Source organism: Lolium rigidum, chromosome 1 (genome assembly GCF_022539505.1).
Source record: "Lolium rigidum isolate FL_2022 chromosome 1, APGP_CSIRO_Lrig_0.1, whole genome shotgun sequence".
Taxonomy (NCBI): Eukaryota; Viridiplantae; Streptophyta; class Magnoliopsida; order Poales; family Poaceae; genus Lolium; species Lolium rigidum.
In genome coordinates, this window is record NC_061508.1 from 184,163,028 (window position 1) to 184,226,674 (window position 63,647).

Below are 63,647 nucleotides of genomic sequence, written 5' to 3' on the forward strand. Positions count from 1 at the left end.
TGATGTCTTAAATTTGTCTAAATTTAGATATATTTATACACTAAATAGTATTTTCATGCATTTAAATTTTGATAAATATACGGCACCTATTTATTGGTAGAAGTTACCATGCAAATAATAAAATTAAAATTTCTAGTGGTAACCAGAAAGTAATAAGTAGTGAGCTAGCGCCTATCATTCAACCGGCTGTTGCTACAGCATGTTCCACCCGAATGTACCATGTTCGGAAGGACATGGAGTTGTAAGGTGAGTTGCAACTCAATAGACTGACAATTTGTCACACGCGTAAATTAATTTTCCCATATATTTGAAATTGACTCTAGGTCCTCGCACAGAGAACTTGTGGAATACCATGTACGAAACATTTCAGAAAAAAAAATGTAACATGTAAGGAATAAAGGAGATCATAGAATCTTTTCACGAGATGAAACTGCATTTATATACTGCCTCTAGGTCAATTTTATTTGAATTTACTAATTTTATAGGAGTGATTACCATTATATATAATGTCAATTTGGTAGATTATGAAAGTACATTTCAAAAAGAATCTAGTGATACTCCAAGGGCCGGTAGTTCATAAATTTGATCAACAAAATATAAATTATATTTCAAAGGTATATTTTTATGACATATAATTCATATTTTTTTAATTAAATTTGTAGTTAAAATTTTCTAAAGCTATGTATTACCCTAATATAAAAGTATGGGAGAGTACGTCTCTCTATAAAATTGGTCAAATTTAAATGAGTTTTATTTAGGACAAAGCTAGAAGTATACTTATTCATATAGGGATCGCTTTTCTTGTAAAACAGGTCATAGATCAGTTTGTGCACGCGGGTTTGCGTGTGTGTTTCGTATACGTGATTCACTTAACTAAGCTAAAATGGGCACAACGCCTGTCTTTTCAATCAACAAAAACATTTTGTATACACATACATTTGACATATGGCCGTCTCTGCAACATGTGCAACATCAGGATCTATTTACGAAAGTGTATATATGGTTAGAGGATACGACGAGGATTATGTTTTTTCAACATGAATAGCAGCATAATCTACGAATTGATCTTTCTTCGTCTTAGCTGCTAGTTAAGTCTATGTGTTTTTGTTGATAGTTTATTATTTTATGGTTTGTGCATTTAGCTATGCAGACGTCAGGTATAATGCTTAAACCTAATAAAATGATTTTTTATTGAAAAATATATACTAGGCAATGTAATGCTTAAACCTAATAAAGTGTTCTTTAGCTATGTAGTAACAGGGTGTAAGACCATTTGATAGTGATCTCGAGAATTTCTCTACAATATTTATGATTGTTCATATTATCATATGTGAATAGTTCTCACAGGTTGGGGCTGAGGCCTAGCCTCGTAGTATCACGTGCACCTAACTTTACAAGGTGTTGTGCTTAATTTTTATTTAAGATTTGTATGATTGTATCTTTATCTAATACCTCAATCTAGAACTTGCAGGTACCCAAGACCCCGATGATTGATAGAGGTAATGAGGGGAGATTAGTGGTAATCTGCTGCTTCTTGCGAAACACCTAGTAACGGTAGTGGGGAGTACGCTGGTAGTTTGAGATCCATTAGGGAATAACGCATGTCATTGATCTTAATGCTTTGGTATGTGCTTAGCACTTAATAACCCTTTATAACCAGCTCGACTAGAGTGATTGGGTTAGCCATTAGTCTGTAGATAACCAACTCGACTGAACACACCGCCCACAAGAATCTAATCTTAATTGATTACGCGTAATTATGCTTACTATTATTTTTTATCCTATTTTATGTATGCACGGTTGTTGGTAAAACCTTAGCTCTGGCCTATCTCCATCCATTGATTCACAAACCCTAAGTAAACTCGAAGGTCCGGTGAGACGAAGATTTTCCAAGTTAACAAAGTCTTGCTTGAATAAATAACCATAACTTGGTAAAACCTTAGCTCTCGCCTATCTCCATCCATTGATTCACAAACCCTAAGTAAACTTGAAGGTCCGGTGAGACGAAGATTTTCCAAGTTAACAAAGTCTTGCTTGAATAAATAACCATAACATTCGCTTTTCAAAGATCGATATAAACCTAGATCTTCTAGGAAAAAGCAAGTACACCCCACGCCGCCACGGACCTTCTCGCACATCCACGAGTGAACTAGAGCGGCCCATGTCACACGCCCACCCGCGTCGTCCCCTACTTCTCTAGGCGCTCACAAGTTATTTCTTATCTGGGCTGGCCCAACTTCGATTGTCCGACTCTTGTTCGTTTCCTTCTGGATCGTTCCCGGGCCTCCGACTTGTTTCCGCTCGCGGGCCGTTTTTAGCTCGTTCGGGCTGCTGGTGCTACCACTGTTGGCCGGTGGGTATATAAACTGGTGTGATTTTCTGCCAAGTTCCGATGTGGGACTATTCTGCTGGGAGACCAAACGAAAAATCGTTTGGCAGATGTTGGGCTGGATGGTAGTCGGCCCAATTATTTGGACTTGCTTTGTTCGCGTCAGCTGAAAGTGGAGAACTCTTCGTGCGGCCGGACATGCACGTGCTTGCTTATTCCGGCTGTAGCTGGTATTTAAGCTCTCGCTCTAATTTTTCAAGGTGGGACTAAACTAGACGGTGTGTTTGCCTTTTATACTACGACCGCTGCTGATTATTTGTGTACATGGATCGCTACTGCTCTTTGAGTTTAGGCAACAAAGCAAGGTACTCTTATTTCTGAGCTACATGGCGAGGTTCTTTTAGAACGTGACATGAACTAAGGCACGAAGTTGCATGCGCGCCGTCCGGCTGTATACCCGTATGTGTACGTACGTATAATCTACCTACCTATACATGGCATGCACGTGCACATATATCGTTCCACAAAAAAAATCAAGTAGCTATTCAAGTCAGCTTGAAGCCCATCTTCACCTAATGCTACTTTAATGTTTAATTCTCTCAGTTAATTAGATGTTATATATTATATTAATTATCTAATTAACACATGAAACACAAAAAATAGTGTTCGGTAAACAACAAACTAGTGTGAACTAAAAAAAATGGAACTAACGGTAACTACATGCGAAAGAAAATGTTATAAAAAGTAGGGGAACAACAACGTAGACGGTGCGGAACAAGAACCTAAACGGAGGGGAACAACAACCTGCACGAAGGGGAACAACATGACAGAGAGGAACAACAACCTAGATGGTTGGAAACAATAGCTTAGACGGCATGGAACAACAGCTTGAACGAATGGGAACAACAACCTGAATGGAGGGGGACAACATCCTAGACGACGAGGAACAACGACCAAGATGGTAGGGGAACAACAATCTGGATGGAGGGGAACAACGGCCTAGACGACGAGGAACAACAACCTAGACGGTAGGGAACAAACAGTTTAGACGGTGGGGAACAACATCCTAGACGACGGGGAACAACGGCCAAGATGGTAGGGGAACAACAATCTGGATGGAGGGGAACAACGGCCTAGAATGGCGGGGAACAATGACATAGACCGAGAGGAACAACGACCTACACGGAGGGGGAACAATAGCCTAGACAGCAGGGAACGATGACCTACACGGAGGGGAACAACGGTATAGACGGCGGGGAACAACAACCTAGACGGTAGGGAACAAACAGTTTAGACGATGTGGATCGGAACAACATCCTAGACGACAGGGAACAACGACGAAGATGGAAGGGGAACAACGGCCTAGAATGGCGGGGAACAACGACTTACACGAAGGGGAACAATGACATAGACCGAGAGGAACAACGAACTACACGGAGGGAAACAATGGCATAGACCGAGAGGAACAACAACCTATACGGTGGGGAACAACATCCTAGATGGATAGGAACAACAACCTGAACGGAGGGGAACAACAACCTATATAATGGGGAACAACATCCTAGAAGGTGGGAAACAATAACCTGAACGCAGGGGAACAACTACCTGGACGGAGGGGAACAACATCCTAGACGGAGAGAAACAACAAACCATACAGAGGGGAACAACATCCTAGGAGGAGGGAAACAACAAACTATACAGAGGGGAACAACATCCTAGACGGAGGGGAACAACAAACTATACAGGGGGGAACAACATCCTTGACAGAGGGGAACAACAAACTATACAGAGGGGAACAACATCTTAGACGGAAGGGAACAACAAACTATACATAGAAGAACAACATCCTAGACGGAAGGAACAATAGAGAACATCACAGGAAACAAAGAAAATACCCTCGGGAACAAAAGGAACAACTCAGTATTCATTACAGAACAACGAAGAACATCACTGGAACAAGAACGTACTAAGAAAAGAATAAAAGGAAGGATAAGAAAAAAAGGAAACAAAAAAAAGAACATACTAAGCTGCAGGTAGTGAAATGAAAAGAAAAAAATCCGAAAAAAAGGAAAACATTAGGAAACAGCAGCTTCTGTATAAAAAGTATGTTACTTCAAAGTTGAACAAAAGATCGCGTCTAGCGTACCGGTTCCGTTCTCGCATACTCCTTCCCGTGACGCGAGTTCAAATCCTGAGCCAAACGATTTGTTTGATTTTCCAAGTTAACAAAGTCTTACTTGAATAAATAACCATAACATTCGATATAAACCTAGATCTTCTAGGGAAAAAGCAAGTACACTATACCCGGTGTTCTGGATCGAAGGTATCACCCACGCCGCCACGGATCTTCTCGCACATCCACGAGTGAACTAGAGCGGCCCATGTCACGCCCACCCGCGTCGCCCCACACCAGACCACCTGCTCTCGCGCTGGCCAAGCCTCGCACCCGCACGGCAAACCCTATACACCGACCAGGTCGGCGCGTACCGCGCGCCGCACACCCCCGCGCGCGGTACGGGCTGGCCCGAGTAGCGCGGTCGCCTCCTTTTTTGAATTTTCTTTTCTTTTTTGTTTCTTATTTTCTCGTTTCTTTTTTCCTGTTTTCTTTTTTTCGTTTCTGTTTCGTTTTTCTTTCGTTTTTCTCGTTTCCTTTTTTTACTTTTATTTTTCAGATTCGAAAAATAGAAATATTTTAAAAAATTAAATTAAAAAATGTTCAAATATAAAAAACCGTTCAAAATCTGAAAACCGTTCAAATTTAAAAATCGTTCAAACATGAAAATTATTCAAACATGAAAAATGTTCAAATTTAAAAACCGTTCAAATTTAAATATCGTTCAAACTTGAAAATTGTTCAAACATGAAAAATGTTCAAATTTAAAAACCGTTCAAATTTAAATATCGTTCAAACTTGAAAATTGTTCAAACATGAAAAATGTTCAAATTTAAAAACCGTTCAAATTAAAAAAACCGTTCAAACGTGAAAAATGTTCAAATTTTGAAAAATATAATTTTTTGAAAAATATTCAAAATATAAAATCGTTCAAATTTTAAAACTGTTGAATTTAAAAATGTTCATATTTTGAAAAAAAACTTGAAAAATAATTTCATAAAAAATGTTAGATTCTTAAAAAGAAAAATATTAATAACAGAAAAAAAAACAGAAGAAAGAGAAGAAGAAAAAAAAACGTACCTGAGCTAATGGGCCGCGGCCCAGACTACCCGACCTGGTCGCTGGGGGTGTACGGCACCCCGCACGCGCCGACCAGGTCGGCATATAGCAGTTCCCCACCCACACGCCCCCGCCGCGCAAAGCCGCGCCTCCAACTTATTGCATCTTTGCTAGGCCCATTGCCGCCTCGCACCGCGCGCTGCACCCCACCGCCTCGCCTAGCCCCACGGCCATGCCCGCCTCTGCCCTGGTCTTCGCTCAACCACGAGCTACTCCAAGCCGCGCGCCTGCAATGTCCCTGGTCAACCACCGCCACGCATCGTCGGGCAAACACTCAATCGCGCCAGATCTCCCAAGCGGTATTTGGCCCAGACCATAGTACTACCGCATCGCGGTACTTCCGGTCTAGTTCTGCCCAAAATCCAGAAATACTCATTTTGCTCTTTGTAATTGATAAGTGCATTCTGGAATTCACCCAATCACCCGGTACTACCGGCCAACACGAAAATGGCAACTATTTTTTGAATGTTTTGACAGCTCGCTTTGAGCCTAACTTTTGAATTGACTTTTATGTTTGAAATTTGATGTGAGTGCCTTTTGTGCAATATGCTTCCGCTCCAACATCAACATCGCGGCAAAGACATCGGCACCCTAGACTTCTGAGCGGTTCATTTGACACCACCACTTCGATATCACAAGTTCGTGTGATTAACACTGCCTAATGTTAATAGGTATAACTTGTCTCACCTTTGTAACCCATCTTTTTTCCTTTGTATATCTATCCTATCGAGAGTAGCTAGCTTTCCGAGCATTGTGAAGCATTGCACAAGTGCCAAGACTGTGAGAGTGGTGTGTGTTGAGCAAAGCTCCTAAGCAAACTCGGTGAGAAAGAGACATAAAGAAGAAAGAGTGACACATATAGATAGAAATAAAGATTCTAAGCATAGAAAAAAGTGGAAAATGAAAAGAAATACAAAAAGAGTGTGTGTGCCAACGATACAAAGGACTTCAAAGCTTGTAAGCAAAAAAAAAGAGTGGCATCTCGTGCAAATCTTATTGCTTCTTACTTATGCAACCAAGCTACGGTCTCTCTTGTGTTGGCGTCACACCAAACTAATAGTCTTCGCTAGGACCATATTTTTACTTGCTCACTACCTTGGTCACGCTAACCTCAATGTATCTTGTTGTGTGTGTTTTCGTAACATTAGATCACCACTATTGACACTTTGACTTTAAATTTTACCCACATTTATTTTACCCACATTTGACAATAGACTCTTCCTTTGGTTCTTTTCGCTAGCTTTCCACATTCGTACCTACCACATATAGAAGTTAGACTTTCGTGTGTGTTTTTGTGTAGTTGGACCCTTAAATTTGACTTGCTATTTGCATGAACTATTGTTTCGATACTATCCTGAAAGGTTGGATGCTTGTGTAGTTTTCTTTCCACCATGTATATACACCTTGCCTTGTTACTTACATGGATAGAGAGGAAGAAGCTATGGAGGATTACATGAAGTACTATGATGATGTTAACTCCGCAAGCATCGGGGATATGGAATCCCATGTGGATCTTGACACCGACAATTGCTCCTCAAGCATCGCGGACATGAATGACATACAAGAGCTCTACAACAACAATGGATCATCAAGCATGGACAACATATGGTGGAGCAACACCACGAGTTCGAGTATCCCACGACGATGACATGGTGGAACACCACGAGTACAACATTGACACCATGGTGGAACCTCAATTAGACTTCAACTACGACATGGATGAGGTCATGGACTACGAGCACTACGAAATGCTTCTAGAAGAAGAGCAATATTATCAGGCCATGATCTCTGATGACGACTCAACCATGAACAACATTGCTTCTTACAAGTTCCCCACTTTGACCAATATATGGAAGAACATATGAAGATCAAGGACCTTCAAGATGGCGCTACCAAGAGAGTGCATATGCACATGATCATCTACATTGAGCTCATAATATGGACCATCAAGAGCATCCCTAACACGATCTTCATCGGCACTATTCTTCGAGTTCAAGAAGGTACCACGAGAAAAGTGCTAAGGCACATGAGTCATAATCTAGGCATGCCAACGATTGTCATTTATGCACATCACCTCATAATCATCGTCGACCAAATATACACTTTATTGGAAAGAATCCTTTGAAACTCACTCCAAATTTTGAATCGCCAACAGATGTTTCACGAGATTAGATGCAACCAACAAACTATTTAGCATATGACCTACACTACGATCAAAATTTGATTGTTTGCTGAAAATAACAGGAGAGGGATAGACTTGTACACAATATCAATTCTTCACGTTCACTGGAACGTATGAAATAATAACAATCAATCAAAGGTAATGACCCTTTCTACTACATTTTTTGAACAAGGCCACTAAAGCAATCTGCAGAATAGATATACAGATAAGAAACTGAACATAGAGCAATCATAGAAATGGGTAGCCAACAACAAAAAATTCTAAACGGCTAACCATAAATATTTGTTTGAATCATACAATCCAATCCCCGTAGGCAACCTTTTGGAGTTCAGCAAAATTGGTCAGCTCAGATTTGTACATGTACACTTCATGAGTAAACCTAACACATGCTGTTTACCATGGTATTGAAACGAGTATTGGTCCAGTCCCAACTTGAGCCTGAAGCTACATATGGCTAAGCTGAAGGCTGAAGCAAACAAGGCATAAATCAATAATATGATGCTTGTTCCAATAACATATATGAGAGACTGAGTCAAACTATGTATTTACCGCTCAACTTGTGGAAAATCAAAATGTTTACTTAATTATCACACGTTATCCACATCAATGTTATTAATCCGTGGGAAGGCAGAAACTGACAACCTAAGACTCAAAAATGCATGCTTAATAATTCAATTTACTTAGTACAAAGGTCAGAAGAGATTGTAGCTTGCACTAAAGAAGTTAAGTAAATTAGGCATAATCGGAAGGCCCCTGGTACATATGGCTGCTCAAAGGGAATGCTATTTACTGAAACATCTACTAACGCACCAAACTTTTCAATTTAATTGGTATAACCAGTAAATGGCAGTGAACAATGTGATAATCCTAGACATTAATTACAGAGCAATGCCCTAACCTTTACAACAGCAGAAGGCAAGCCGATGACAAGCTGCCCTTTCCGTGAAGAAGAGACAAGACGGGAGCAGGCAGCCTCCGCCGAAGACGTTCGCTAGCCAGACCGATGTACACGGCCTCCTCTCAGAGGAAGGATGTGGAAGGAAATATCGCCACGAAGAACGAGGAGCACTGCCATGAGATCAACAAAGGTAGCATGCAAACGCCCCCAACCGATCCGCTCCAGAATCCGTGAGAGAGAAATTAAACCAAACCACCGGATGAAAGGATTTGAAGTATCTGGCGAGATAAAACGGAGTAGATAGGGATTTATTGAAAGAAAAAATAGACAGCCGGATGGTAACCAAGATGATTCCCACCTTCAAAGACCAACCCTATGTTGGGGAATGAAGAGCATGACGCAATCTAGTCACCTGGAGATTATTTAGGAGTGGAGGACGAGATCCGGCCGCGCTGCGACCGTCAACAAAATCGACGACGGCGATGAGAAACAGGACCTAGATGCAGACCCACACGTTTCTCCAAAACGTCAAGGTGCTCCACCAGACGAATGGCAAAAGGGCGCAACACCAGGACACAACCATGAGACGGGGATGTACAACGTGGGAGGCGGCGCCGAACCCCTCTCCCCCATTCTTCGGTTGGACGAGCGTGGGAGGCGGAGGAGAAAGGGAGAGGAGACGCCGGGGAGTCGAGAGACGGAAGAGACTGGGCTTGGCCCATCCGTGTATATATATAGTAGAGATAAAGGAAGTAAGGTTTCTCTCCTTTTTTCGTACGTTTTTTACTGCCCCTATTTTTCTTTATATCTCTACTATCTAAAAAGGAGGAACTGGTTCTGTTTCCTCCGGTCGAAGATTTCGTCCTACATATTTTCATCTGACTATTTTACCCTCCCACCAAATCTTGAGTTAGAATAGACTAATAATCACGCGCCACTAATTATTATTAAGAAAAGAAGGAAGCTGTTTCCGCATGTCTCGCTCCTCCTGCCGCCCGGCCGCCATCTCCCTCCACCCCCGTGCTCGGTGCACATCGACCACTTCATCCCCACCGACGCCGCCGAGCTAGGCCTCGGCGCAGGCACCGGCGAGCTCCTGGCCGCCGCCCACGAACCCGCCGCGGCTGCCGATGACAAGGTCCCGCTCGCCGACCTCTCCCCGCGGTAGCTCCAGCTCGTGCTCATCTACTTCGCGCAGGAGGGCCGCGACGCCTACTGCGCGCTCGAGGTAACCGACGGGCTGTGCCGCGCCGACCGCGTGGACGGCGAGACCATGGATCTCATGACCGCCATCGCCTGCGGCTGGATCGAGCGCCTCGTGGGGACCGGCGGCGACGTCTCCGCGCTGCTTGGGGAGATGGACTGCGTCGGCTTGCGCCCGGGTTCAGCCTCGGCCCGAAGGCCGTCGCGCTCTACTGGGACCGCAGCGAGAGGGCGCGCGATGTCGAGTTCGTCAGGGACGTGCTTAGGAGGGGCAGCGTTGGCGCAGGAGCGGACTACGACAGCGAAACTGGAGGGCCCGTCGGTTACCTCGCATGGAAGATGATGGTAGTTACCTGGCTCTATCTCCGTCCTGTAAGTTTTACCGATTATGTTGTGCTTGCTTATTCCTTCGTCAGTTATGCGATAGTGAGGCCTGTCTTGAATCTGTGTTCATATCCTCCTCAGGACCGTTTCTTGATTCTTAGAAGTTGAAACCGCATGCTGAAAGCCAGCTTAGATTTCTATGGTCCTGGATTTTGACAGCGGCCAGGTCTGATCCATGACAATGTATCTGACAAGATCACCTCCCAACCTGCTGATGTGCATGGGCAGCGAGGTCTCCTTCTTTGGTTGCTGGAATGGTTCAGCTCGGCCAAGGATTATGTGATAGAAACAGGGGACAGCAGAGGAGCGAAAAGGAATGTCAGGGATAGAAATAGGGGTAATTTTTCTTCGTCTATCTCATAGGGACCAAGAATTATTCAAAGGTGATATATTTGGGGTGCATTTTGTTTAACATTAGCTGAGTTGATTCTGAAAAGAGCAAACAAATTCCTTTTGTTGGAGCACTCTGCGTTGTGCAGTCAGTGTCGAGTCTGTGTCTTCTCTCTACGGGATGTATTCTCACAAGGACGCGGACAACATGTAGCTGACTGGTTACTTTACAAAGTGCAAGTTGCATGGTTTCCTCCGTGGTTTGTCGCTGGAAATTCAGAGGTTAGTTTGCAAAGAAATTTCTGAAATATATGTTAAGACAAAACTGCTAATTATGCAAGACAGACGCAGATACTTAAGTTCTGATGATTAAACCATTGCAGGGATCATTTTTTAATTGTCTATGTTGATTAAGCCATTGCAGAGTCAACCCAGTAGTTTGTACAACTAATTTGGTTCTATACAATATATGGAGATGATTCGTAGTTACAACTCAGATTTGTACCAAAAAAAAATTCTACAGGGTGTTGGGTACTTCTATTTCAAAGTAAATTAGCCATTTGCTACATATGCTTGAATTATGTTCTCTAACCTGAGTGATATTCCAGATTAAGCGACGCCTGCATACAGCTGGAGGTGTGGTTGTGTATACTGGAAAGCAAAAAGCCAATTTTATTTGAGAAACTACAGTGATACCTAAACAAACGATTAAAAGAAGCAATATGAATGCTTGTGTCAGTTTATGCTATGAAAAGAAGCCATATGAATGTTCTCGATTGTTTGTGTAACTTCATGCTATGAAAACAAGCCACATGAATGTTTGATGTTTAAATTTTCTATTTTAGAAGAATTCTAAAATCTGCACTTAATTTTGGTACATTACGTTTTCTATCATACATGAGTATTTCTATTACAGATTATATAATTGATGGAACACTTTAGCAAGTCTGCTAAAGTACCAGACATAATGGGAATGAATATTTCTGTGAATGAATATTCTAAGCATGCAACCTACACTCCATCTCAGGACATTACAATCATGTAAAACCAACGTGATTAGAAAAACTGATGCGTTCAACAACTGTCGTGTATGCAGATCCTAGAAAGCCGAAGAGGCAGCGGAATAGCGAGTATTATGCAAAAAATAAAGATGAAATTGCAAAGCCGATCCAACCAGCACGGAAACTTACAAATCAGTCAGAGATGCTGGATATTGATGAGAACATGGTTTGTGGTATCCCAACTAAATTGGGAGTCACCCAACCGTGCATACCACCTGCAGTCGAAGATTATTTCTGAAATATATGTTAAGACAAAACTGCTAATTATGCAAGACAGACGCAGATACTTAAGTTCTGATGATTAAACCATTGCAGGGATCATTTTTTAATTGTCTATGTTGATTAAGCCATTGCAGAGTCAACCCAGTAGTTTGTACAACTAATTTGGTTCTATACAATATATGGAGATGATTCGTAGTTACAACTCAGATTTGTACCAAAAAAAAAAATCTACAGGGTGTTGGGTACTTCTATTTCAAAGTAAATTAGCCATTTGCTACATATGCTTGAATTATGTTCTCTAACCTGAGTGATATTCCAGATTAAGCGACGCCTGCATACAGCTGGAGGTGTGGTTGTGTATACTGGAAAGCAAAAAGCCAATTTTATTTGAGAAACTACAGTGATACCTAAACAAACGATTAAAAGAAGCAATATGAATGCTTGTGTCAGTTTATGCTATGAAAAGAAGCCATATGAATGTTCTCGATTGTTTGTGTAACTTCATGCTATGAAAACAAGCCACATGAATGTTTGATGTTTAAATTTTCTATTTTAGAAGAATTCTAAAATCTGCACTTAATTTTGGTACATTACGTTTTCTATCATACATGAGTATTTCTATTACAGATTATATAATTGATGGAACACTTTAGCAAGTCTGCTAAAGTACCAGACATAATGGGAATGAATATTTCTGTGAATGAATATTCTAAGCATGCAACCTACACTCCATCTCAGGACATTACAATCATGTAAAACCAACGTGATTAGAAAAACTGATGCGTTCAACAACTGTCGTGTATGCAGATCCTAGAAAGCCGAAGAGGCAGCGGAATAGCGAGTATTATGCAAAAATAAAGATGAAATTGCAAAGCCGATCCAACCAGCACGGAAACTTACAAATCAGTCAGAGATGCTGGATATTGATGAGAACATGGTTTGTGGTATCCCAACTAAATTGGGAGTCACCCAACCGTGCATACCACCTGCAGCAACAGGTACTATGCGTCCTGGATGTAATGTTTAGAGAAATGCAAATACACCTGCCATTATTATGTACATGTGGCTTCAGTTGGTGTAATATATTTAACACAATCACACGTAAATGATGGAGGTCAGACGCAGCAAAATCCAGGAGTAATGAGACATGATCTGATAGCAAAAACAAATTTTAGGAAAGCAGGTTCACTGAACCAAATAACTGGTAAGAAAATATTGGCACGTCATGATTATGCACTATAATATCTACCATGTGAGGTGTTCTTTTCAACGTACATGTCATCCTCAGTGGTTGAATGTCCCAGCACTTTATATTTGTTCTCTTCTCAGTCAGTCATCCACCTTACTATAAATTTGGGTAATCTGAATACTTCATATATTTATTATTTATGCACATTAAGGTCTATAGATTTACATATATTGTATAGCAAGGACTGGTATATGCGATCTGATAAAATGGTGTTTAGCTGGGCACTTCTTTGTTAAGCAATATTTGACAGATTTGGGTCGGGTTTATAGATGAACATTGGCTTATGCTTTATTTGCATTTTAGATGGTGAGAAGTTCGTGGTGTTCCATCTCTTGTGCTTTTTGTCAAGATTCGGTGCAAATTCTAAATCAGGATAAAGGATATTGAATATGATACAGTTAGGAAGTCAAGATAGGATGCTGAACTAAATCTGTCCACTTGTTTGTATCTGATTTTTCTCCATATGGGGATTTTGAGAAAGCTTATTCTCATTTTTGGACTTGGTTTCAACCTTCGTGAAGTAAAGAAGGTGTTCCCATATTAAATCAGTTGGTACTTATCTTACTCCATTCAGACCCACTTTATGAGCTTCTATTGTGACTTTTCAGAGATCCATTGACAAGTTTTAGTTGTTTCTTGCATTTTGTTTGCTTTCATAATTCTTGCGTGGTTATCATTTCAAAGACAGTTGTACTTTTAGTACATGATCCTCATTTTATGAATTACTGCACATCTCTGTTTAGCCTGATAAATTATGCATACATCTGCTGAGGTTTACTTCACAACTTATAGATCTATGTTATTGCATATGGCTGTGGGAAGTCTATCTGGTGGGGTTGCATTTACAACTTACAGTTCTATATGTGGTGTTTCGAAATTATTTAACAATAACATGTGTGCCCCATCAGACTCAGATGAGCGTTCAGTAAAGGTTGACAACAAATGAGAATTGTGGAATGCAATTAAATATTCTGATGAAGCAGTAAAAAGGAGAAAAAATGATGAATTTTCATTCATTATTTTGTTGAGATGTTTATCACTTTACCTTCATGTTTTAACCGGTTTGTTTTGCAGGACAACAAGAAATCCACATCCAGTTGACACATATACTTGTGGTTTTTCATCTGGTCCAGCTGCACTTGTGTCATCGGGGCTATGCTCAGTAACAATTTTGGCAGATGGTGTAGGTTTGTATTCATAAATCTGTCAGCTATCTCTAGGTATTACTTTTGTGTGGCACATGTCTTGTTAGGATTCAATCTTCCGTTCTGTGGCATTGTTGGTTTCAAGTCAACATTCGGATGGACATATATGAATGGGTAACTAAGAAATGTTCCGTATCACAGGATATTTACCAGTATTCCTTTTATGGGTCATAATTTATACGAATTAGGAACTTAAAATACTTTTAAACATCACTTCAGTAAGCTTTACTAACTTATGTTATCACTCCAAGCGATCCTAATTCAGTTAAAATGCTGGCAATTGGGTCTGCTGGTTCTATGTAGAATTTTAGCACACCAATTTTTAGACCGAAGGCACATAGTGCCCGACTTTAAATTAATAAAGCCATGAGGCGAATACGGATACAAGAGTTTGGTGAGCACCCCACAAACACACAGCTAAAGATAAAGGTCACACTGACCAGGCCAGAAACATAAGACAACCCAGGCACAAAACAAGCATTTAGCTGAAGCTAGAGATTAAGAAGATGGCCGGCGAGGTTGGGGAGGGTCGCAGGTCCTGTCGAAGAGGGTTTTAAGCATCGCCTCCAGCTGGGTCAGCAACGGTTCGTCCTTGCTCCATTGGAGGGGTCGCCAGAGCTGCAAGTTAAGCCTGATTAGGAAAAAACAGTTTGCGGGTTGGCTAGGAAACTTTGCTTCGATGGTAAATTTATTTCGAATTTTCCAAAGCGCCCAGCAAATCGCCGCAAAAAGAACACGAAGGCTTCGTTGCGATTTGTCATTCAAACTTTGGATACACCTTTCCCAAGAAGAGAAGCAAGAGGGATTCCATGTCACTCCGAGCATATCCCTAATGCCAGCCCAGACGAAATGTGCCAGATCACAGCGAAAGAAGATATGGTCCACATTTTCAGGAAGTCCACATAGAGCACACAGCCCATCAGATGGACCCCTGCGTTTGATAATTTGGTCATTCGAGGGTAGGCGGCCTCTAGACAATTGCCACAGGAAGATTTTGATTTTCGTGGGAATTGTAGTCTTCCAGATCGCGGGACCTAAAGGGGAGGTCGGGCCCTGAATCAAGTTGTTGTATAGGGATTTGACCGAAAAACGGCCTGAAGCTTCCAATTTCCAGTGCACTTTGTCTCTCCCTTCCCCCGGCACCACCTCTTCTAAGTCCTGGACCATTTGTAACCAAAGATTGGATTCCTCCTGACCGAAGGAGCGCCTAAAGAAGATGCGCCACCCATCACCCTCATAAGCACGCTCAACTGTGATCTCCGGGTCAGCACAGATCTGGAATAATCTAGGGTATCTCACACTGAGGGCCTCCTCCCCAGTCCAGTGGTCCGTCCAGAAGAGGATATCTGAATTGTTACCAGGGAAGAATCTCACACCCTGTTTGAAGACATCCTTAAGCTTGTGTAAACTATGCCAGAAGGGCGATCCTCCCACCGGTGAGGTTGAGAAGAACCGATCCACAGGATATTTTGCCTTGAGGAGTTGAAGCCAGAGCAGTTTGTTGTCGTCCTCCGTTAACATTCTCCAAATCCATTTAGTCATAAGGGCAAGGTTCATGAGCTTCGTGTTCATAACGCCAAGCCCACCCTGGGCCTTGGGTTTACAAATGTCCTCCCGTGCCACCATATGATATTTTCTCTTATTTCCTTGTCCCTCCCGTAAGAATCGCATCTGTGTCTGTCAAAGCCTTCATGAGTACCATCTGAGAGGAGGAAGAGGCCCATAGCATAAATCTGAAGGTTTGACAAGCAAGCGTTGATCAGAACTAGGCGAGCCGCTGACGACAAGAATCTGCCCTGCCATGGCTCCATCCTGAGGGCTACCGAATTCACCAAAGGCTCCATCTCAGCCATAGTAATTCTGCGACCACTCATCGGGAAGCCCAGGTAGTTGAAGGGAAGGGTGCCCTGCCTACAGTTCAACAGATTGGCCACTCTGGCCTATTCAGCACCTGTAGCCCCCAGCACCAGAACTTCACTCTTATGGAAGTTAAGCTTCATGCCAGATAACAATTCAAAGCAGATGAGTAAGAATTTCAGGTTTGTAATGCCCAGATGTGTGTTCTGAATGAGGATTACAGTATCGTCCGCATACTGTAGGTGGGACACTCCCCCCTCAATCAGATGAGGAACCACCCCTGCAATGTGGCCAGCGGCCCTGGCCCTTGAGAGCATCTCATCAAGGGCATCAGCAACCAAGTCAAAGAGCAGCGGGGAAATCGGATCTACTTGTCTTACTCCACGCTTATTTCGAAAAAATGGACCCATCTCTCCATTAATCGAGATGGCAGTTTGGCCACCGCTGACCAACCGCATGATTCTATGCATATAGGCTCCATCGAAACCTTTCCTGAGGAGCACTTCCTTCAGGAAATCCCAATTCACTCTATCATAGGCCTTCTCAAAGTCAAGTTTCAACACTATAGCCTGCAAGTTTTTTCTTGTGATCTCATGCAGAATTTCATGAAGAGCAAGGGCTCCATCATGGATGAACCTACCCTTGATGAAGGATGTCTGAGTGTGGGAGACAATCCTATGCGCCACAGGAGATAGTCTGGTGGCATACGCCTTTGCCACAAGCTTAAAGATCACATTGATCAGCCGCAATTGGACGATATCGCTAATGGAGTCTCGCTCCTACAACCTTTGGGATGAGTGACGGAACTCCGAAGTTCAGCCTCGGCCACATCGACCGTTCCCTGTGGTAAAGCCATTCACTATCTCGGAGGACCAACCCTCCGAGTCCGGGCCGAAGTGTTTGAAGAAGCCTCACGGAGAAGCCATCCCGACCGTGGGCCGTATCCGTCTTGGTGTCCTTGAGCACCTCCTCAAGTTCCTCCATGGAGAAGGCACGAGCGCTGACTCGCTCTCCCGATCCGTAACTCGGCCCCGATGGCCCAAAAATCTTGCCGTAAACCGAGCCGCTTTGGTTCCTCCGTCCCCATCAGAGCTCGATAAAAATCGTAAACATGTTGCGTAATCGCCTGTTGGTCAGTTATTTCCCCTTCATCAGTCTTCAGACTCGAGATGTGGCAACGGCGCCTTCTGCCATTGGCCACGGCATGGAAGTACTTAGTATTTGCATCTCCTTGTAAGGTCCATCTCAATCTCCCCCTTTGCCTCCAGTAAACCTCTTCCTCACTGAAAATCTGAATCAGTTGCTCCTCCAAGTGGTATCTCATACCCCAACCCTCTGCATCCAAGCCCTGCTCATCCGCGATCCTATCCAGCACCTCGAATCCGAGCTAAGATATCCGCCTTAATCACCCTCGCGTTCCTTTCCCGTGTTTGCACTCCAGCCCTTCAAGCACCGCCGCAGCCCACCGGCCCGCCCATGCCACACATCGATAGGGTCCCTAGGGTTCACATTTGTGATGAGCAACTCCGCCCACCACAACTTCGCTACCGCTCCACAAACCCAGGAACGAAGAAGCCAACCTGTTTCTCAAAGGAAAATCTGGCCATCCTACGAGGAGCATTCTCTCCTGAGTCCAGGATCAGCGGCGTATGATCCGAACCAATCCAATCACTCATTTTATCATGTTATTCAATTCAATGTTCAGAAAAATCCAATCACTCATCTAACACACAAGTTCCTAGCTACCCCAGTGTCCAGGCACGTGTTCTGCATACTAGCTCAAGCTTTTGTGCCCTAATTCTGTTTTGTGCTTTGTTTCGTCAGATGCTTTCTTCACCTCTTGATGGATTTGGTGCTTTGCACAGGACCATTCCGTGTTTCGCACCGAGCAATGTGAATCGTCCACAATGATCTTGCTAACCTAGGCCGTAGTGTGTCAAGTACGAGTGTGATGTTTATTTCAATACTACCGGTTAAGCAAGATTGTAAGAGCTTGGTTTTTGTGAATTAATAAGATAACTTTTTCAAAAGGAAAAGATAAAGCATATCTTCATATGGTGAGGGTTTATTTGCTGAGAAATGCTCAACTACTTCACTTGGCATGTCTTCCAGAAAACTATATTCTGTTTCCATTGAAAATATGTGTTGATTCCATTAACTCAAGAGGGTCATTATATGTCGCAGGAAAATAAATTGGATTCCATTTACTTAATGAAAGTCCTACTAATTGTCTAACATAGAGATGACTTGCATGATGAAAAATCTCTAGGTAAGATAGTGATAGAAATAACAGAAGCTTGGTCCAGGATTATAAGATGGGATAAAAATAAAAACGGCAGTGTATCAGATGGGTTTTTTTAGATTTATCAGATGGGTATTTGACCTTGCTTGCGATGCCCAACAAAATAAGATCACATTTTCTTTATATTTTGTTTTCCCGTGGCAACGCACGGGCATTTTTACTAGTATATCTCTACTACTTAAAAAGAAGAAACGTGTTCCCCCTTCTCCCCCTACTTTCGTCGTCCTTTCACCTGGGCTTCGCAGACCTTCGTCCTACCCTTCAATCGCCGCATGGGCCGCACCAACTTGGGCCAGAATCACGCTACTACGTCGTCTTCTTCCGTCGGCCGCCGCCGCAAACCGCGCCTCGCGAAATAGGGCATCCTCAAGATCCGTCCCCTCAGTCAACCCACAAAGCACCCCACCGCCGCCTCACATGGGCACTCGCCGCCCGTGGTTGCGGCTCTCTCAGCAAACACTCCGCCTCCATCAGCCATCTCTATGTCGTCTCCTCGCCCCACCACCACCCCCGCAACCTAAGCTACCACTGCGCTCCAGGAGGTGGTGCACCCGCTTCTCGCACAGACTCCCGTCCCGGAGCTCCAGCCACTCATGGTGGTCGTCCTCCCGCCTGGCCGTGCTGTTAAGGGCATCTTGTGATCCCGCCTTCTCGCGCTTCCATTCTCTCCAGCGATCTGGTCCGATTGGCCTGCTCGATTCTGGCTCCCCCCATCTTGATCTGTCCTTCCAAGGATGTGGATGTGGTTGGAGTTGGTTTGGTGCCGGTGTGGTGGAGCAGATGTGAGTGAAGAAGAGGGCGACGATGCTGAAGAGGAGGACAATGCCGCACACGGGTGGATGTTGATGGGAGTGAGGCGGAGATGTGGAACGCAGGTCAGCAACTGTCTTTTTTTTCTCTAATTCGAGCTCATACAGATCTCATGTCTTTTGACACTATCTTGATGACATTGAAGAGAAGGCTATGGTTGCATACATGGAGGCCAAGGAGATGGTCACGGTCATAGATGGCAATTGCAGCCTTTAACCTTTGAGAAGCTTGGTCGTGGATTTGGTACCTACAGGTGTTTCCTCGTGATCACTGTCTACATCATCTCCCTTTTCTTCCTTTGATGCATTCTATAGTCTGCTCTGTAAATATATTTTTTATTTCAAATGGATTGTGCAGAGATCTGATACTAGAGGATACTGAGATGGAAGAGGAGGTAGGATTCATAGCATGAGTGGCGTCGAGAATGAGGTCACACCAAATGTATTGCTTTCCTCTTGGTCTCATCCACATTTGTTAACACCTCTCAAACGCTCATGTAGGATGCCTGAGATGTTTTAACTTTGTACTCTTATACTTTTAATAAAAGGCCGTGTGCATCATCATGATGCAGAAGCCGGGGTTTTCATTCCCCATTTCGAAGAAAAAAAAGTAATATGCAGTATGATGCTTGGCTCCTAGAGCACCTGTAAGTTCGATTATATCTAACCGGGGAGAGGGGCCGAATCTACTGTTATGGTTGGTAATACTAACTTCATCCAGGCATTCATACCAGCCATGTACACTACTTGAAATTGTCCTTGGTAGCAAAGTTATCTTAATTTTTTCGCTTAAAAAAGTCTTGCTGAATTTTGGGCAGTCACCTGATCATGCAGCCCTACAAGAATTTGCAGTCGTGAAGTGACAGAACCAATGTATTAGTTCCACCAGTAGTTAAATGTTCTGGTGTGTCTAATATGCTTTGTATTGCTTACATTTTTATTCTTCTTTTTTAAGGCTTCAGAATGATGTATATGAATTATATAATTTTAGATTCTTCAACTTAATTTTGTATCTTTGCAAGTTGCCGAGATGAAAGCTACTACCTCCGTTTCAAGGAATAAGGCGCACGTGTATTTCGAGACGAACTTTGACCATAAAAATTAAACAACAAAATCTTGATTATATTATATGTAATTGGTATTGTTAGATTCGTATTGAAATGCACTTTTTAATGATACTAATTTTATACAAATAATTCCTACCTATTTGAAGTAATTCTTGGTCAAACAAAAAACTCGTAAAACGAGGACGCCTTATTCCTTGAAACGGATGTAGTATTGCTTAGATTGGTACTGATATGAAGTGCTGCTGGTATATGTTAGAAAGCGAAGTTTTAGGGAGGTTATGAAAATAGCGTAGTTGTGTGTGAGTCATATGAAATCCAACAAACTAATACAAAGCAACTTTCCTTGATCTAGCATAGTCATTGTTTGTTGAAACAAGTACTGCAATATTTTAAACTATATGTATTATACAAATAGTTAGTGCCTAATTAAATAATTAATTTGGCACTTTGTGCATGGAGATAGTAACGTAGTAGTACTGGTTATGTACTGCTAATTATAGCTAATTATAAGGTATTTTAATTTGGTAGTAGGGGGCGAGATTTGAGAAGACTGAGCATCTATCGCCTTTCCTTTCCTTTACTTCCCTTTTTGTCTTTGATTCTATTTCCACAGCACTTCATATTTCCTTCCTACGATTCTTATGATGGCACGTGTTCTCTAGGGCACACGATTGAACCATCGAGTTATGGATTTGCGGACACTCGCGAATCAAGCAATCTTCAGTATCCAAGGCCATGTTGAAGATGTGAGTATTTGTCCTTGTTTGTAATCAACATTATTGTTCATGTCATAGGGCATCATGCTTGAGCTTAGTTATTTTTATGGCAAGCATCCAATACCTTGTAATTTTTCTTCGACTTCAGTTTTTCTAATATTTTAGACATGATTCTTGAAGGAGAGAAGGATATGCTTCTGTGGTGCACTAGCATTAGTGCTAAGAAATATTAGCTACCGTATGGGTTTGTTGGTGCTTGCATCGAACAGGCCCGTGAAGTTGTCAGCTGTATAATTATGATATAGTTAATAATCTTGATCACTGGATGGGTCTATTTGATAGTGATGGGGTGGGGTGGGTCTGATTGTGATATTTTGGATTCTTTAAAGGGCATGCTCAATAGTTGTAACATGTTGGTTAAGCAGTTTAGAATGATTTAGGTTCTCTTGGGGGCAAATTGAGTAAGCTTACTGGCTCATCCATTCGATATTCGAATCTTGCATTACTTTTATATCCTATTGATGCATCACTTTTGAGATGAATAATTATGTAACTAACATTTATAGTCTAACCAGATAAATCCTTCATATACATGGTACACCTTGATTCATTGTGTAATGTACCCGACTTGACAGTACCTCTGGAATATGCTTCAGTGCTTGCGCATTCACATGAATTATCTGCCTGCTTCAGATCTTTCCTGATAAGCGAATAACGATGAGCCTGCTAATTTGTGTGCTTACAGCCAGACGAGAACTTCTTGCTCCAGGCTGCTGCTCTTGTGCTCCTGCGTTTTGACGTCCCTGGAGCCAAATAAGGTTACACTATGCTCAACCTTTTGTTCTTTTAATCTTTTTCTTTGGATTTTAACTACGTGTCGTGCAGTTGCATATGAACTTTATCAATTTCTGTGAGATTGTGCTCCGCGGCAGTCCTGTATGAGTCCCATGTCAACAACCATAAAAATAGCTATGTTGATTGGTCAGCACCTCTACTTCCTATCAATATGTAATTATATAGATAATGAAGAACTTGAAGGTTTTTCCCTCCTGTAACAGTGAGGGATTTCTCATATCTCTATTATTAAAATTTCTGAATGTCTCAGATTTCTGAAAAGAAGTTGGACCATAATCTATTGGTTTTGTTCATAGATGTTGGACCATAATCTATTGGTTTTTGTTCATGGAAGTTGGACCATAATCTATTGTTTTTTGGAAAGGATAATCCTACAACATTTGCATTACAGAAGGTGTTGCTGTTCTTTTGGTTTTTCTTGGAGTAACTTCAAATTTATCTTGAGTCTATTACATACTCTTCACAAAATTAGCTCGAGCAAAGCCGATATAGGAGTGCCTAAATATATTGCTCATTGTATTTAATTTGCTCATTGTATTTAATTTACAAATTTTATTTTTTCAATAATTCATACCAGTGTATAAGCTCATTGTATTTAATTTGTTGAAGTCGCAGAATCTAGAATGATCAGATTTTACATCCCTTCTTTAAGATGTTCAGATTCATTATGTATTCTTATAAATTTTAGAATGTATATTTCATGACTTAATGCAACCTTATCTTGATTAGTGTACATGACCAAAGCATATATTTATGGATGAAGCCTAATATTATTTCGTGCCTTGGTGGACAAAATTTTGATCATAGGTTGCAAAAACTATGGTACCTGATATTTATTGTTGAAGGTATGCTAGATAACAATTTTACATAGCTCCCAGGGGCATACGTTAGCATGGAGCAGATAGCAAGACACACGGAGCAACAACAAGGCACCAAGGCAGTTAGTTAGTGTTTTGTGCTCATTTGCAAGTGGTTTGATTCGTTTCTGTCATTTAATTTATGCAATGAGGAGAGTAAAATTAATGATTTAGTACAACCTCTTTCATTGTTAATTTAAATTAGTGACTGAACTTGTTGTATAACTTCTTTTTCAACTGTATATTTGTGCTATATTTCATGGTGGTAGCTGTTGTACTTTCAGTAAGAAAGTCCGACCAATCGCTTCCTTATATGTTTGTATCCAATCAAAACATACTTAAGGTCTCAATTCATTGTATTTACAGTTTTGAAAAAAATTAGTATATTGACTTGGATATGTACAATAAATGGAAACAAAGTTCCTGATGCCATTGTATTCCACTTCATTTAAAGTGATCATTTCTAGGCACGTGTCTTCTTATTCTCTGAATAGCTTGATAGATATTCTTCTTAATACTGCCCTTCCATGGTACTGGTTCAATTTATACCCCTCTCGCTACGGTCGCATGCCACCCAAGAACCGCCTGTTCCTGCTCGACACGTGCGCGAGAAGAGGCGCTAGGGGGGCCATGCCACCCGAGAACTGCAGGTTCGTGCTCGCCACGCCCGCGCGAAGAGGCGTCGGAGGGCCTTCGACCTCCAGGAACGATGAAGAGCGGGAGCAAGCGGCATCCTAGCAGGACTACGTCGATGGACAGTCGAAATGAGGAGAGGCGCGACGAGGGGATCGAGGAGGGATGAGATGGAGGCGACATCTGCCATTCGATCCTGCTCGCCACGTGCACGAGAAGAGGCATCGGAGGGTTGCCGACCTCCGGGAACGATGAACAGAGCATGCGGGATGACGTCGAGATTGTTGGGAGCTTGACTTGTGATGCACGCGGAGGGCGTGGTGTAGGTGGCTGATGATTGGGAGCGCCCACGACGATGGCGGTGGCCGAAGGTTGCTCTCCTCATGGCGATGCGAGAAAGGAAGAGCAGGGAGAGAGGAATTATCTCAAGGTCAACAATGTCTCTTGATCTGGCAGCCTCTGACTAAACTACATCTGCGAAGCCGACCTCTCGAAACAGCTACCAGGTGAAGTTTGGATCCCTTCGCTCATATTTGCTTCTTTGCCCTCTAGGAATTTATTGTAGACGCTCATGCTGCCATGCCGATGCTAGCTTTGTTGTTGAACTTCATGTTGGTATGGAACCATTATCTCAAATCTAAGTCTCAATTGTGAACGCCAATTGAAGTATTAGATATGTGTAATACATGAAGTGTCTAGGTTGTTTCCCTTCAATAAATGTCGCTTTGGCAATATAATTATAGAAACGAGGAGGAAGGAGCACATGTTTAAATCAAGTCCAAGGAGGTTAACCTGGTGTGTGGCAAGAGCATGGAGCAAGTTCAACATAAACGATCGCCTTGACATATGTTGATATGACACTACATATCATATGGAAAATATTGTAGCAATTGACGATTCAACCCATAACTGCTTGCTAGAGTAACCAGAATAGTACAGTTTTCCCAGTTGAAGCTGTTGCTCATAAGGCTTGATGCTATTTTATATGTGTGCATTGAGAAATAAAATTTGAGACCCGTGGCAACGCACGGGCATATGTACTAGTACTACTTAAAAAGTCTAAACTGTTTCCGTATTCTGCCAATACGTTGGTCGTTCCTTTGTTGTTCCTTTCGTCGTCTCCGTCGTCTCCACATGGGCCAGGCCCAACGAACATGCACCTGTCTCGCTAGCTTTCCAATCCATCCCAGCTCGATGCCCCCAAAACCAACGAGGCTGAGATACGTCAAACTAGGTTCCTCCACCCTCACCCTTTCGCTCCGTTCGACGCCGAGATCCGCCCCCCGCTGCCGCCCCAGCCCCGAGGTGAGCGCCCCCGCCCGCCGATCCGCACCCAGCCCACCCCACCGCTAGCTTTCCCACTCGACCGCTCGAGCTACCGGCCGCCGCCGCATGGACTACACCGGCCGCTAGCCCGGGGGGGCAGATCGATGGCAGCAGGGGCTAGATCGATGGACGGCGAGAGCTTCATCAAGCGTCCTTCGGGATCTTCCTCTCCGCCGGGCGCTGCCGGCACGCACATCGGCCATGATGCCGAAGGCTGGCGACCTGGTCGAAGATGAGTAAAGGCTGGCAACTAGGTCAGATTGTGCGTTCATGATTTCTACTTGTTCTTTCCCTGGATCTGATGATATACCATCTGGGGTTCCTCCTATAACATGCTTTGGATTGCCTATACACTTGTTCTGTTGTTACACGAACTGAAGCACAATAAGATGTTTGACAGAGCTTTCCAAGTTAACAAAGTTACCTGAACATTTTCCTTTATATATGCAATGCAGCTACACTATTTCTTAAGACTGATTCTGAATAAGTGCTTGGCAAAAAGATACTATAACACACGCGCTGCTTGTTCAAGTGCATCCTTCGTTCAATGAACTGAAAATTTTCATGCTATTTTACTCTGCACCTTTAGTTTATGAGTTCTGTAATGGTACAACTTCTGCTCTCAGATTTGATGTTGACATTCTACATGCTCTGATTGAATACAGATGAATTGGTAAAGGCTTGTCATGCAAATGCATGACGGGTATCTCATGATGCTTAATCAGTTTTAGCAGTAAGTTATATTTACTTTGAATAATAATAAATAAATAGTTCTTGGATTGCGTGAGGAGGTTTGAGCACAACATTCAACTGAGTAGCCGAATATCAAGGCAAGTTCCACTGAGCCAGTGGAAGCACAAAAGTATACCACCCATGCTTGATATATTTGAATGTATGGTCCTTACAAGGCAAATCATTGGCACATTGACAATAATTTGTTAACACAGAGGAATACATTTTATGTTGCAAATTAGTTTCTCTAATCTTGAGATGGAATTTGACTAATAAGTGTTCCCTTCAACAACAGGTCTGCAGCTTGCTCGGGCCTGATTGTGCGCCAGATACGTCTGGTACCATGAATTTATTTCTGTCAGGAATGAATTTGTCAAAAATTGCACCTGGTGGTAGATGAGATGAAGATCGATGGGAGAACAAGTAGACGTATGGTATAAAACCCATCCTGACATATTTCTCTAATATGTGTGTGATTTGCTGGAACTCATGTCATGTGCACGCATCAGGAGGTCTGTTTGTGGTGAGAACGACATAGATGAGGAGCCAAGCTGTAAGCTAAAAGATCAGTCGTGGTTTCACCACTTCTTATTTAGATTGGAAAATATAGATTAGTCTCCTGAAATGCATGGGCGGAACAGGTAGACCCTGCAATTTACCTCCTGTTATGTAGGTTCAGTTCTTTGATTTTACCTTTACAGTGCGTTTCAGGTGCAGATTATTTTTTACCATCTGCTTGGATAGTAATACTGTGTTCAACCTGCACACCGAATCGTTGTGCCTGATGGTTTTTGCTTTGATAGAGTTATTGAAAGTATCCTCAAAGTATTTTACAACAGAGGCAGTTAAATAGGGTAGTATTACGTCATGTAGTCTAAAAGTTTAAGTATCATCTGATGTGTCATTTGGGCAATGTGATGGTGGCAGGCTGATGGTGGTTTATTCTGATGGCTAAGGATGGCCTGACACCAAGATTGCACAACAATCAGGCAGTTTTTGTCGCCAGACATGGATTGCTAATATCCCAGCTGAGCTCCTGACTTCCTGCTAATATCCCATCTGAGCTCGTGCTTTCCTGGTTTGTTTTTGCAATATTAAATTAGATGAGGATATTAAACGGATTGGAACATGGCATCTCTTTGTACATGGAAGCATGATTGAATCTTCCCCATACCAAAACAGGGAGATGCATACCCTATAGGTGTTGTGTACGATACCGCACTTGCCATCAAGTGCAAGATCAAGGTGAAATTTCTCATCTCTACTTTATGCAATATGAGGCACATGCTGATAGTTTAGTCAATGTTATTTAGCTTACCAGTTCAAAGTTTCCTTACGAATAAAAAGCTATTTGGATTGAGGATGTTTTACCTGACACTAGAACAATTATCAGCTGATAGAAGCTATTACTGAAGGAAGTTGTACTCGGATGTTTTTCATGACAAAGCCAGTTATCATATATCTTGACTTGGATGTTTTTCATACATGCCTTTTTTTCTCCAATGATATTTTCACATCAGCATGAAGCATGCATGTAAATTTACTTTGAAGTTAATTAAGCTTGGTGGCATGGATTCAAATAGTATTCTCATTAGTTAGAACATGAGAACTTCCTCACATCTGTTGGATATACCATGTCCTGATTATAAGTGGATGCATAATGTTTGCTTTGGATATGCGACGAATATGTGAAATACTACATCCATTTCTACACTACTTAAAAAGGAGGAACGTGTTCCCTATTCTGCCCACTTCTCTACAACCAAGTTTTGGTCGTCAACCTCGTCCGCTTCTTCCAGCATTCCGTCATCCCGCGCGGGCCCAACTGGGCCAAAGCCCACTTAACTCAATTGGAACGGGAACCCTAGGCACCCGAAACCCTCGCTCCTCACCCGGGACGCAATCCTCGTGCTCCCGCCGCCACCTCCTCCCTTTGGCAGTAGAGAGCAGCTTCCAACAGCATCTCCACATCCCGTCGCCCCTTCTGCCTTTGCCTCGGCGGCGAGGTTATGGCGAATCCATGTGTCATCTCCCTCGTCTAGAGTCAATAATGGATTGGCCCTGAGCTGATCAACGCCTTCCTGGACAGGAGCTCGCCCCAGCCTCCGTACAAGCCGAACTTCCACCGGCCTGTGCAGGAGCTCACCGGCGGCATGCTCATCTACTCGACACCGGCCTCCCAGTCTGCTCGCCGCCGGCCTATGCAGGAGCTCACCGGCGGCATGCTCATCTGCTCGTCGTCGGCCTCCCGATCTGCTCGCCGCCAGCCTGTGCAAGAGCTTGCCAGCAGCCTGTTGATCTACTTGATGGCGGCCTCCCGATCAGCTCGCCGCCGGTGACCCGATCTGATCGCCACCGGCCTGTACAGGGAGCTCCCAGACGATGCGTTACTGACCAAACCATGGGGCTGTACGGGAGAATGGATCAGGTGAGATACGACCATGCAAGGTCATCACCGTGGCCATCCTAACATATTTCTAAATTTTAAAAGATCTAAGGAAACAGACAACGGATTTTTTTTGTTATTTTTTCAGAATCTAATTGCACCCGGATTGGCAAGAGACATAATAATCTGCTTACCGTAGCAAGGTGCATTATCTATTCTCCTCTTTTTCTTGACTTGATGCCTAATATCCTACCACTTTGCGTGTACTATCGTCTGAATCTATCATCTTTTTAATCGGGAAGCACCTTGATATTATTTTGGGGTAATCTGAATTGTTATCTTTCTGTAATCTTTGCACACTAAGGTCTGTAGTTTTACATATGATGTGCACAGATGATTTGTGTACTTGAGTAGCACCACATGAATTTATCCGATAAACTGTTGGTCTGCTATGCAGTTGAAGATATATTGGGTTTTATTTCTTAAGAGTATTGATTTGTTTGTGTCAGGTTTAGATGTATACATAGGATTCCCCTTAATTTATACAATTTGGTATTCCTTAAATCACTTATTATATGGTGAAAATCACTTGAATTGTTTAAGGGTCTGGTATCCATGCATGGATTAGTTGCCATATTGGTCAGTTTTCTTCTCTTTCGTTTTTTGAAGATTTTTTAACCTTTGTTAATGCGAGCTGGTACATATGTTCAACTGACCCATTTCAAAAATAGCTACCACCTACTCTTATCCTTTATTTGTCCTAATTGGTTGAAATTCTTTCAATCTATGGCAGGCCATACTTTTAATTCATGTGCCTACTAGATTTAGGAGTTTCACAATAGAAGGTTCTTCTTACTTATGTAATAATTCTCACCTTTATGTCATTGTTTCAATCTATGGCGGCTGTAGAGGTGTCGACGTCGGCGGCTGGCTCGCCTAGATCAGACCTGGAGGGCCACGGACCTAGAGGCCACGGACGATGTCGTGGTTGCAGCTAGAACGTGAGGATGCAGATGTGCGAGCCTCCATGACACAGGTGAACTCTAGGCTCACCCGGTGCGTGTGTCTTGGCAAGTCAGCTGTTGGCGTTGGTCATCAACTCCTCTACACCTCCACACAAATGTGTTGATTGTGAGCTTTGATTCACTGCTTGTTGAGAACGATCTGTCATGGTAGGCATAGAGCTCATTTTTCTCCAATATATAAGTAAGTCGACTCAATCCATGGTAGATACTGTCAAGCCGAGGCAACCACCCAGGCCCACCACCGAGGCCCTGTCGCGCTGTATCCGGGTAGAGGACGATGCCGATGCCGCCGAAGCGGAGTAGAATGAAATTTGTGCCACTCCCATCACCTAATCCACGCCCCCATTTGGCTCTCATGGTTAGCTAATTTTTGTCGCCTTTCCTCTGCCGATTAGGGTGTTTAGCTTGCTCTAATTCGATGGTTGTTCTTTTCATCTAGATTTACTATGATTCAAAGTTGAGTGAACTCGTTGGCGTGCTTGCCTGAAACCTAGCTCAGATTTCTGACATGTGATTGTGAAGCCGGAGTATGTGCTTTCCTCTAACCTATTTACCTATCTTTGACTAATGACGTGTGAAATGTTATTACATAGACAGAGTGTCGGCCGTCTCTAACACGTGTTTCTGTTGTTAATTAGTGCAGACGTGGCAGGGCCATAGTGCAGGAGTCAGGAATTAACCCAGCCTCATATGGATACTACAGCGGTGACAAGGTAATGTGAACAACAATAAGTATTTTCTTAATCTTATTTTCTGGGTCTTAGAAAGTTTTTGTACTCTATGTAGGCTAAACAGAAGTGTCATTGGCACTGCAGAATATCTGTTTACCTATAAGAGATCTTTGGATTTTTTGAGGGTTATGGTGTTTTGCGAATTATGGTTGGATTCGAGGAAAATTATTATTGTTCATGTTTTACCACTCCAAAACGCATTTGTGAATAACATTTACTTTCCATATACTGTCTGAATTCTGAAACACCGGTTCCTTGTGTGCATGACGTCTTCCTCCCCTTCCGCTGTAGAAGCTTTTAGTATGCTTCACATTTTTGAAGGGCATGCATTTATTTTTCCTGTACTGTTAGTACCTTCCAGCGGTAGGTTACTTGTAGTTCGTATTTATAATCAATTGTCTGCATCGAATTATTTATTTGTTCAGGACCATGAAGCGCCAAATGATGTATTTAATCAACGTAATGGCAAATGCCATTTTCCTTGGCTACCAAACAACATATTTAATCAACGAGCTGAGATTGTCAACACCGCTTCCCTATCACCGTCCATGGAGTATCAGGTCATCTAGCGCCTCTTCAACACCTGCTTTATATAATTATCTTTTGCCTTTTTTATAGACTTATTGCTCCTTATGTTTTACTAAAAATGTAAAATAGTTAGCTAAACCTTGAAATAATTGCCAGCACCTTATTTTTACCAATTACAGAATTAAAAGATTCATTTTTTTCCTATTCCCGAATGTGAAGTGCCATGATTATCTTATTTCAAAATATTTGCTATTTAATTTGCCTAGATTTTCAGAGCAGAACACAGACACTGATTGGAAGTAAGAAGCTAAAAATTGGAGACATGTACATTACCAACTCGTAAATTACTGCATGGTGATGGAGTTTGTTTCGGGGCAATAGTTCCAATATCATATCCACTTATTGTTTTTTCACAAAAAATGTTGTTTGTTGGTTGCATTTCTATCCGTGACTACAGGTTAGGGAAATTACGTTTATGACTCACTCTCCTAGCCATTGAGATACTTGCACAACTGAAGGATCGAAGAAATATACTAATCATTGCCACTGATACAACTTTTGGAATGTGTACTTGCATAATAAACAATATAGTGCACTTTGAGTTGAAAAGTGAAAGTTTACTTGTCAATTTGAGGGACCGTCAACCCCAAATATGCAAGGTAAGAAGCACAATTCTTATAATTTTGTCCTATTGTTTGTTTTGCACCGTGTTGCTAGATTATTGGTTCTTCTCTTCTGTGTGCTATTTTTTATTTTTGGGAATCCATACTATATTGACTTACCAAATTGGACATCAGATAGTGATATTTTTTTAGCATCCTATCCCCCATACTTGCAGTCTGCTCCTTACTACACATAGTGCTTTTTAAGATAATCATATTAACATTTGCTTCGGCTGCTACATAATTGTTGATAGAACTTGACATTCATGTAGTCCAGAATGTACTCCTGCTTACGCAATTGATGAGTTCATCTTGAAAAATACACCTATGATTTAGATTTAGCTTACGGACATCTTTGTTGACAGTGGAATGAACATGTATGTTAGAGCTCATCACGGACGAAGAACTATATGCAGATTCACATTGTGGTGTTATATTGGTGGGTAGAAATCAGCCATGATGTGAGCCATCATAAAAGGTATATGCGCAGAAGTCTGATGTGAACTGTTCTTCTGTTCGCAGGTGGAATTGTGAGCTCGCTCTCTCGACCACGCGTGGGTCATACTGGGATGGGAACCAAAATTCTTTTCCAGTGGCATGCATTTTGGGGAAAAGAGAAATATGGGTGACCATTAAGCCGCACATATTGAGAAAATCAGTTTATTAAGTGTTTACACCATATCATGTGACTCTTTCTGAATGGTTGTTGATTAAACCATGTAACAAATATAGTTGTTGATATGGAAATCAAGATACGCTTATGCAAACCTGTGGAATAGTGAACAATTGATCTTCCCGTAGAATCATTCGTACCCTGCTAGAATCCAAAGCAAAGAGAATCTAGAGGGGACATGTAGTGGAGCAAATGAAACATACCCAAAGGCATGAAAAACAGTATAAATTGTGTAATATTTGTATTATGGCCAGAAACTACAAGCCTTAGAAGAAACGTTAATCATCTTCTAAAATATGCTTTCACTGCTGCACTACATGGTAAGAACAACCATATGTGCAAAACAAAGTATCAGTTTGAATCGGAAGATAAATTGAATGAATCTTCCAAGCTTTCATATAATTTGATCAGGAATAAAAAGAAGCTAATTAAGTGATAGGCCTATCCTTACATTGGAAGGGAACAAACAACAACAATTAAGTCTGCATCTTGTCTGATAGATCATTGATTGTCCCATGATGATTCACACAGGGATACAACCGAATCAAAATCATCTTGGGTAAAGTATCACAGTGGGATATTGTTGCATGCAAGGTAAGTGAATTACATACTGTGAAGTTCTTCGTGATTTCTGCAAATGGTTTTTCCTGCATTATAATAAGCATTCAAAACCATTTGCAGTTAGTGTTGATTTGGAGTTGGAGAAAACACCGAATGCAAAGCAGTGTGTAGTGTTGTTGTTGTTGGGTAGGGGTTACTGGAACCAACGGGGAGAGACTCGGGAAAGGCAAGAGAGCTAGAGAAAGATCCACAAAAGGATCGCAACCGTGTTTCACTTTATTTTTCTTTGGCTTGCATGTGGTGAAGAGGTTTGAGGAAGCTACCTACAAAATTTAGCATCCGCAACACCGCCTACCGGCGGATTTTTTTTATCTCAGCTATTATTGAAGATTAGCTAAGCCCCTTTTATATGTTCGGCATAGAAAGCTACGATCTAGGGTTGTCTCCAGATATTTATGAATATCAAAGTGTTGTTTTGACTAATCAGAAAAGAAGTGTTCCTTTAGTTATACTTGTGTTTGCAACATACATGATTTTATGAGACAATAATACATCCAAAAGGAGTGATTGTTGAGTTAATAGTTATGACGGCCCATAACCAGTGGCGGACGCAGGAAAAAGTTGGAGGGTGGGCACACCTCAAAAAAAAAAAATTGCACCTCCCCTAAATGTGATAGATTTTGCTAAATGAGTAACATACATAGCCAATTGAATGTCAACATTAAAGTTCATTATATGTATATATGAAATGTGCAAAATTACAATACAAATAGTTCAAAATTACTATCCCTACAATAACAATATAATTATAGAAACAATAAAATTTTGGATAAGATATTGATTGCCATTTTCAATCTACACATCGGTTTACAAGTTGTTTACAAGAAGTAGAGCATGTATATCATCTATTCTAATTCTACAATCTACACAGCTGCTACAACACAAATATCAAATAATTCTAATACTACTAGGCAAAAAAAAAATGATTGCCAAATGCCCAAATGCAAACAGAGAGAGCCGAAAGTGGCAGTTGGTCCAGCTCCAACCTGCAAGAGGGCCGACGGCAGCGTCCAACGGAGCAGCTCGGCCAGGAGATGGGTGAGAGGGCGAGGGCCCAGGTCCGGGAGGAGGTCGGCGAGGGTCCGGCCGTCCGGGCCGTTGGGCGACGGCGAGGAGAAAGACGACCTGACCGCGCGCGCGCTAGCCGGCGAGGAGAAGGGGCGGGGATCGACCGCCGTCGCCCGTCGGCCGTCCGCTGGCAGGGGGATCGACCGCCGAGGCCGCGCCGTTTGGTTGGACTTTGGAGCCTGGAGGAGGCGAGGAGCGGACTTTTTTTTTTTTGAAGGAGGCGAGGAGCGGACGAGGGGATGGGGATCGACCAGGAGTCTGCATCGATGTCTCGTGGGTCAGAAAAGTAGGGTCTCAGAAAATTTGGGGTGGGCCACGGCCCACCCGGCCCATCCTGTAGGTCCGCCCATGCCCATAACACAGGTGTGAGACTGACCGCGGAAGAAAAGAAGAGCTAGAACTTGGAACCACGTAGAGGCACAACAATCTTGTCTTGTTATTGCTTCGGTGTTATCGTGTTGTATATTATATTATCCCTGATTTATTTCAATTTTTATAGTGAGTTGTAAATTATATATGTATATTGAGAAATAAAATTTGAAGACCCGTGGCAACGCACGGGCATTTGTACTAGTCAATAGAAATTACTAATGCTGCCACCGCAAAACATAAGAAATGGTTCGCTGGGTTCGTTCATCGCCACTGGTTCTGTCATGTTACGTGGATACGTTGCATCGGGCCAGGTTGTTGCATTAGTGGGCCTTGTCCGCATCAATGGGCTGCAAACCGCACGAGGCCATCAGTGAAAGAAAAAGAAAGAAAATGTCCCGTCCAAGACTAGCCGCATGACTCGCGAAAAGTCATATTGGATCCTGGGCACCAGTGCGGTTGCCAAATTAAAAAATTCGAAAATTATATTTATATGTTTTAAAAAATTATGTAACAAAATTCTAAAAGTACCTAATGATGTTCCCCACTAACCTACAAAATCTCAATTTCAAATGTTTTGTTTTTTGACCTATACAAAAATGACAAAATCTGTTATCTTTTTGTAGATTTGAATCACTATACTCAGATCTATGCATTTGTTATTTTTGTGCAGCCTAAAATACACATTATTTTCAGTTGAAAATTTACACGATTGTGGGATACAATACTGGCTACATCATAATTTATTTTCAGATTTTTATGAAGCTTAGAAATATGATATTTAATTTATTTTTCCAAGTGAGATCGCTGGTGCTCATGTGCACCAAATCTCTGTCCCATGACTCGCCTGTATGCTTTGTGTTTAATAGTCCCACATCGCTATATTGTAGGTGCTCCTCCGGGTTTATATAGTCAAGTTTTATGGAATCAATAAGCCTCTGTCAGAGAACAACAAACTGCCCCAAGGGGAAGGAATTAGAGCATCCCCACTCGTTGGCGCTCCCCACGCCCAAATCCGGCGAAATTTTCGTCCGGATTGGATGAAGATTTGGCGTGGGGAGCGCCGAAGTTCCAGCCGTCCCCCCGGCAGGAAACCCCCAACCTCGACCATTTGACATATTTCAAACAAATTCAACATAAAATTTAACAAGTTCGGCAAACAAGAGGACGAAAATTGCTGAAACAAATTCGGCGATAACGGTACAATGTTTAACAAGTGCTTTGAAACAAATGAAGCACACAAATTTCACAATTTTTCAAACAAATTAAGACAGACTAGTTGGCGTCGGCGTTGGCGTTGCCTCGGAGCCTCCATATGTGCTCCACCGGATCATCTTGCGAGCAGTTGTTGCATTGTAGAGTCTCGAATCTCCTGGCGCATAGCAATGAAGGCGGCCCATGATGGAGGCACCTGGTGATTAGGCTGTGCAAGAGGACCCTCTCTCTCATATGGTGCTTCTTGCTCAGCCGGAGGAACCGGATGCTTTCGCTCATCTTCAATAATCATGTTGTGTAGGCACACACGGCAGTTCATCACCTCCCACATCCGATCTTTGGACCAAGTCATAGCGGGGAACCGAACGACGGCAAATCTCTGTCGGAGGACACCAAATGCTCGCTCGACGTCTTTTCGGCAAGCTTCTTGTTTCTTGACAAACTCGCAAAGTTTGGGGGTGCTAGGGTTGGAGATAGTCTTCACAAATGTTGCCCACTTTGGATAGATACCGTCCGCAAGGTAGTATCCTTTGTTGTAGTGCCGACCATTGATCACATAGTCCACCGAGGGAGCATGACCCTCAACGGGCTTGGAAAAGACCGGGGAGCAGTTTAGGACGTTGATGTCATTGTTGGATCCGGGCATACCAAAGAAAGAGTGCCAAATCCAAAGATCATGGGTAGCCACTGCTTCAAGTATCACGGTGCAGCCTTTTTTGTGACCCTTGTACATTCCCCTGCCACGCAAACGGACAGTTCTTCCATTGCCAATGCATGCGGTCAATGCTTCCAAGCATCCCCGGAAAACCTCTAGCTTCATTTGTTGCAAGGATCCTCCGAGTGTCTTCGACGGTGGGTGATCTCAAGTAATAGTCCCCGAACACCGCTATGACGGCCCTGCGGAACCGGTAGAAACAATCAAGGGCGGTGGACTCCGTCATCCGAAGATAGTCATCTGCGGTATCACCGGGAGCTCCATACGCCGGCATCCTCATAGCCACCTGTGCACTTCTGCGGTGACGAAAATCCAACCAAACCGAGTGCAATCCGCCTTGCATCTGAAGTAGGGATCAAAGTGGCGGATGGCATACACAATTTGCGTAAATAGCTTCTGCTCATCCTGAAACGACGCCGGAAAACACTCTCACCGTGCAATGGATTGTCGGCGAAGTAGTCGGCGTACAACATGCGGTAGCCCTCCATTCGCTGTCTCGGCTTGCATTTCCGGCGACCTCGTGCCGACCCACCACGCCGACGAGTTGCCAGTCCGGCGTACATGCTTGCCAAGCAACCAAGGATCATCATGTGCTCGTCGTCTTGGGCGGCTGCTGCCATCTCTTCTTGCATAAGCTCGACGAACATCTGCTCCTCCTCTTCGTCCGAGTCCATGGCCGGCGAGGCAAATGGACGAACACCGACGGGCGTGGTCGAGGCAACCCGAGCCGCGAGCGACGACGAGCAAGCAGGCCGGAAAACAGGCCGGCGGAAGAGCAGCCAGATAGGCCGTCGTCCAAACACGGCGGAATATAGGCAGGTGGGGAAGGAGGGGCGGCGCAATCTGGGCAACAAGCCGGCGGGGTTGTGCCAGCGGCGAGAGAGATACGAGGGGTGGGGGAGATTTTGAGCGACGTGGCGGTGGGGTTCGTGCGTCGAGTCACCGACAGATCGGGCCTTCCCCGCTTTTCACTCGTCCGGAGTCCCCGAGAGCTCCCCGGGGGGCCGGGGGTGGCATGGGATCGCCGGATGAATTTAGGTCCAAATCCGGACGAAAACGAGGAACCGGGGGCGCGACTGGGCCGAATTTCGCCGTCCGGATGGAAAAACGCTCGCCGGGGGCCTCCTCGGGGGGACGAGTGGAGATGCTCTTAGCCAACGGAAAAGAGAGCCACGGATGGACCGAGACCAGAACGGGTCGCGTGTGTGGGTAGTTGGGCACACTCCGCGCTGACACTTTGGCTACAGCACGCATGCCACACTCCAAGAGCATGATGGCCTGGCAAACATTGGAGAGAATGAGTATAGGATACCTGCAACGGCACAATGCCAGTCACAGCTGCTTTGAGTTTTTATGCAAGGAAGCTGACAATTTTGGAGATCTTTGGATTTCTTCCAGCCGAGATAAGAGCGCTGGCCAACTTAATTGTCTGAATTTCAGTTATGTACTAGCTTCAGTTTCTAATGGTTATATGCATTTGTTTCTCTAATCTCTACAGCTTTCCATGATGCGGGGTGGCCTTCGGTCACCTCCACACCAAGACCAACAAGTCCCCCAAGTGGACCAATGACACGAGCCCGAGCCAAGGCTCTACATGATGAGGTGAACTCGCTCCTCGCTACCCTTGATCTTGGTAACCCTTTGGATGGATTGCTACCTCATGCCGACGTGCTATGTGTCATTAGGTACAAGCCGCATCAAGACTCTCGGAGAGGAGGAGGCGCCAAGACCAAGGGAGGGAGAGAAGCAGCTGGACATGAAGATGATCATGGAGCCGAAGACGACGTCGCTCGAAGCGCTCCAAGGAAGAGACGGACGCTGGCCGGTCCAGGACCCGGTCGGACCGGACCTACAACCGGGCTCCCCGGTCAACGGGCCCGGTCGACCGGTCGGAAGCCGGGCCAGCCCCCTCGTACGGACGACGACCGGAAACCTCGCAGGAATCCGGTTTCCGACCGGTCGACCGGACCCATGACCGGACCGCCGGTCACAGGCCCGGTCAGAAGCCGGACCCATGACCGGACAGCCCGGTCCCGAGCCCGGTCTGACCGGATCCCAAACCGGACTCCGACGAGAGTGCCCCACCAAACTGCCTTAACTTATCCTTTTGAGTACCTGTTCGCCCTTGCCTGGCCTGTGTGTGCCTATATAAGTAGCTGGAACCCCTCATTAGCTCTTTAGACTTGTTTTGAACTCAAACCCTAACTTTGAGCTTAGTCTCCCTTGGGTATCATCCCTCTGTAATCAAGGCACCTTGGTTGTTGATTTAGATCTTGTTGAAGGAGATTCTAGTACTTGCTACTCTCTCTCCTTCCCCAAGCTCTTCCTCTCCAATCCCAATCTCTCTCCGGGGAATTCTACCGCGTGTCTCTTCCACGGAGATTCTATTGGCGTGGTCCATCGAGCCACGGAGGTAAGTATCGGGTGTATCGGGTTGGTGTGCGTGCGTGAGTCTCGGGGTCCTCGTGTTCATCGCCGTGTTCTTCGAGTTCCTCGCGTTTTCCCATCTCCCCCTTTAGGTTCGACGTCAATCCGCAAGATCGGGCCACACACGGGGTCTTAGACCTCATCATATGGTATCAGCAGCCTTTGGTTTCCGCGGATTTGACCCTCCACCCACCCGATTTCGTCCCTAGAAAATTTTCCAAAAAAAAAATCCCCAAAAATAGCCCCAAATTGCCTCTTGACCGATCTGTGATTTGGTTGCGTTTTGAGTGGTTTTGGTCCGTGGATTTGGAGTTGTTGTGCTTGATCTACTACTTCCCCAACTTTGAGCCTCCAATTCCATCGTTTCCCTTCGATTTGGTCGATTTGGCTTGGTTTTCGTGAAGAACAGGAGAGAGAAAGCTCATCCCGCGAAATCCGGTTGAGCAGCCGGTCAACCGGGCTACCGACCGGCCGGGCCAGCCCAGACTCCGGTCAACCGGCCGGACAACCGGACGAGCCGGTCCACAACCCGGTCCAACCGGGCCAACAACCGGGGACGCAACGCCCCCTTCGACCTCGACATCCGGCGATCTCCACCACCACCACCACCACCACCACCACCATCGCGGTATAACTTGCAGCTGTCACCTTGTAACCCCTCTTCCTTTTGCGATCTATCCCATTGAGCATTGCTTGTCTAGTGTTGCGAGACATTGCACGTGGCCCCGCATTGTGAGGTGTGTGTAGCGTTGAGTAAGGCACCCAAGCAAACACTCGTGTGGCAAGATAGCAAAAGCGAGGCTAACGCTAACATAGTGCGTCAAAAAGCCCCAAAACACAAAAAGAGTGCGAGTAGCACCATACATCGATACATCCATACATCCATACATCCATACGCCCATACATACAAAGTGTCCACGTGCCACCAAAGATACAACGAGTGCAAATGCCAACATATACAAGAGAGAAAAAGCTTTTAAGCAAAGAGAGATACGAGAAGAGAGGCCGCGTGTGAATCTAGTTGTCTCTTCCTTTGCAACCAAAGCTTTGACTCTCCTTGTGTTAGTGTGACACCGAGCATCCGCACATACACTTTTCCGCTCACTTTTTGGTTGCACTAACCCCGATTATCTCTTGTGTGTGTTCCACAACCTTTTTCCGTGTTTATAGTGATCTTCGCATCAACTTTTGGATTTTCGGATTTCCACCACTCTTAACAACATACTCGATCTTGGATTTGTCTTTTGGCTTTCCACAACACTCGCCTAACACCATATTTGCTAGCTTTTGCGTGTGGTTTTGCGTGTGTCCCCGATACACTTGATCTTGCTTTCGGCTTGGTGGATTGCCTCAATACTATCTTACCTTGGTAAGAGTGCGAGGTAGTCTCCTTCCACTAACATACACAACCTAGTGCTTGTCTTTGTATCATGGATAGGAGCGGAGATGAAGCAAGGGAGGGAGAAATCCTCCGCAACACCGAGAGGTTGGCTACTCAACACAACCTATGGACACAACGCCAAGAGTTCAAGGAGCAACTCACTCTCTTCGAGACGCGCATCGATGAGCAATACGATGAAGTGGCACACAACTTCTCCGTTGTGAACCAAGACTTGGCTCTCCTTCGCGAAGCTACGGACAACTTGAATGGTCAAATGGCGGCCAATGATGCGAACATGGAGCGGCGCATGGATAGCCTCGAGCGCGCCATCACCAACTTGGGTCATCATCGTCGACACTCGCTCTACTTCATCATCCTCAAGCTCATCACAAGATTACTACTCTCATGGCCACCGTTCGTCCTCAAGCTCCTCCTCAAGGCATGAAGACCATCATCGACCGCATCGCTCACATGCTCGTCATGAAGACTCTCGCTCCAACTCTAGGCGAGGAGAAATACATCGCCATGCTCGTCCTCAAGAACGTCCTCCACAAGATCGTCCTCAACCGGATGGCCATGCCCACCATGGGCGTGACGGCCACCCACATGACAACGTCTCCAACAACATAGAGCCACATGGTGATGCTCAAGGCCATGGACATCAAGACCAACCGAGGCGTGATCTTCGCAATCATCCGCGCCATGACCAACGTGGAAGAGGAGACCAACCACATGAGCAAGATGAGAGGGCCATCTTTGGGCGTCGCCAACCACCTCGTCAAGATCTTCAACAACCTCGTCAAGATCTTCAACCACAACCTCACCGTGAACCAAGTGAAGCAAGTGTGCACCTCCAACACCAACCCAATGCTATGGTTGGCCGTAGAAGACCTCCTATTCCTCCTCAAGCCGCAAGAGATGAAGGTGCCCCTCCTCGTAGAAGAAACTTGGAGGATGAAGAGAACATGTTTGGACGCCTCAAGTTCACCATGCCAAAGTTCAAGGGTGAAGAAGATGCCGAGGCCTACCTCTCATGGGCACTCAAAGTGGACAAGATATTCCGCATCCACAACTACTCCGGTGCCAAGAAGGTGGCTATGGCGTCGCTTGAGTTCGAGGACTACGCAAACACTTGGTGGGAACAAGTCCTCACTCTTCGAGAAGAGAAGGGTGAACCTCCAATTGCAACTTAGGAAGAAATGAAGAAAGAAATGCATGCTCGCTTTGTGCCCACGCACTACATGACCGACCTCTTCAACAAGCTCCAAAAGTTGAAGCAAGGTACCAAGACCGTCGAGGAGTTCTACAAGGAGATGGAGCTCACTATGATGAGAGCAAACATCCAAGAGTCCGATGACCAAACCATTGCTCGCTTCTTCAATGGCCTCAACTATCCCATCAAGCGAATAGTGGAGTTCCAACTTTACTCCAACATGGTTGAATTGGTCCATCAAGCAACGAAGGCCGAGCGCCAAGTGATTGAGGACATCAAGTACTCCAAGGCCAAGACCTACTTCTCCTCCAAGCTCGCTACATCGACTACTCCTACTACATCAACTCCTCATGCTACAAGTGCCAAGGCCGACGTGTCCTCTACAACATTCAAGAAACCGACTATCCAAAGTCGCATGAAGCAAACGGTCTCCTCCACCGCCTCCTCTAAGGCATCCACGGGACCCTCTAGTGTCACTTGCTTCAAGTGTGGCACCCAAGGTCACAAGTCGTTTGAGTGCAAGAACACCAAGGTCATGATCACTATGGAGAATGGTGATATCGAGACGCTTGATGAGGATGAATATGAAGCCCTTGTGCAAGCCGCCGTGGAAAGTGAAGAAGCTTATGAGCAAGAATGTGGAGAAGATCCTCTCCTATGTGAGCATGACCCAAGTCCCTCACTTGTGGTCACAAGGGTGCTAACTACGCAACCTCATGATGTGGAAGAACAACGGTGCAACATCTTCCAAACCCGTGCCGGAATTGGTGGCAAGTCGATCAAGGTCATCATAGACGGTGGAAGTTGCCATAACCTTGCAAGCACCGAGTTATGTGAGAAGCTCCACCTCAACCTCCGCAAGCATCCTCACCCTTACCATATCCAATGGTTGAGTGACAAGGGCAACGTCAAGATACAACATACCGTCACCGTCAATTTCAAGATTGGACCTTATGAGGACACTATTGAGTGTGACGTGGTACCCATGACGGTGTGCCACATGTTGCTTGGCCGCCCTTGGCAATATGACAAGAAGGCTATACATGATGGACTCTCCAACACATACACCTTCAAGGTCAACGACAAGAAGTTCGAGTTGCGCCCCATGACTCCTAGTCAAATCATCGCCGACAATGCGAAGGCTCTAGCGAGGGCACAACACCACTCCCACCATAGTGAGTTGAGAGGTGAGGGAGCGACCCACCAAATGGAAAGTGAGCGCCACAAGCCATATATGGGTGAGCGAAAGAGTGTCCTCCTAGCCACCAAAAGCGAGTGGAAAGAAGTGCAAGCAAACCCATCCACCATATTGCACTACGTCCTCATTTGCAAGGGACCATCCTCGGAGACTAACGACTTAACCACAATTCCTTCGTCTTTGTTGTCTATTTTGAAGGAATTCCAAGATGTCTTCCCCGACGAGCTCCCGCATGGACTACCACCGCTTCGAGGCATCGAGCATCGCATCGACCTCATACCCGGCGCTCCGCTTCCAAACCGTGCCGCCTACCGCACCAACCCCGAAGAGACAAAGGAGATCCAACGCCAAATACAAGACCTCCTCGCTAAAGGGTACGTTCGAGAAAGCCTTTCCCCTTGTGCGGTTCCCGTGATTCTTGTGCCTAAACCGGATGAGACGCAACGGATGTGTATGGATTGTCGCCCCATCAATGCCATTACCGTCCGTTACCGCCATCCCATTCCGCGTTTAGATGACATGCTTGATGAACTTAGTGGTGCCACGATTTTCTCAAAAATCGACTTGCGTAGTGGTTACCATCAAATCCGCATGGCTATTGGTGATGAATGGAAAACGGCATTCAAGACCAAACTTGGTCTATATGAGTGGCTTGTTATGCCATTTGGGCTATCCAATGCTCCATCAACTTTCATGCGCCTCATGAATCACATCTTGCGTCCTCTCATTGGCAAGAGTGTGGTTGTCTATTTCGATGATATTCTTATTTATAGCAAATGTCTCGAGGACCATGTGCAACATGTGAGAGAAGTCTTGTGCATCTTGCGTCATGAAAAGCTTTATGCTAACCTCCCCAAATGCACCTTTGCTCAAAACAAATTGGTTTTCCTTGGCTTTGTGGTTTCCGCTAATGGAATTGAAGTTGATTCTTCCAAGGTAGAGGCCATCCATAATTGGCCTACTCCTACAAATGTTGGCCAAGTCCGAAGTTTTCATGGCCTTGCCGGGTTTTATCGCCGCTTTGTGAAAGATTTTAGCACCATTGCTTGCCCTTTGAATGAGCTTACCAAGAAGAATGTCCCGTTTGTTTGGGGAAAAGCCCAACAAAATGCTTTTGATGAGTTGAAGAAACGCCTTACCGAAGCTCCCCTTCTTGTTCTTCCAAATTTTGCCAAAACTTTTGAGATTGAGTGTGATGCAAGTGGGCTTGGTATTGGTGGTGTTCTTATGCAAGAGGGCAAACCCGTGGCATACTATAGTGAGAAGTTAGATGGCGCACGCCTCAACTATCCTATATATGACAAGGAGCTCTACGCTTTGGTTCGTGTTCTTGAAGTTTGGCAACACTATCTTTGGCCAAAAGAGTTCATCATTCACTCCGACCATGAGTCTTTGAAGTACTTGAAAAGCCAACACAATTTGAACAAACGTCATGCAAAATGGGTTGAGTTCATTGAGTCCTTCCCGTATGTCATCAAATACAAAAAGGGCAAGGACAATGTAGTGGCGGATGCTCTTTCCCGCAAAAACACCCTTTTGTTGACTCGCTTGGATTTTCATGTCTTGGGACTCAAAGAGATCAAAGAACTCTATACTTCCGATTCTTTCTTTGCTCCAATTTTTGCGAAATGCTCCATTGAACGAGGAGTGGATGATTTCTACTTGCATGATGGCTACTTGTTTAAAGCTAACAAGATTTGTATTCCCGAGTCTTCGCTTCGCAAATTGCTTTTGCAAGAGTCACATGGAGGTGGTCTCATGGGTCACTTCGGAAGAGAGAAGACATATGCCATGCTCTCGACCCACTACTATTGGCCAAGAATGTACCGCGACGTGGAACGCCTTTGCCGCCGGTGCACCACTTGCTTACAAGCTAAGTCTACCTCTAATCCCTATGGTCTTTATACGCCTTTGCCTATACCTCATACACCATGGACGGACATTAGCATGGATTTTGTTCTAGGATTGCCTCGCACTAAGCATGGACATGATTCTATCTTTGTGGTAGTGGATAGATTCTCTAAGATGGCTCATTTCATACCTTGCCATAAGAGCGATGATGCTTCACACATTGCTTCGTTGTTTTTCGTGGAAATCGTTCGCCTACATGGAGTGCCGCGAAGCATTGTGTCGGATCGAGACGTCAAGTTCATGAGTTATCTTTGGAAGTCGCTCATGGCCAAGTTTGGAGTGAAGCTCTTATTCTCATCATCCTCGCATCCGCAAACGGACGGCCAAACGGAAGTGGTCAATCGAAGCCTCTCCACCCTTCTACGCATCCTCGTGAAGAAAAACTTGAAGTCATGGGAGGAATGCATTCCACACGCGGAGTTCGCCTACAACCGCGCCAAGCACTCGACTACATCAAGGAGTCCCTTCATGGTCGTCTACGGGTTTGAGCCGCTCACGGCGCTCGACATGCTCCCACTCCCACTTCATGAGCGGATCAACATGGACTTCGACAAGCGCACCGCCGCCGTCAAGAAACTTCATGAAGAGACAAGAGCTACCATTCAAGAACATGTGCTTCGTCAAGCTACAAGACTCAACGCCAAGAAGAAGGAACGCATCTTTGAGGAAGGCGACCTCGTTTGGATCCACCTCCGGAAGGAAAGATTCCCTCATGACCGCAATTCGAAGCTCAAGCCAAGAGGAGATGGCCCCTTCAAGGTCCTCAAACGCATCAACAACAACGCTTACGTCATCGACATCCCCACCTCCAAGTACTTGGTGAGCAACACGTTCAATGTCTCCGACTTGTCACCCTATCATGGAGATGAGGAAGGCCACGAGTCGAGGACGACTCTTTCCCAAGGGGGGGGAGATGATGCGGGGTGGCCTTCGGTCACCTCCACACCAAGACCAACAAGTCCCCCAAGTGGACCAATGACACGAGCCCGAGCCAAGGCTCTACATGATGAGGTGAACTCGCTCCTCGCTACCCTTGATCTTGGTAACCCTTTGGATGGATTGCTACCTCATGCCGACGTGCTATGTGTCATTAGGTACAAGCCGCATCAAGACCTCGGAGAGGAGGAGGCGCCAAGACCAAGGGAGGGAGAGAAGCAGCTGGACATGAAGATGATCATGGAGCCGAAGACGACGTCGCTCGAAGCGCTCCAAGGAAGAGACGGACGCCGGCCGGTCCGGAGACCCGGTCGGACCGGACCTACAACCGGGCTCCCGGTCACGGGCCCGGCCGACCGGTCGGAAACCGGGCCAGCCCCTCGTACGGACGACGACCGGAAACCTCGCAGGAATCCGGTTTCGACCGGTCGACCGGACCCATGACCGGACCGCCCGGTCACGAGCCCGGTCGACCGGACCCATGACCGGACAGCCCGGTCCCGAGGCCCGGTCCGACCGGATCCCAAACCGGACCCGACGAGAGTGCCCCACCAAACTGCCTTAACTTATCCTTTTGAGTACTGTTCGCCCTTGCTGGTCTGTGTGTGCCTATATAAGTAGTCTGGAACCCCTCATTAGCTCTTTAGACTTGTTTTGAACTCAAACCCTAACTTTGAGCTTAGTCTCCCTTGGGTATCATCCCTCCGTAATCAAGGCACCTTGGTTGTTGATTTAGATCTTGTTGAAGGAGATTCTAGTACTTGCTACTCTCTCCTTCCCCAAGCTCTTCCTCTCCAATCCCAATCTCTCTCCGGGAATTCTACCGCGTGTCTCTTCCACGGAGATTCTATTGGCGTGGTCCATCGAGCCACGGAGGTAAGTATCGGGTGTATCGGGTTGGTGTGCGTGCGTGAGTCTCGGGGTCCTCGTGTTCATCGCCGTGTTCTTCGAGTTCCTCGCGTTTTCCCATCTCCCCCTTTAGGTTCGACGTCAATCCGCAAGATCGGGCCACACACGGGGTCTTAGACCTCATCATTCCATGTGGGCGGTGGAACCATGACTTCCAACCTAGCTCGCATATTTGTTGATTAGAGAAACAAATTCATATAACCATTAGAAACTCCACTGCCCATATTTGTTGATGTCTCGATTTAGTTCGATCTGGAAATCTGGAAAGGGTTATTGCGGAGTAAATTCAACATGTAATTTTCATTATTAAATGTTTTAGATTTTATATAGTGTTATTTTTTACTACTGTGCGGTAAGAAAAGGTGGGTTAATCAAGGATCCCCTGTCATTAGATTGGCCTATGATTTAAACTAAACATATAAAATGTGTGGTTCACTAGATTTAACATGGCCGTAGCAACGTACGGGTTTTGTCCTAGTCATCTCCTAATTGGACAAGCAACAGCGCATGATTTATTCAAAAAGTTGTGGAAAAGTGCTTGTAAAAGTATTCTTTTGGCTGACCTAGATGACAGTACTCCGGAGAAAAAGGATGTACCATCCAAGCTACAAGTGTGTACTCTGTGAGGAAGGAGTACAAGAAACACAACAATCTTTGTTTGGGACTGCGATTTTGCACATCAGTGCTGGAATTCTATAGTGCAAGGAAAAAACAGATGAATTTCTTTCTATGATGAGGTCCACCTTGCAGGAAAGCAGATACATCAAAAGATTCATATGGAAGTGACAATTTTAGGATGTTGGACATCCGGAATAAAAGAAAACGAAAAATATTTAAGAATGAAAGGTGTCCATTCAAAACGTGAAAAGATAAATACAAGATGATCTTGCTCTGGTTATACATAGAGCAAAGCAAGAGAAGGCCAACATTCTGGAATAAAAGAATTACTAAATTCAGCTCTTTTTTTATTGGTAGAATTATGGTAACTCTCAGTCAGTGATGTCATCGAATCTCAGTTGCAACTCATGACTATCACGAATCATGAAGCAATCTGGCGGTTTGCAACTCATGACTATCACGAATCATGAAGCAATCTGGCGGTTTGCAACTCGTGACTATCACGAATCACGAAACAGTTTAGCGGTCTAGAGCACTTGTAATCCATGTTGCAACTTATGGCTACCATGAATCATGAAGTGAACCAACGGTTTGAGCCTTTTTTTAGCGTAAAAAAAAACATTTGACGACGGTTGTTTGATCCCCCTTTCGGCCATGTTCATATGAACTTTTAGCTCACGGGAGCAGTTGCTAACTGCGCATGCTGTGCTGCCAGCAGGACGGCCGGCCAAGTGATCGTGCACGCCTTGATACCATCCTCTCCGCAAGCAAACAATAGGCGCTTCTCTCTCCGGTTTGTGCCCGTGATTCCAAATGTGTTTCACAAAGCTACAACATTACAGTACTCTTGTGCCCGAACCCATCAGACGTTCATGCATATTCCCTCTCCTCCAGGCGCATACATCCAACTTAGTGACAGCGTACTCTCTCTCTCTCTAGCCCTTTGTTCTCTTCTGGACGCCTCCGATAATCTCTACTTCTATCTCCGTGACCCTGCATTACTGTACGTATAGACTATACATATTCCCCCATCTCTCACATTCACATTCTCTTGTATCTTCTTCACTCCCCCCATCTCCTGCTTGGTCGCTTCCGGCGAGGTCCACTACCGTGCCCACCGTCGTTCATTGCAATTGGAATGGCGGCCAGTTCTTCCAGTTGTGCTCGCGCGCACCATCTTCTTAGTGTCCTTGCGCTTCTCGCCGCTGCTTTTAGTGTCACCGCCGCCAGCAGCAGCGCCAATGGCGGCGGGAGCGTCGTCGTCGCCGTCGGGAAGAAGAGTGCGGTGCTGTCGCTGCGTGAGTTGGAGTGGGCTGCAGCCGCAAGGAAGATCCGGGGCCGCTACGTGCAACCAATGCAAGCTCAGATCCTTGGTAAGTAGTTACACTTACACACCAACTAGTGATGATGTTATGCTGCGATGCTTATCCCCTTCAGAGTTCACACCTGCTGTAGTCCTGTAATTGGTCGAAATATGCATGCGTCAAACTGTCTTAATTCTGCATTTTGATGATGTTATCTCTTCCTGATAACTTTTGGATGTAAAATTTCATTTTGATATAAAAAAACATTTTCATCGGAGATCGTATGTAACCAGAAATCCCTTTTTACCGAAACATGACGCCATTTTGTAAAAATAAAAATCGAAATTCATCTTTATTGATTTTTATTAAAACAAGATGACAACACATGGACATCTCGAAGGATTTTATTTTTTAAAATTTCTATCATTGTATTTTATTTAAAACTGAAAAGGAGATCGGGGGGTACGGGCGCCGGTGGTAAGGTAGGCTCAATTTTTGGGCTGGCCCGGACCTGGCCGACCCTTATCCCTGCGGCGCTCAGGTATTTGGACGCCCCCGACCAGGGGCGAAGACACGCCCAGGGCAACAAGGGCCATGGCCCGGGACGCTGGAAAAGTTTCTTCGGACTATACTACCGAAAGGGAAATTGGCCCAGGGCGCAGCCCAGGTTAGCCGAACTCGACTCAACGAGCAAACCTTCGTTTGCCTCCAGTCTATCGATGCCTCGGTCGAAGGCGCTGCTCCCATACGCCCACTAGGCGTCGCTCGTTTCATCGCTCCACAAGGAGGGCGTAAGAGAATCTCCAGTTGCGTCCCCCAAAGCATCCCCCAAACCGCGCCGATTTGAGCGTTTGCGGGACGTGTTTCATTCGTGCCGCGTTTGGGGGACGTCGCTCCCGTGTCCCCCAAACGCCGCCCCCAAACATTAAAAAACTCTTTTTTTATTTTTTTGCATTTTTATTTCAATAAAGAGAAGTAATATTCCACAAACTAATACATAATTGGGAACGTGGTTTACACGAAGACACAATTTGAAACATGGTTTTCCACAAACAAATACATAGTTTGAACCATGGTGGACACAAATATAAAATTTTGCAAAAAAACTAAACCTAACTAGGCCGTGCATCGAAGGTTTCCTGTGTTCGCTGCTAAGAAAGAAACACTCGAGGGCACATCTAGTCACCCAAACTGGAAAATCCAGCGGGAGATGGGGCCCTTGTTGATTCTACCGATGACGAATATCCAGAAACCTCCGTGCACGTATTCGCTGCGAAGAAACAATACTCTTCATCATCAGTCGTCCTCCTCGTCGGTGCTGTCGTCGTGGTAGTCCCGGCGGCAGCGCGTCTCGTCGAAGAGCTTGACGCTCATGTCCCTATCGCTAAAGTAGGAGAACATGAGGATGAAGCCGGCTTTTTGTTGTGTCCGGCGACTTGGAGGACGCGACTGGAGATGCTCTAAGGATCACCGCCCCACGCCCACGGCCATGTCGCCGCCCGCCGCGATGCCCTTTCCCGCGTACCTGGCCGCCGGCTCCTTTATGCCCGCCTCTGGTGCACGCGCCGATGCCAGTTTTCTGCCCCAGTTCAACAACTCCTGCTCCTGATTGATTTCCGGTCGGCTGCTCCTCTTCCCAAATTAGGCAATTTCTTGTTTTAGAAATAGATAGGGCATGGAAATAGAGAATGAATAAATATAGTTTAACAATTGTTTATAATTGATTTTATGTTTAGGAACGATGAAGGGATTTTTTCCGTTGATATCATCAGCGAATGCTTCAAAAAATCCCCAATCTGAATTAACTCCTCAAGCCGAAAAAGCTCCTCAAACCCTGAAGATGCTACTCAAAATGAATGAACTCCCAAAATTTTCATATTTCTGTCTCAAACCGCAGAAGCTCCTCATACCGAATAAATGTTCATCTATGCTACCATACCAAATTTTCTATGCTATTATATAAAAATATTAAGTAGTATTTTTGCACTTTATTTTTGGCCCAGGGCTTGCTCCAATCCTGGCTCCGCCACTGCCACCGACGCCCGTAAAATAGGTGCGCCGGTGGCAAATAGCACCGACGTGCACTGTTTTTTGTGCGCCTGTGGTAACCTTGGGCATATAGCTTGTTTCCTAGTAGTTTAATAACTGAAAAGAGTCAAAAAAAACTGCAATAGGAAATGCTACTACTTACTCTCTCTCCATTTTTATTTACATCCCGTTTCGGTTTAAGTCCAAGCCAAAATTTATTAAGTTTGAACAAAAAGAGAAAAAAGTATCAACATTTGTACTACCAAATGCATATGATATAAAAATATATACTTTGTGATGATTCTAATACTATAGATTTTATATACTAGATGTAGATATTTCTTCTTAAATATTTGATCAAACTTTACGAAGTTTAAATTTCACTTGACCTAAAATGCAAATAATTTTGAACGGATGGAGTATCTATCAGAAAAGTGGCGCTAGGCTGTCATCCAAATCAAATGAACATTGCCCGTGTAGCCATCTCTAATTAGCTGTAGCTGGAACCCGAAGACTAGATAATCGAGCGTCTCAACATGCTACATCAATCAGCCCGTATGGATCAAATAAGTAGCGATGCGGATAAAAGAGCGGTGTTTATTTAGTGCACAGGAGGTGACTGTCCTCTGCATGGGAAACCTTCTCTTTCCACTTGTTTTAGAGGGTGTGTTAGATTTCGTCTCTCCTTACACATTTCATATGAACTAGTTTTAAAATTTGAAACTTTTATAGCTTTTGAAGCAGAAGTTCAATTTTTTGGATTTCTGGTGAATAGAGCTTTAAGGCAAGACTAAATGACTAATACTGAATATTTTTTGACAATATTTGAAAATCGACTCGAAATCGAATGAAACTTTGAAAATCACCTTGTGTAAGTTTTTGAGACAGTTTATTTCTCTGTGCTTCAAACATTATTCGTCGTAATTGGAAAATGATTGGCATATCCTTAGAGTTCAAACCATAAAATATATTGACGTTTGTGTTTTGGAACTCGGGTTTTGAATTATCATAATTTTGGACTTGTTTAAATGATTGAATCATGAAGCTTCATTGTGAATCATAAAATATATTGATGAAAAACAAGATAAAAGAAAACAATGAATGTGTTTTTCACTGAGCTTCTTGCAGTGAACTTTTCACTTGTAATATGCTGACACAACGCACCGTACCATACGTATCTAGAATCCAAATCATGATGATCTAGTTTGAAATCAGTGAATAAAAGAAATTTTACGTGCAATAATTACACATTACTCTCAGAATCTACAGGTCTGAATTTCTGATAAGCACTTACACACTTGTCCCCATCTCATCTTCTCCAGGAGAGCATAAGAAAGCAGAGTCAGCCAGAAGAGCGGCCACCGTGTTAAAGCTGAAGCAACATTTGCCCACCACCATCCGCAGCCAGCCTGCCGGAACTGAACGTTACCTCACCCGCCTTCTCGCTGCCGACGAGGCGCGTGCTGCATCGTTGCAGCTCCCCAGGGAAGCATCCACTCAGTCCGGCTCCGGCCGCGGCCAGGCGGTGGCGGAGGTTCCGCTTACTTCCGGCATCCGCTTCCAGACGCTTAACTACGTCACCACCATCGCGCTCGGTGGCGAGTCCGCCGGCGCCGTCGCCAACTTCACCGTCATCGTGGACACCGGCAGCGACCTCACATGGGTACAGTGCAAGCCGTGCCGCTACTGCTACTCGCAGCAGGACCCGCTCTTCGACCCCACCGGCTCCGCCACCTATGCCGCCGTCCCGTGCAACGCCTCCGCCTGCGCCGCCTCCCTCAAGGATGCAACCGGCGCGCCCGGAACCTGCGCCAGAAGCGGCAGCGGTAGCGAGAGGTGCTACTACGCGCTGGCCTACGGCGACGGGTCGTTCAGCCGCGGCGTGCTTGCCACGGACACGGTCGGCCTCGGGGGTGCCAGCCTCGAGGGCTTCGTGTTCGGCTGCGGCCTCAGCAACCGCGGCCTGTTCGGCGGCACGGCAGGTCTCATGGGCCTCGGCAGGACCGAGCTCTCCCTCGTCTCCCAGACGTCGTCCCGGTTCGGCGGCGTGTTCTCCTACTGTCTCCCAGCGACAACGTCCGGCGACTCCACAGGATCTCTCTCCCTCGGACGCGGAGACTCATCAGCCTACCGTAACACGACGGCCGTGGCATACACCCGCATGATCGCCGACCCGGCGCAGCCGCCGTTCTACTTCATGAACGTCACCGGCGCAACCGTCGGTGGCGCCGCGGTGACCGCGTCCGGCCTCGGCGCCAGAAACGTGCTGATCGACTCGGGCACGGTGATCTCGCGCCTGGCGCCTTCTGTGTACCACGCCATCCGCTCCGAGTTCACGCTCCAGTTTGGCGCCGGGACGCGGTACCCCGCCGCACCGGGGTTCTCGATCCTCGACACGTGCTACAACCTGACGGGGATCGACGAGGTGAAGGTGCCGCTGCTGACTCTGCAGCTGGAAGGCGGAGCCGACGTTACCGTGGACCCTGCAGGGATGCTGTTCATGGTGAGGAAGGACGGGTCTCAGGTGTGCCTGGCCATGGCGAGCCTCCCGTACGAAGACCAGATGCCTATCATAGGGAATTACCAGCAGAAGAACAAGAGGGTGGTGTATGACACGGTGGGGTCAAGGCTAGGCTTTGCTGATGAGGATTGCAGCTACATTTGATAGCACAAACTCAGACTGGATTAACCAAGTGTTTGTAAAATGTAACCTTAAACAGAGATGATGGTGGTTGGTTAAGTTGCTTGCTGAGAATAGTGTGCCAAGAGTTGCTACGAACCGTATTACTCGCAAGTATCTATAATCAAAAAAACTTCGTAAGTAGATGATGCCCAGGCTAATCGTGGGGTACTTTCAGAAAGGACCTGGTGAACGGATGTGGCCAACTCCAATCCAGGACACATTGTCTACAGGCTACAGCTTCATATGTCACGTCATGCCAGGCACTTTCACCAGGCACAACGAATTCACCACGGACGGTTGGTCATCGTCCACTCCATCAACCAACCCTCCTTGTAATCTTGACTTCGTAATTTCATTCCTCTGTTTATCGTTTGGTTTGGTTGTTGTAAATGCTAACTTGGAATCAAAGAAATGTATTTCCATTGCACTGCAGACACTAAGCTAGTTTAACTTACTGGTATCTCTCTTCAGCTCCACTCACATCCCATGCCGGGTTCTGAACACAGTTGGCAGAGATACATGACAAATATTTTACAGGAAGACCAAAAGGACTACATAGCATTGCACTCACTACTCACACTGGTATGCCCAAGACAACTCGATCCTAAACCAGGACTACTATTAGAGGAAGGAGTAAGCTACTCAACTCCGAATCGAGTCATTTAGAGTTTGGCGGTTGAGAGTGAAGGTCTAAGGGAAACTGAAATATCACTATATGCTTCTTCCTGCTCGACATCAATATAATCGTAACTCTTCAGGGCCTAGAGGAACAAAAACATTAAGAAAAAACCAACATCAAGAACAGAAAAAATATATGTATGAGCTAGCAGGAACAAGAAATTATATGTAAAAATAGCTAGCTACGGGTCTGAGTGTTACCAATGTTTCAAAAACATGCGTGCAGCTTGCTTCCTTGTCCTCCCTTCCAAGATTCCGTTCAAACAGAATTTCCCCCGTTGATCGTCTGATGAGGCTGAAGATATCTTGTTTCTGAAATACTCAGCAACAGCCCTGTAATGCAACACAACACAAGTCAAGCTCTGAACTTGCATTATAAGTTAATGACAGAGTTTTCCTGCAAAAAATAATAATAGTAAAGCCATCTATTGAAACATATTTCATTTACCTTGTCCTAGTAGACATGCTACCTAATCCTGTGGTGCCAGTACTCGCACTAGAGATCATGCTAGGTGTACTGATGAGCCCAGGAATCTCTGGCAGATCTTCCTCAAGTTCATCATCGAACGGGAATGGAGATCCATTTGGGTCAGACACACGAGTGCTCTGTCCAGGTGATGCATAACTGCCATATGTTGCTGGTATTTCCGTAGCACCAGTTCCTCCAGGTCTAGACTGTGGGGTTCCACCTGGAGTCTTGAAAGGGGTATCATCATATCTTACTGGAGATTGATTCCCTCCTGGAGAGAACCGAGGAAGCTCAGGTGCAAAATCAAATGGTGTTGCATCTCCATTTTCTGGAGACAATGGGGTGAGGTGAGGTTCAGGCTGTGCTTCTGCATTTCCTGGAGACGTTGCAGTGACTTGTTCAGGTTGTACATCGGCATTTCCTGGAGACTTGGGGGTAAGGTGGCGGTGAGGCAGTGCATCCTGCTCTTCAACATTTGCAACATCGTTAGCCCGTTCATGAGAGGCAGACTCAGCACCAGAGGCACTCGCCTGAGGAAATTCAGCCTTGTAGACATTATGCAGGTCAGTACACATTCCTGTAAAGGAGCAGATTGGGGGCATGACATGGTTTCTTTAGAGAACAAGACTATACACCTGCTGAATCAATCAAGCATACTAGCTTACCGTGTACCAAAGGTTCAAAGAAGAAGCTGTCCTTTTGGCGGATCCTGTTATATTTCCAAATATCCACTGCTGTATGGGGTAGTTTCTTCCTCTTGGAAGCCAGCTTACATAGTTCTTTGCCAGCAATTTGTTTGCCCATATAGCTGTGCAAAGAGAAGATTAAATTTGGTTCAGATGGACGATCACCACCAGAAATCATATCATTGTGATAAAATTATCACTGAGACGACCAGCATTATCATGGAGAAAGTTTAAAACTTAAATTGATTCCTTGTAACAGAGTGAATCGTAGAAACATCTACTGCAATTGCTGGAGGATTTACTTAACCAGACAAAATAATGGGATTGTTGCATAACCTATTCCGTAAGCCAATGACAAATGATAGGTAATGCAGCACTGAATATTTTTCACAAAACCATTGATAGAATAATACAGATGCAAGCATCAAAATTGTTTTGGTAGTCTTTGAACAGACACATTAGATGTGATAAAGTATACAATTTGATGCTAGCCAACTCTCTTAAGCAATTTATTTCAATCAAAGTTCAGATATGCACACAACTATGTGTTGTAAGTTGCAGAATTAGACATTGCTTGAGACAAAAATAGGTATGAATTTGTCCTTGTAGTCAGGGCCAATTGAAACTTACTCATTGGAGATTACTATGTTCTCATCAAATATGCGGCTTCTCTTGTTCTCTTGTACTTCCAACGTTCTCTTTCTCTTGTTCTCTTGTACTTCCAACGTTCTCTTTCTCTTGCTATCTGGTACTTGAGGTGGAGATGGTTCCAGGACAAATACAGGTAACGAGATTCCTAAAATGATATAAGTAAAAGAAAATTATAGTTGCATTAGGAGGTACTTATGCCATCTAGAGTAGATACATCTTAGGCAACATTTCACAGTCCAACAAATATACTTGCTGGTAGAATCACAGAACAGTTCCTTTTTTATTTAAGACTTAAAAGATAAGTAAGGGATGAAACACATCTTTTACATAGATAAATGAGCTAGCTAGCAAGATACGTACCAGTGCCGCTTGGATCTTCATCTTCAATAGGATCATGGCTGATACTCCTTGATACATTGGGCATGGACGTCCCAGGCAAAGATCCTCTACCAGCAGATAAAGATGAGTCCATTGCTGGTGGTGTGGTAGCCTTGTATATGAAGGGTGACGGATCTTCATCCATGGGGTCACTGCCATCAATAACACCTTTAAAGCTCAGCAGGCTCTCGGGTGCTTCACGCAATCTTTCTGGTGAGTCTTGCTCCCCATTAATAGTGTTTGCTGGCAAACTGTCTTCTGGGGGATCGACAGACATGGCATCCCCATTAGTAGTGTTTGCTGGCAAACTGCCTTCTGGAGGATCTACAAACATGGCATCCTCAGGGAATGGGGGAAATGTCCTGGACATGGTTGAAAAAGAGAAATGAGTCTACCAAAATGAAGAGGAAAAGTATTACGCAAGATACATACCCTTGCTCAGGTGGTTCAGGCTCAATAAACAAGGATCGGCCAGCAGGAGATGGTTCTGCTCTACCATCCTGCATCATTTACATGTACAATAGTGTTATCACCAAGAGTTGACATGAATAAAGAAACAAAGGAGGACAGTAGTGTATACCTCATCAAGAGTGATCGTCACATACTGTTCCTCTGCAAAACAAATGAGATAGTTAAACACAGGTGTTGAAACGATAACAAACATACTGAGTATTGAATGCATCAAGTTTTACATACCAGACAAGGTGATCTGTTCAAAAGTTTTACGATGATTATCTGGCGTTCTGTCAGCAAGTTAAAGAAAAACATAATTAGATTGAGGTTGTGTAACACACAAATCAATAATAAGTATGAGTGAAGAATTCTTACTCCATCTGACGAATTGCATCATCCAGGTTTAAGTCATCAAGGTTAAATGTTTCTGGCAATGTGATAACCTCAAAAGGAGCATGGTCGGCATCAAATGGCAGATCTACTTCCACAGAGGCAAAAGCGGTTCTGATTGTGCTCAGCATTCGATTACAGTCTTGAAACAGGTAATTCACCTTCCATGAGTAGATGCGAACTAGCCCTAGAAGAAGATGCCCTGATAATCTCAGAGCAATTGGAACCTCAGGGAACATTATGGACTCTGAAAAAAAGCACAAACCATGGATCAGAACACAAGGGGAAAACTTGCAGAAAAAATGATAGTGCGGACCTGTGCCAAATTAAAAAAATGCATAAAAAGGAATGGGAATATAACCATTTCCCGTTTACACACTGAAAAATAACGTGAATCTCTGGAAGCATATGCCTTTGCACAAAAAAGCAGGTTTCTGTCCTAACTCGATTACATCACTAGCTCTTCCTAGCCATGAAGCACTTATATTATCTACAGAACTCCGCCGGTATAATTCTTGTGCATCACCAGTACTCATTATATAGCAAAAAGGGAATTTTAAGAAGTAAAACTTCGTAACTAATATGAAACAGGTTGAAACATCAAGTAGCTGATTGTCAATTCTTTGAGGGTTAAGAGAAGAACCATAATCAGCTTAAAAGATCATGTCTTTGCCACAGAAAAATCATAACATCTTGGAAACGGTTTTAAAAAAATCGAACAAGCTGAGGCCCAACTTCCAGGGGAGATGAACAGACTCGGCTACTGTTATTACTGAGTAACCGAACATGTTCAGTTTGCACAAGACAAGAAGATATCTTTCTACAAAATTTCAACTGTCGCAGACAAAATTGTTTCTCCAAAACCAGTCGACGATCCTATGGTATCACCACCCAACCTCGGAATCCCCCTATGCCTGAAAATCCTATAGACTGAAGCTCGAAGGGAGGGGGATTTCTGCGGCAAAACGTAATCCTTCCGAGAAAAAGAAACCTGCACAAAACTCTTAGCCAACCGAGCCGTCTTGTTGGCGCAATGTCGGATCTTAATCGCTCATAGTTTGGAAGAAAGGATACCCAATCTGCCATGTCGCACCCCAAAAAATCCGAGTAAAGAAGCGCGAACCGCCGGGGAAAGCCCATACTGCTGCTAGTTGCTACCGTTGGGTAAGAGAAGAAGGGAGGAAAGATGGCATCTTTGAGCGAAGAAACATACGGGCGTAGGTAGGGATGTCGATGCCGTCGACCTGCGCCTTCTTGACCTTGCGCTCGAGGTGCGCGGCGATCCACACCGTGCCCAGCGGGCTCTTCCTCGCCAGGATCGACTGGGAGTAGAACATTGTTGCGGCTGCTCCGGCCGCCCTCTCTTCGTAGAATGGTAGGGTTCGACGGGGGGCTTGCCGGGGTGGAGATAGGGTTTGGTTGCGTCGGTGGAGATGGCGGCGGCGGTGGCGGCGGTGGTGCCGCAAGAGGGGTTGGCGTACAGGGGAAGATGAGATGCGATTGGAAATAATTCTGGGTGGGAAGTTATTTTGGAAGGGGAGGGAGGGGAGGCGGGAAGGACGCCTGGTTAAGGCGGCTTTTCGCGCGCGGTTTTTGGTTCTGGGCGCGGAGTTGTTGGATTTCAGTCTGGGCGCCTAGCTGTTGGGTCACTGACAGGTGGGGAGATGTCCGTGACTGTAGTTTTCCGGATGTTTGCAGGACGTGTGTTTGTGTTGGGCTCGTACTATGCTCGACACTTTCCTAAATGAGTTCAAAGTTTATTAAACTTCGAGTGTGGCGTTTTGGAGACCAAACTATGTAGCTCTCTACTTTTAAGCAATCAAAATCAAAATTCATATTTCAAAACTTTCAGAAAAATTCAAAACAAGACGGCGTTTTGAAGGCTGCGTGTAGCTCGGCCTTCGTTCTAAGTTTTCCATAAAACTTCACTCCATAATCTATATATTACAATCACGTTGTCATAAGGCGTGTTTAGGTTTAGGATAGTGTTGGGAGTACCCCGAATGATCAAAACTTTCCATCCTCCGAATTCAATGGCCGGCACATGTCCACCTAGCCTTCTTAATCCCGCTTTTTTGCTTCCATAAAGTATTGCCACTCTTGCTTCCATAAAGCGTGAATGCAACAAAACAAACCACGATGGTAGCAAAAAAAAAAAAGGTTCACCCACGGAAAAAAAAAAACACATACTCGTCGGAGACCTCGCCGAGGACCTCGTAGCAAAAACTTGATGCATTGTAGAAAAATCAACCTTGCCACAGAGAGACCTCTCATAGCAACAATATTGTGCTAATGTAGCGAAAACTAATTGCAGCAAAACCGATTTCTCCACAGACTCTAGGCGGAGACCTCATGGCAATTATTTTGTACTACCGTAGAAATAACACAAAACAACTGTAGCAAACAAAAGGGTTTCACTGGAGACATCGTAGCAAACAATTTGTGCTATTTTAGCAAAAACGCAGGCCAATGGTAGTAACGTCACTAACAGTTGGCAACACCGCCATCTACCGTTCGCAGCACTTCCACCATAGCATTGTAGCATTTCCACTCTTCATTGGTATCACCCCCATACACTTATTGTAGCATGGTGACATTCCTTGTCAGTACCTCCACCACATGTACCACCATATCGACCAAATGGCAGCGCCACCAGTCCTTGTAGCAAGGATTTTGGACAAAGTAGTAGAGGAGGTCGGCCATGGTTGCGGGAACCGGAGACAACACTCGGGAGCTGGAGACGTGAGTGGTGAGGATACCAACACCAGCGCCTGTGGCGGTTCGGATTGCCTCAATAGCGGCAGCACGGTGGATGTTCATGAGGCCACGGTGGCGCATCGCCATGGAGGACGGCCATGAGGCCACGGTTGAACGACGACGTTGCTGGTGGATGGCTGACGAGGGGTAACCTTAGCAATGTCCATGGATGATGGACTTAGGGTTTCGGGAAAGGTGGTGCATTGGTGGTTTCGTCGATTGGTCAAACAAACAAGGCTATCTGTTAGATTAACTATGAGGCTAAAGCATCGTAAACTAGAACAAACTAGGGTTTACATCAATGATTGATATCCCTCCTGCATGATCTTCCTAGCCTTTATATAGGAGGCTAGGTCTCAGGGTCCAGTCCGGGGCGGTTTGCGTATGTTTCTTGCCTAACTAGAAGTATGTTGGCTCCTTTAATGCGCCTTTCCTTATTCGGCAAGCTTCATCTTGCGGACTTCGACTTCCATCATCATGGGCTTCTCCAAAGTACCCCACCAGGGTGACACAAGCCGTAGGCCCAATTAGGCATACCCATGTCAGTGACGGTGAAAGGTCACGGATGTCGCCTAGATGGGGGTGAATATGCGGTTTAAAACGTTTACTATTATGGCTTAACAAATGAAGAATAAAACTAGCGTTTAATTTGTCAAACATAAAACCTATATAACCAGGGTTCACCTATGTGACCGAGGTGACGCGGAGACGACGATGTATCCTGAAGTTCACACTCTTGCCAGTGCTAGTCTCCGTTGGAGCGGTGTGGATGACAAAGCACTCCAAACTCCACAAAGGCCTCACCGTATGCTCATCGACCCTTCCCACCCAAGGGGAATACCTCGATCCACTATGGAACCTTAGGGTGGTCACCGACCCACACAAAGCATGGGGCTATCTCCACAACTTAATTGGAGGCTCCCAATAAATCGCCACAAAGGCCTTGTCCTTGAAGAATTTCCACAACTTAATTGGAATCTCCAAGAACACCACAAATACCCGTAAGTTGTCTAGGGTCCAAATATCCAAGAGGAACAAGCTTCGGGAACAAGCTCCCGAAGGTAATATATCATGAACTTTCACATCCACATATCACCGTGGAGAAGTCAAACCGATGCACCAAATGCAATGGCAAGAACGCCACAAAGATGCTCAAATTCTTCTCCCTCGAATTCCAACAAAGCTACAAAATCTATTGGGTGGTATGAGAGGAAGAACAAATAGGAGAACGCAAAATTCTCCAAGATCTAGATCCCAAAGATTTACTCACAAAAAGATGATTTGGTTTGGTCAAAGTATGGATCTAGATCTCCTCAATCTTTCTCTCAAATAGATGCAAGAATCATTGGAAGGGGAGAAAGATCTAAAGCTCAAAGAGGTCAACAACAATGGATGAGAGAGGCTTGAGAGAGAGGAGGAAGAAGAAGCAATCCAAAAAAAAAAAGAAGAAAGGGGCTTAAATAGGAGGCTCCATTTTTCTGCCTGTTGGGATGCTAAAAAAGGATTGGGCCGCTAGTATCATCCTGGGGGCGCGGTGCTTGATACGGGGTGGCTTTTGGACACCTCCTCCTCAATACCGACAAGCCCTCCTCGTGGCCCAATGACACGAGCTCGGGCCAAAGCCATACACCAAGAGGTCAATTCGCTCATTTCCACGTATACATTTGATACCTCATTGGATGGCATGCTACTTCATGCGAATATCTTGTGTTCAATCAGGCACATCGAACAAGATACAAGCCGCGAGGACCAAGCCAATGGAGAAGGAGAAGAAGAAGAGGCAACAGCGCTCCAGCCGGAACTTCCGCCTAGATGTCTCCCAGGACTGAAGGAAACGTTGAAGAAGCACAACTGCTCCCACCGGAACTTCCGCCACGCCGGACCGGAACTTCCGCCCATATGTTGTCCAAGACTAAAGATGCTCGAGCTGACGGAGCCGCGGCCGAAACTTCCACCCTCAAGGACCGGAACTTTCGCCCGCCGGAACTACCGCCCAAGTTCTGCACCAGTTCCGAAAACTCGCCAAAACGCCCTGGGATGTTACTGCAAACAAATAGGTCGTTTTGGGAACTAGACCGGAAGTTGGCCAGAAGTACCGTCCCCACCGGAACTTCCGCCCGTAGGACCGGAACTTCCGCCCCGAACGGAACTTCCTCCCCTAGAGGCCGAAACTTCCGCATGTACGTGTTTCAGCACGAAACTGCCTGTTTTCAGCTTTGACTTACCCCTTCGACCCTCCACTATAAATAGCCTTGTTGGCTTAGATCTAGGGTTAGACTTGTTGTGAGATTAGACATGAGCTTTGCTCCTCCCTATGGGAAACCCTTCTAGATCTGAATCTATGAAGTTATCAAGGATCTTCTGAGGAATTGGTCTCTTCCATTCTAGGAATTCTAGTGTTTGTGGATTTTTTGCTTCTTGCAATTATATCTATTTGCACTCTTTTCATTTTTGGAACTCTACCAATTGCTTGTAAATCTTTTGTGAGGGATTCTACTCCTTGTGGGTCTTTGCCTTGCAATTCTATTGGGTTGGTGTAGCGGGCCAACAAAGAATAACCAGTTCTGTGTGTGTTTGTATCTTCGATCCCCTCCGCTTTCCACTCGTGTGTTAGGATAATATGCTTGTTGTATTACCAGGGGGCCAAAGGCCACAATATATAGTACATGTACATGTGCACATATGCAGAAAGCCCCCTAACATATAGGGAAACTACAATAGACAGATATATACATCTAACACCCCCCCCCCTCAAACTCATGGTGAATCCACAACACTGAGTTTGGAGAGTAAGAAATCATGCTGTGCTCGAGTCTGTGCCTTCGTAAAGAAATCCGCCAACTGCAAATCTGAAGGCACATAATGAACTGCAACAACATCATTCTGTACCTGTGCACGTGTGTAAAAAGCATCAACACCGATATGCTTGGTCAGCTCATGCTTGTCCCGATCACGTGCAATACTGATAGCACCTGTACTGTCAGACAAAAGTGGAGTGGGTGTCGTAACAGAGACCCCAAAATCTCGCAAGCAACCACCGTAACCAAGTCACCTCAGCAATCAACAAAGCCATAGCCCGCAACTCAGCCTCAACACTCGAACGGAAACCGCGACTCGTTTCTTCGTCTTCCAAGCAACAAGCGAACCACCAAGAAACACACAAGTAAGCGTAAAGCGAACGACGATCCGTAGGATCACTCGCCCACGTAGCATCCGAATAGCACCGGAGCCGGAGAGAGCTGGAACGGGGAAAGAAAAGGCGACGAGTGATCGTGCCACGAAGATAACGAAGAACACGGAGGAGATGACTATAGTGAACGAGTGGTAGGAGCGGAGACAAGCCGACTCGAAATATGAACAGGATAAGAAATATCGGGACGAGTGACAAGAAGATAAACAAGACTCCCAACAAGATGGCGATAACGGGTGGGATCGGGAAGAGGATCACCATCGGTAGGGACGAAGCTTAACATTAAGCTCCATAGGAGTATCGACCGTGCGCTCATCCCCAAGAGCAAGCACGAGCAAGAAGATCATGAATGTACTTTTACCGAGAGATAGAAAAGCCATCGAAGTGGAGGAAACCTCAATGCCAAGAAAATAGCGAAGAGGACCAAGATCAGTCATAAGAAACCGATCACGAAGACGAGCCTTGACGAAGGCAATATACTCAGGATCATCACCAGTAATGATCATATCATCAACATAGAGAAGAAGAAGAGTACGTCCACGAGGAGAAGTGTGAACGAAAAGAGCTGGATCATGAAGACTAGGAGAGAAACCAGCAGCAGTCACCACAGAGGCGAAGCGCTCAAACCAGGCGCGAGGGGCCTGTTTGAGACCATAGAGAGAACGTCGAAGACGACAAACCATCCCATCGGGAACAGAATACCCGTGGAGGAGGCCGCATGTAAACCTCCTCACTCAACTCGCCATTAAGAAAAGCATTCGAACATCAAGCCGGGAGACGGACCAGCGGCGAACGAAGCAACAAGCAAGAAGGGTACGCACAGTATTCATATGAGCCACGAGGGCAAAAGTCTCATCATAGTCACGGCCGTGCTCTCGCCGAAAGCCACGAGCCACAAGAAGCGCTTTATAGCGCTCAAGAGATCCATCGGAGCGAGTCTTAATTTTATAGACCCACTTACACGTGATAGGACGAACACCAGAAGGTGGAGAAACAAGATCCCAAGTGCCAGTGCGCTCAAACGCAGCGATCTCCTCAGCCATGGCAAGCTTCCATTCAGGATGACGCTCGGCATCCCGATAAGAAGTCGGCTCAGAAACGACAGAGAGACCATACTGACTAGGAGAGTAACGAGCTGGAGCACGATGCTGACGGACAGGACGTGAAGGGGGAAGGTCATCAGCGGAGGACAACTCATCAGAAGAAGAGGAAGAAGGGACAGCATCAGAAGGATCCGAAGCCGGAGAACGAGGAGTACTAGGTGGACTAGACGGAGGAGAGGATGGCGCCGAAGGGGGCGCATCGGGACTAGGAGGGGGAGGAGACGGGATAGCAGGGAGTGCATCCGGAAAAAGAAGAAAAGAGATATCATCCACCGGGTAAGTACCCGAGGTGGGACGAGGATAGAAGGGACGCGTCTCATCAAACTTGACATCACGAGAGATGCGCATCCGACGACCAACGGGGTCCCAACAGCGATAGCCCTTACGCTCATCACTGTATCCGAGAAAAACACACTCAACAGACTGAGCGGTCAGCTTGGTGCGATCGCGAGGAGGGAGAAGAACATAGCAAACGCAACCAAATAAACGAAGTGTCGAGTAATCTGGAGAGCAACCAGAAAGACGCTCGAGAGGAATACCACCTTGAAGGGCAGTAGAAGGCTGAATGTTAATGAGGTAAGTCGACGTAGCGACGACCTCAGCCCGAAATGCGGCGGAAGAGAGGAAGCAATCATCATAGCACGGGTAGTCTCAAGAATATGACGATGCTTACGCTCGGCGACACCATTTTGAGCATGGGCGCCGGGACATGAGAACTGGGCAAGGGTGCCCTGCTCAGAAAGAACACTACGCAGGTGCTGAGAGATATACTCTCCTGCAGAGTCAGCACGAAACACACGAATAGGCGTGGAATACTGAGTACGAACCATGGCCGCAAAACG

The 63,647-nt window shown here is 45.1% G+C and overlaps 2 protein-coding genes and 3 long non-coding RNA genes across 8 annotated transcripts; 4 read left to right on the plus strand and 1 right to left on the minus strand.

Annotated features, from left to right (window-relative positions):
• The first annotated feature begins 10,105 nt into the window (after positions 1 to 10,105).
• LOC124682800 lies at positions 10,106 to 11,827 on the plus strand. 2 transcript variants are annotated; one of them, XR_006996455.1, is made up of 3 exons: positions 10,106 to 10,216; positions 10,310 to 10,840; positions 11,655 to 11,827. It is a non-coding gene; the product is annotated as an uncharacterized LOC124682800 (long non-coding RNA). The 2 variants fall into 2 exon arrangements; XR_006996456.1 differs by lacking the exon at positions 11,655 to 11,827 and adding an exon at positions 11,167 to 11,418.
• Positions 11,828 to 12,723: 896 nt separating this feature from the next.
• Positions 12,724 to 25,861, plus strand: LOC124682801. Its single transcript, XR_006996457.1, has 3 exons — positions 12,724 to 12,839; positions 14,165 to 14,277; positions 25,745 to 25,861. It is a non-coding gene; the product is annotated as an uncharacterized LOC124682801 (long non-coding RNA).
• Positions 25,862 to 29,329: 3,468 nt separating this feature from the next.
• Positions 29,330 to 31,548, plus strand: LOC124682802. Of its 3 annotated transcripts, none has more exons than XR_006996460.1 (5): positions 29,330 to 29,387; positions 29,504 to 29,573; positions 30,017 to 30,778; positions 31,147 to 31,220; positions 31,304 to 31,548. It is a non-coding gene; the product is annotated as an uncharacterized LOC124682802 (long non-coding RNA). The 3 variants fall into 3 exon arrangements; XR_006996459.1 differs by having other exon boundaries at positions 30,017 to 30,151; positions 30,577 to 31,220; XR_006996458.1 differs by having other exon boundaries at positions 30,017 to 31,220.
• A 15,625-nt stretch (positions 31,549 to 47,173) lies between these two features.
• Positions 47,174 to 52,032, plus strand: LOC124653659 (aspartyl protease family protein At5g10770-like). The gene is made up of 2 exons (XM_047192730.1): positions 47,174 to 47,408; positions 50,690 to 52,032. Exons 1-2 carry the CDS (start codon positions 47,174 to 47,176, stop codon positions 52,030 to 52,032), a joined length of 1,578 nt encoding a protein of 525 aa, XP_047048686.1.
• A 680-nt stretch (positions 52,033 to 52,712) lies between these two features.
• LOC124653668 (sister chromatid cohesion 1 protein 3-like) lies at positions 52,713 to 57,092 on the minus strand. Its single transcript, XM_047192740.1, is given in 14 exon segments — positions 52,713 to 52,811; positions 52,930 to 52,943; positions 52,946 to 53,061; positions 53,177 to 53,573; positions 53,643 to 53,774; positions 53,863 to 54,005; positions 54,514 to 54,679; positions 54,895 to 55,155; positions 55,222 to 55,274; positions 55,345 to 55,412; positions 55,493 to 55,524; positions 55,609 to 55,655; positions 55,741 to 56,002; positions 56,969 to 57,092. Coding segments are annotated over 14 exon segments (1,914 nt in total).
• Between the last annotated feature and the right edge of the window lie 6,555 nt (positions 57,093 to 63,647).

Excerpts from the sequence above, each read along its gene's own strand:
- LOC124653659 (XM_047192730.1), top strand. The coding sequence starts at position 47,174 with ATGGCGGCCAGTTCTTCCAGTTGTGCTCGCGCGCACCATCTTCTTAGT. Across the intron at positions 47,409-50,689 it reads AATGCAAGCTCAGATCCTTG|GAGAGCATAAGAAAGCAGAG; the intron begins GTAAGTAGTTAC and ends CATCTTCTCCAG.